A 71,244-nucleotide genomic window follows, 5' to 3' on the forward strand; every position below is an offset into this window, starting at 1 on the left:
CGTAGATGACTGGGGAAGGCAATGGCAAACCACCCCATAAAAAAGTCTGCCGTGAAAACGTTGTGAAAGCGACGTCACCCCAAAGTCGGAAACGACTGGCACTTGCACAGGGGACCTTTCCTTTCCTTTTCCTTCCATGAGACTGACCTTCCCTTCTGCTGCTGTAAGAAAAAAACGATGGACAAAGAAAAGGTATCTGTCTTTCTCCCCTTTCTGTGGCTAATAGCAACATAAGCAAAACTTGTAAGTAAAAAGTGTATAGGGGTTAGTGTGCATGAACTCTTTCAGATCTGTTGTGCAAATCTGGATTATTGTGGTTAATTGCACAACAGTTCAATGGGGGAAAGCACAATGCAGAACGTGAAATCACTTCTCAGCACTCCTTTGTTCCCTTTTCCTACTCACTAAAGTGTACAGCATGATAGGCGCTGACTATTATATGCGTTTTAAGATAATTACGGCGTGCTTCTACTATATGTCTATGCATTTTACATATTGGAGGGTTGGATCCAGTGATGTGGAAAGGAAAATGTACTTAGCATGGTTCTGCTTTTACAACTAACAGTTGCACCCCAGCAACAAGAAGCAACTTGTTCAGTCTGATGGTAGAGTTGCCAATCCTCCGTTGGGGGCCGGGAATCCCCCAGTTTGGAGGCCCTCCCCCTGCTTCAGGGGATACACAATTTTAATAAAATAACTATGTGCTTATTTAGCAATGGAATGGTTATTAACAGATGGTTAAGAACATAAGGGCTCTGCTGGTCAGACCAGTGGTCCATCTAGTCCAGCAACTGGATAACCTCAGTTTCTAAATTGTTCGAAGACAGAAGAAGATGATATTGGATTTATATCCCGCCCTCCACTCCAAAGAGTCTCTGAGCGGCTCACAATCTCCTTTATCTCCCCCCTCCCCACCAACAGACACGCTGTGAGGTAGATGAAGATATTGGATTTATATCCCGCCCTCCACTCCGAAGAGTCTCAGAGCAGCTCACAATCTCCTTTCCCTTCCTCCCAACAACAGACACCCCGTGAGGTAGATGAAGATATTGGATTTATATCCCACCCTCCACTCCGAAGAGTTTCAGAGGGGCTCACAATCTCCTTTACCTCCCCACACCACAACAGACACCCTGTGAGGTAGATGAAGATATTGGATTTATATCCCACCCTCCACTCCGAAGAGTCTCAGAGCAGCTCACAATCTCCTTTCCCTTCCTCCCCCACAACAGACACCCTGTGAGGTAGATGAAGATATTGGATTTATATCCCGCCCTCCACTCCGAAGAGTCTCAGAGCAGCTCACAATCTCCTTTCCCTTCCTCCCCCACAACAGACACCCTGTGAGGTAGATGAAGATATTGGATTTATATCCCACCCTCCACTCCGAAGAGTTTCAGAGGGGCTCACAATCTCCTTTACCTCCCCACACCACAACAGACACCCTGTGAGGTAGATGAAGATATTGGATTTATATCCCACCCTCCACTCCGAAGAGTTTCAGAGGGGCTCACAATCTCCTTTACCTCCCCACACCACAACAGACACCCTGTGAGGTAGATGAAGATATTGGATTTATATCCCGCCCTCCACTCCGAAGAGCCTCAGAGCGGCTCACAGTCTCCTTTCCCTTCCTCCCCCACAACAGACACCCTGTGAGGTGCGTGGGGCTGGAGAGGACTCTCACAGCAGCTGCCTTTTCAAGGACAACCTCTGCCAGAGCTATGGCTGACCCAAGGCCATTCCAGCAGCTGCAAGTGGAGGAGTGGGGAATCGAACCCGGTTCTCCCAGATAAGAGTCTGCACACTTAACCACTCCACCAAACTGGCTCTCCTAAGACCTAAGTGGAATTACATTTTGCTCTGACCATCCGACTAAAAGGCAAACTTATTTCTCAAGTGTGCTGGATGGCATAATTGAGAATGTAATGGCACATTTTTATCAGAGGGATTTTTATAAGACAGCCAAAATGTTGTTATGTGTTTTTTAAACTAGAGTGTCCAAAAGAGCTATGGTTTGCCTATCTGCTGTATGACACAGTCTCTTCCCAGGTCCCAGAGGGCCTTTTCTCCAGGGCGATATCAATCGCCCTGAGGGTGGGGTAAGGGCCCAATCCAGCGCCCCCCCCCCGACCTGCACCCTAGGCAGCCACCTGAACAGGCAGCTCCAATGGTTTTTATCTGATAAAAATGCCAATATTACATGCCTACTTGTTAAATTCTGGGCATTAATTCTTAAAGTACGGGAATCACATTTTAATAGTTCTTAAATTTTTAATATCTTCTATTGTACTGTATGTCTCATTACACTGTATGCTATAGGCCTATGCAGGAGTTTCAATAGAAACTGGCCACACCCTAAAACCTCTGAATATCTCTTACTTGGAATTCAGTGAAATCTGAATAAGAAACTTGGAAACTTCCTTATTAAAGTCAGCTTAGAAAGAACAGATCCAGGTGGGTAGCCTTGTTCGTTTGAAGCAATAGAATAAAGTCCAGTGACATCTTTAAGAAGAAGAAGATGATATTGGATTTATATCCCGCCCTCCACTCCAAAGGGTCTCAGAGCAGCTCACAATCTTTTACCTTCCTCCCCCACAACAGGACACCCTGTGAGGTAGATGAAGATATTGGATTTATATCCCACCCTCCACTCCGAAGAGTCTCAGAGCGGCTCACAATCTTTTACCTTCCTCCCTCACAATCTTTTACCTTCCTCCCCCACATCACACACCCTATGAGGTAGATGAAGATATTGGATTTACATCCCGCCCTCCACTTCGAAGAGTCTCAGAGCAGCTCACAATCTCCTTTCCCTTCCTCCCCCACAACAGACACCCTGTGAGGTGGGTGGGGCTGGAGAGGGCTCTCACAGCAGCTGTCCTTTCAAGGACAACCTCTGCCAGAGCTATGGCAGACCCAAGGCCAGTCCAGCAGCTGCAGGTGGAGGAGTGGGGAATCAAACCCGGTTCTCCCAGATAAGAGTCCGCACACTTAACCACTACACCAGACCGCTCTCTCTTTAAGACCAACAAACATAACATGATTCTTGTTATATGCTAACTTGTTCAGCCTCTTAAGTTTGAATGGTTTGATTCCATTTCATTTGATCTGAAGACGTGTGCATGCACATGGAAGCTCATGCCTTGAATAAAACTTGGTTGGTCTTCCAAGTGCCACTGCTGTTTATTTGCCTTTTCATCCATGAAAAAAAGGCCAAGTTGAAGGAAGCCCAAAGCCTTCTAACGAACCTACAATTTCCATTACTCTTTTTTACAGAAAACACGCAAGTTCTGTCATGGTTCGTGTTTTCTAATTGTGTGTTGTGGCAGTTGCCATCTTTTGAGGCGACAAGGTGACGCCGCGGTTTAGAAATTTCATATGAAAGGTCAGGCGAACATGCGTTGTTGTTTAAACAGCTACACGCCAATTTCTGCTTTCATGCTAGCTTGTGGCTTGTTAATTATTGGTGTTGGGTTTTCTTCTATTGAGCGTACAACCACAATAGTGAATAGCAACCTCAGCTGAACGACAGAATTTAATGCTTGAGGAGGAACTGGCTGTTCGACGCCGGTGGTGAAGAGAGTTTTTCTACGAGGTTTCCGGTCTGCTGCCCACCTTTTTGTTTCTTGTTTCGGGCCTGGTAAAATTAAAAACCAGCACAACGAACCGTTGGACTAAGCTGTCGGAGGTGAAGATAGGGTTGCCAATCCCCAGGTGGGGGCAGGGGATCCCCCGGTTTGGAGGCCCTCCCCCCCGCTTCAGGGTCGTCAGAAAGCGGGGGGAGGGGAGGGAAATGTCTGCTGGGAACTCTATTATTCCCTATGGAGATTTATTCCCATAGAAAATCATGGAGAATTGATCCACGGGTATCTGGGGCTCCAGGGGGGGGCTGTTTTGGGGGGTAGAGGCACCAATTTTTCAGTATAGCATCTAGTGCCTCTCCCCAAAATACCCCCCAAGTTTCAAAAAGATTGGACCAGGGGGTCCAATTCTATGAGCCCCAAAAGAAGGTGCCCCTATCCTTCATTATTTCCTATGGAAGGAAGGCATTGAAAAGGCGTGCCGTCCCTTTAAATGTGATGGCCAGAACTCCCTTTGGAGTTCAATGATGCTTGTCACAGCCTTGATCTTGGCTCCACCCCCAATGTCTCCTGGCTCCGCCCCCAAAGCCCCCAGATATTTCTTGAATTGGACTTGGCAACCCTACCCCGCCCCCAGCCAGCTGCCAGCATGCTGCTCTAGATCTTGGGCAGGTTTAGAAACCTGCAAACAGGTCCCTTTCAAAACGTGTGTGTGTGTGTGTGCGCGCCTTTAAAATTGAGCAGGAAGTACTTCATCGGAAAAGTCAGCAACACAGTCCCTCCCTTTGTTTTGCTTTTGTTTCAGAGCAACTAAGTGGGTCTGTGAGAGACAGAGAGAGGGAGGAAGCAGTGTGGCCCCTCTACTTTTCAGACTTTTGTGGAGGAACCAGACCAAGTACGTACGTGTGTGTGTGTGTTAGAGAGAGAAAGGGTTGCCAATTCTCAGCTTTTGAGCCCCCCCCCTTTAGGGTAATCAGAAAGCGGGGCGGGGGGGGGAGGGAAAGGTCTACTGGGCAATTATTCCCCATGGAGAACGATTCCCATAGGGAATAACGGAGAATTGATCTGTGGGTATCGGGGGCTCGGGGTGGGGCTGTTTTTTGAGATAGAGGCACCAAATTTTCAGTATAGCATCTCGTGCCTCTCCCCAAAACACCCCCCAAGTTTCAAAACGATTGGACCAGGGGGTCCAATGCTATGAGCCCCAAAAAAGGTTATTTTCTATGGAAGGAAGGCATTTTAAAAGGTGTGCTGTCCCTTTAAATGTGATGGCCAGAACTCCCTTTGGAGTTCACTTATGCTTGTCACACCCTTGCTCCTGGCTCCAGCCCAGTGTCCCCAGATATTTCTTCAATTGGACTTGGCAACCCTATGTATTAGCTACAGTGGTGGGCTTGGACTAAAGCCATTTGGGTTCCTGTTTGACCATAACTTTTTCAGGCCAACCTTAGCAGTATTCTTGCGTTGATAAATGTTGTCATTGCTTTGGAGGAAGAGTGGAATGCAAATATGATTGCTAATAATTCTCTCATCAGCTACCTATCTTGCTGGGTGGGGGGGGGGAGCCAGTTTGGTGTAGTGGTTAAGTGTGCGGACTCTTATCTGGGAGAACCGGGTTTGATTCCCCACTCCTCCACTTGCAGCTGCTGGAATGGCCTTGGGTCAGCCACAGCTCTGGCAGAGGTTGTCCTTGAAAGCGCAGCTGCTGTGAGAGCCCTCTCCAGCCCCACCCACCTCACAGGGTGTCTGTTGTGGGGGAGGAAGGGAAAGGAGATTGTGAGCCGCTCTGAGACTCTTCGGAGTGGAGGGCGGGATATAAATCCAATATCATCTTCTTCTTCTAAAAAAAAGACCAGAGATTGCATACTCAAGATCACTTTTAAATGTACCATCTTTACCCAGGGGCATAGTCAGGATTTTAAATGGCAGGAGTCTTTTTAAAAAGTTGCCGAGGGAGGGGGAGGGCACCCTTTCCCATCCCCATCCACTGGAGGGCCTGTCACTTCTCAGAAGCTTTTCTGGGGTAGGGGCAAAAGTTTGAGGCTCAGAAAGTGGTCAAGGCAGCCAACCCTAAAACTTTGCAGTCAAAAAGAGAGCCAGTTTGCTGTAGTGGTTAAGTGTGTGGACTCTTGATTCCCCACTCCTTCACTTGCAGCTACTGGCATGGCCTTGGGTCAGCCATAGCTCTTGCAGGAGTTGTCCTTAAAAAGGCAGCTGCTGTGAGAGCTCTCTCAGCCCCACCCACCTCACAGGGTGTCTGTTGTGGGGGAGGAAGGGAAAGGAGATTGTGCGGTGCTCTGAGACTCTGAAGAGCCAGTTTGGTGTAGTGGTTAAGTGTGCGGACTCTTATCTGGGAGAACTGGGTTTGATTCCCCACTCCTTCACTTGCACCTGCTGGCATGGCCTTGGGTCAGCCATAGCTCTGGCAGAGGTTGTCCTTGAAAGGGCAGCTGCTGTGAGAGCCCTCTCCAGCCCCACCCACCTCGCAGGGTTTCTGTTGTGGGGGAGGAAAGGAAAGGAGATTGTGAGCCGCTCTGAGACTCTTCGGAGTGGAGGGCGGGATATAAATCCAATATCTTCTTCTACCTCACAGGGTGTCTGTTGTGGGGAGGAAGGGAAAGGAGATTGTGAGCCGCTCTGAGACTCTTCGGAGTGGAGGGCAGGGTATAAATCCAATATCTTCTTTTTCGGAGTGGAGGGCGGGATATAAATCCAGTATCTTCTTCGTCTTCACCTTGCGTGCAAGCAGGGGGATTTCTTTCCACCTCCTTCTCCCCCACCAGCAGCTCCATCACACGTTCCCTGGGCCATTCTACGTGGCTTCCTCTGTCTTCCCTCCTCTCTGCCTGCCGCTGCGTTTGCTGCTACAGTGCCCTGTGCCCTGTTCAGCTCTCCTGGCTCTGGCTGCCACTGATCATGCTTTGCTGGCTCAGTCATGGCCCAAAACGGGGAGAGGGGGAAGCAGGCTGCACCCTGGGGGGCTGCCTGGAAGTTGGGGGCAGTGGCTCCACAGCCCCCCCCCCCTCATGGTTACAGGCCTGTCTCTACCTGATTGCTAAGCATTTGTTAGACCAAGCAGGAGTCAAGTGGCACCTTTAAGACCAACCAATTTTTATTTAGAACGTAAGCTTTCGTGTGCTCTTAAGCACACGAAAGCTTACGTTCTAAATCAAAATTGGTTGGTCCTAAAGGTTCCACTTGATTCCTGCTTTGTTCAACTTCTTCAGACCAACACGGCTGCCCGCCTGGATCTAAGCATTTGTTAGAGTTAGAGCTATTGATTTTAGTGGTGCTTATTTCTACAGAGTTGGAAAAAAAACAAGTTTACCATTATGACACTGATCTCAACAGATTTTATTTTGGAGATAGCTATTGTAGTATTTGAGGAACAGCAGAGTCAAAAACACTGTGATCAGTCAAATTAAAAGCTGAAGAAACTGAGACAGGAAATTGCTCAAATAGCACAGGAAATGACTGGCAAAGAAAACAGAGATCTTGTTTCTTCCTTGCAGATGTGGTTGTGTGCTTGCAACTTGGTTGTGTGCTTGCAACTTGGTTGTGTGCTTGTTGTGTGCTTGCCAGGTTGGTTGTGTGCTTGCAACTTGGTGCAAAGCTGGAAATGAGGAAACAGCTTAAACAAATTATTCTAGTTTAATTTTTAATAAGATGAGTTTGTCTAGTCTTTTGTGGTCCTTAACGCTTTTCTCTTTTTTTAGTGCTGTGTAAATTCTCAAGATATATCTATGGTTTAAAGCAGAGGTGGCCAAACTTGCTTAATATAAGAGCCGCACAGAACAAACATCAGATGTTTGAGAGCCACAAGACTTGAACGTTAGATGTTTGAGAGCTGCAGGACTGGACAGGCAGGCAAATAGGAGGGAGGGAGAGGTGGAAAGAAAGCAACTTTAATTTTAAATACATTCTCCAAGCCGCTGGCTGGCTTGGCTTGAAGAAGTGATTTAAAGAGAGAACTTTTAATTTTCCAGAGTTATATACTTATACCCCAATAATTCTGCCTTATCTACATACAAGTCTTTTTTTCGAATTTATCTTACTCTGCTTCGGTAGTTCCTACCCCCCCCCCCACCCCAAATTCTTTGGCTAGAGGGAAATCAGGATGGTGGGTTTTTAAAAGTTCAGATTTTTGGACATTAACTATCTGGCCTCTGTTCTGTCCCAACTGACCTGATTGACTGTTTCTCTGTTTTAATTTTTGTAAATTATTTAATGTATTTTACTATTTATTAAGCCGATTGTTGAATTTTATGTCGTGAGCCGCCCTGAGCCCGCCTCGGTGGGGAGGGCGGGATATAAATCGAATAAATAAATAAATAAAATATGAAAGTATTGCCCAATACCAAGAGCCCCATGGTGCAGTTGTAAAGCTGCAGTACTGCAGTCTGAGCTCCTTGCTCATGACCTGAGTTCAATCCTGGCGGAAGCTGGATTCAGGTAGCCAGCTCCAGGTCGACTCAGCCTTCCATCCTTCCGAGGTCGGTAAAATGAGTACCTAGCTTGCTGGGGGGAAAGTGTAGATGACTGGGGAAGGCAATGGCAGCCACCCTGTAAAAATTCCATGTTGTTTTATGGATTTTTTCCAGTTGCATATATTTGTTATGTAAACATGTTTTAACCCTTCTGTTGTGGAAGGTGCACTGTTATACATTGGTGTATATGCCTATGGCTATAACAGTAACAATAAACTTCTCTCTCTCACACACACGAGAGAGAGAGAGAGAGAGAGAAATCTCTAGAAAGATGGTGTGTGTGTAAAAATCTATACCTTTCTAGAGATTTACTCAAACTGAAAATGCCATACTAGAAAACTGTACAACATTTTAAAGGGTCCTCACAAGTTATCAGTTGCCTAGTTGTAGTCTTTCTTTAACAGGTTTGGGTGTTTTCCTTTGTAGGTAGTTTCAGAATGAAACCTACGACTCAGTGCTGCTTGATATTTTGGTGCTTTTGCTTTGGTATTTGTAACGGGTCTGCTCCGAGTCAGTTCGTTCATAGGTAAGTGACTGGTACGGAATGTTACCAAAGATGATTGCTCCTAATCTGATAGTGTGATAAAAGTTCTGAACTGAAAGTTCTGGACTGAAAGTTCTGTGAGGAAAGGGAGCCAAGAATGGGCTAATTTCTGTGCTTGTTTCGAGGGATATGCAGACTTCTTGAGACATAGCACTCCCATCTTTTCCATTTGTTCTAGGAAAAAGTTAATAGAGTTGTCTTGCTCTCACTACATTGTTGTTTACCTGTGCAGTCTACGCTTTGGCATAGTTAACATATCATGTCTGCTACTTAATGGTCTGTTTTCAAATTGCTGTATTCCTAGTTGCCCATAGATGAAAGTTCCATGTGGACACCCTGCCTGCTGAGCTGTAGGGGAAAGGACGTGACCTAAACTTTGTTTTCAAGATGGACACAACTTGCCTGGCTCCTGGTTCTTTTTCCCTTTTAAGCCAGCAAAATTAAATTCTAATTTTCTGACGCTTAAAGGAGAAACCACAGGGTGCCCGTAGATGAAAGTTCCATCTGGAGTCTGGACACCTGGCCTGCTTGAACCTGTAGGGGAAACGACATGACCTACGCTTTGTTTTCAGAATGATGTGGGACAGCCAGTTTGGTGTAGTGGTGAAGTGTGTGGACTCTTATCTGGGAGAACCGGGTTTGATTCCCCACTCCTCCACTTGCACCTGCTGGAATGGCCTTGGGTCAGCCATAGCTCTCGCAGGAGCTGTCCTTGAAAGGGCAGCTGCTGTGGGAGCCCTCTCAGCTCCACCCACCTCACAGGGTGTCTGTTGTGGGGGGAGAAGATACAGGAGATTGTAAGCTGCAGGGCGGGGTATAAATCTGCAGTCATCGTCTTCTTCTAGTACTTCACTTATCAGGTACCTAATTCTCTTCACTGATTTACTTTGTGAGATCTGCTTTGAGTCTGAGTGAGAAAGGTGGACCATAAATATTGCAGATAAACACTTAGATGTAATTGTAGCTATTTAGAAGCTGTGGAGCGTAAAGACAATGCACAACGTCTTGAACTGCATCTATGGAGAGCCAGTTTGGTGTAGTGGTTAAGTGTGCGGACTCTTATTTGGGAGAACGGGGTTTGATTCCCCACTCCTCCACTTGCACCTGCTGGAATGGCCTTGGGTCAGCCATAGCTCTAACAGAGAGCCAGTTTGGTGTAGTGGTTAAGTGTGTGGACTCTTATCTGGGAGAACCGGGTTTGATTCCCCACTCCTCCACTTGCACCTGCTGGAATAGCCTTGGGTCAGCCATAGCTCTGGCAGAGGTTGTCCTTGAAAGGGCAGCTGCTGTGAGAGCCCTCTCCAGCCCCACCCACCTCACAGGGTGTTCGTTGGGGGAGGAAGGTAAAGGAGATTGTGAGCCGCTCTGAGACTCTTCGGAGTGGAGGGCGGGATATAAATCCAATATCTTCTATCTATGTGAGGATTTTACCTTCCATGGCTAGTGTAGGGGAGCATCCACTTCATGTCATGCTCAATATGGACACAACTTGCTTGGCTCCTGGTTCTTTTTCCCTTTTAAGCCAGCAAAATAAAATTCTAATTTTCTGCCGCTTAAAGGAGAAACCACAGGGTGCCCATAGATGAAAGTTCCATCTGGACACTCGGTCTGCTGAACCTGTAGGGCAGGGGTGGCCAACGGTAGCTCTCCAGATGTTTTTTGCCTACAACTCCCATCAGCCCCAGCCTTTGGCCATGCTGGCTGGGGCTGATGGGAGTTGTAGGCAAAAAACATCTGGAGAGCTACCGTTGGCTTTCCCTGCTGTAGGGGAAAGGAAATGACATAAGCTTTGTTTTCAAAATGGTGTGCGACAGCTTGCTGTTCCACGCCCCCCCTACTTTTAAAATGCTTTCCTTTCTGAGTTGCACTGAAGGCTTACACCATAACTCAGGAGGGGAATTGAAAGAAGAAGAAGATGATGATATTGGATTTATATCCCGCCCTCCACTCCGAAGAGTCTCAGAGCGGCTCACAATCTCCTTTACCTTCCTCCTCCACAACAGACACCCTGTGAGGTGGGTGGGGCTGGAGAGGGCTCTCACAGCAGCTGCCCTTTCAAGGACAACCTCTGCCAGAGCTACGGCTGACCCAAGGCCATTCCAGCAGGTGCAAGTGGAGGAGTGGGGAATCAAACCCGGTTCTCCCAGATAAGAGTCCGCACACTTAACCACTACACCAAACCAGCTCTCCAGAGAGAGGCGGGGGGAGTAGTATGGCAGCAGCAAATGGAGTTGACCATGAGGATGTTAACCCCGCCCACTTACAGGTTTTTTTTTTTTAAAAACCCTTGATATTAACAGTATAGTTCCTGTGTTATTATTAACAGTGTCATTAACCAAGACTCTTTTGATTGTAATGAGACAATATTGCGTTATGTAAGAGGCAATTATTTTCTTGTTTCAGTAGTCCTCATTTCCCTGACTGGAAGAAATTGTACTTTGTTTATCACTGGCCAGTGACTGTGTGTAAGGTAAGGCTCTTCCTTTTAAAGGAATAGATTTGTTCAACCTAAATTACCCCTATTCTGAAGGCGCATGGTGAATAACGGACTTCATAAGAGATGGCTTCGGTGTTGATCACCACAGGGAGAGGGAGAAATTCCGTTTTAGATACTTACTACAGGAGTAAAACCCAAAACCATAAGTAGCAATTGTTAGAGAAATTCCTGGTTGGTCTGGATAATTGCAGTTGTGATGGGGACAGCATCCAAAAGATCCTTCTGGGTCTAAGAGCTGGTGTGGCCATTAATGCAACTTGCCCTCAAAAACAACTGCTCATGTCACTTGTCACAGTAAAATCAGGGAAGAGAGTACCAAGGCACCAACATAGGGGTAACTTACAACCTTGAGTTAACAGCAGGGATTGTTATTGATGCTTACTGTGGGCACAATTTCACTTTATATAATCTATACATTATCGATATGATGTAGTAGCTAGAACAGGGGTCCTCAAACTTTTTAAATAGGGGGCCAGTTCACTGTCCCTCAGACTGTTGGAGGGCCGGACTGCCGTTACTGTACAAGGCCGTGGGCCGTCAGTTCTCCGTCTTCTGCATCTCTCTCTCTTCCCCACAGCACACACCCCGGCCTGGGAACTCACCTCACCTCGGTATCACCTCACACTCTGTCTCCGGCGCCTCAGCCCAGTGCCGGAAGTGTGTGTTGCTAACGTGAGTTTAGGTCGAACGTCACTTCCGGTCTGATTTTGCCATAACCCAGCAGGCCGCATAAACGTCCTCAGCGGGCCGTAGTTTGAGGACCCCTGAGCTAGAATGTTGGGTTTCGTTGTGGAAAATCTCAATCCCAGTCTCTATTGGGTATGCTTACTGAGCAGTCTTAGTGAAAATTCCTGGTCACTGGTAAACCTCCCCCTTCCACAGTGACAGGCTGTGTGTCAAACACCCAGACGCTTTACAGAGTATGCAAAGGTTCAAGAGGAGCCCTCACTCATCTTTTGGTGGGCTAAAAAGATTCATGTGCCATTGGCAAATGTATCAGTGATCTCTGGTTTTAAACGATTTGGAAGTTGACTCACGATGCGACTGCTTCGAGCAAAGTTTTTATTTTCCATCAAAGCGATGTTTGATATTAAAATGAGGGAAATACAAAAATGGCAAATTGTGGCATAATTCGTACTTAAAATGCGTTGATAGTAAATATTACATACAAATGGTTTCAGAGGGTAAATGTGTTAGCCTGCAGTAGAACAGCTAGCTTCCAGTCCAGTAGCTCCTGAGGTCCAAGGAACCTTAGAATCTGATTAAGGAAGAAAGGTTAAAATGCTTGGGGCTCTTTAGCTTGGAGAAACGTCGACTGCGGGGTGACATGATAGAGGTTTACAAGATTATGCATGGGATGGAGAAAGAAGTACTTTTCTCCCTTTCTCACAATATAAGAACTCGTGGGCATTTGATGAAATTGCTGAGCAGCCGGGTTAGAACGGATAAAAGGAGGTACTTCTTCACCCAAAGGGTGATTAACATGTGGAATTCACTGCCACAGGAGGTGGTGGCGGCTTCAAGCATAGACAGCTTCAAGAGGGGGTTAGATAACAATATGGAGCAGAGGTCCATCAGTGGCTATTAGCCACAGTGTGTGTGTGTGTGTGTGTGTGTGTATATATATATATATAATTTTTTGGCCACTGTGTGACACAGAGTGTTGGACTGGATGGGCCACTGGCCTGATCCAACATGGCTTCTCTTATGTTCTTATGTGACACAAAGTGTTGGACTGGATGGGCCACTGGCCTGATCCAACATGGCTTCTCTTATGTTCTTATGTGACACAGAGTGTTGGACTGGAGGGGCCATTGGCCTGGTCCAACAGGGGTTCTCTTATGTTCTTATGTGACACAGAGTGTTGGACTGGATGGGCCACTGGCCTGATCCAACATGGCTTCTCTTATGTTCTTCTGTGACACAGAGTGTTGGGCTGGATGTGCCACTGGCCTGATCCAACATGGCTTCTCTTATGTTCTTCTGTGACACAGAGTGTTGCACTGGAGGGGCCGTTGGCCTGATCCAACATGGCTTCTCTTATGTTCTTATGTGACACAGAGTGTTGGACTGGATGGACTGTTGGCCTGATCCAACATGGCTTCTCTTACGTTCTTATGTTCTTAAGCTTTGCCTACCAAAAGCTCATACCCCAATTTTTTTGTTGTTGTTCTGTAAGGTGCTATTGGACTGGAATCTAGCTGTACATAAAATACTTATTGTTAGCTGTATACTTTATTTCTGTAAAGAAACACGTGAAAAATTATCTGCTGGTTGTATGTTTTTATTTGTGTGTGTGTGTGTGTGGGCATGCCTGGAAGTCATGGTTGACTTCTGGTGACCCCGAGTGGGGTTTGAACATTTACAGCTGCGGCTTGATATTGCCTGGTATTCCTTGGAGGTCTCCCATCCAAGTACTGGGAGGGGTGGCCTTTCTTAGCTTCTGAGATCTGATGAGATCAGGTTTGCCTGGGCTATCCAGGTCAGGGCTTGCTGTAGGTCAAGGGTGGCCAACGGTAGCTCTCCAGATGCTTTTTTTTTTGCCTACAACTCCCATCAGCCCCAGCCATCAGCCATGCTGGCTGGGGCTGATGGGAGTTGTAGGCAAAAAAACATCTGGAGAGCTACCGTTGGCCACCCCTGCTGTGTAGGTCATATCTGACTGCTGTTTTAACCCGACTGCTCAGCAATTTCATCGGATGCCCACGAGTTCTTGTATTGTGAGAAAGGGAGAAAAGGACTTCTTTCTCTGCTTTCTCCATCCTGTGCATCATCTTGTAAACCTCTATCATGTCACCCCGCAGTCGACGTTTCTCCAAGCTAAAGAGCCCCAAGCGCTTTAACCTTTCTTCATAGGGAAAGGGTTCCAACCCTTGAATCATTCTCATTGCCCCTTTCTGGACTTTTTCCAATGCTGTAATATCCTTTTTGAGGTGCGGCGACCGGAATTGCACACAGTGCTCCAAATGAGACCGCACACTTAGAACCACAGGTGCATCCTTCTTGTACTCACCTGGACTGCAGGTCACTTCAAATTCTCAAAGCTTAGGTCTGAAAATGACTTTGCGTGTTGAGCATTTGTGGTACTTATGCTTAAAAATGTGTGTTTAGCATTAAAGTTTAGCTTTCCGTTATACTGAAGGGCTTTTTTTTCCCTCTCTAGATGAGTGAGAATGATTGCAACAATCCGCCCATGTATTGGACCATCCATGGCCTCTGGTAAGACTTGAAATCCTGCCATTTGGAGGTTGGGCGGGACATAAATCCATGGAAATAAATGAATAAATTTTTCACTTAGAACCACTGAATTTGAAGGAATTCTGTATGGAATCTAGGCAAGTTTTCAACCTGAGACGGAATACGCTAGAGTATTGGTTAGGGTTACCAAGCCTTGACAGTTCTGTAGCAGGAGGCTCTGATGGCAGGGATGGGTGGAAATGGTGTCGCTGCCAAAGTTCCCTCTACACTGCGGAGTCTTGTGAGCAAAAATTTTACTTTGTGAGCTACTGGCATTAAAGTTGTGAACTGCTGCATCAATTAGTTTGCTCAAGGGCCAATTTTTCCTGAGCTGAGACAAAAATGTGTGAGCTAGAGGCTAAAAAATTGTGAACTAGCTCACACTAACTCCGCTTAGAGGGAACACTGGTCACTGCAATGCCTTGGTTTCATTTCTGGCTGAAAAACCCAAGTGTGGTAACTCTGTAGGAACTGCACTGATTTCTGTGGTTTGATTGTGGTGATCCAGGGGATTCTTAGAGTGTCACCTTGATGCAGTGGTGTTGCTTCCAGTTGTTTGTTTGTTTGTTTTTTTGGGGGGGAGGCTGGAACAGACACCAAGGTGTCACACAGTACCATTTCCCCTCCTGCATGGTTAACAAACCAAAGTAATGGAAGCTGTAAAAGACAAGAAGGATTCCTTTAAGAGGTAGAAAGCTAATCCAAGTGACATTAATACTGTGACAAATCAAATGCAAGTCTGTGATCAGGCAGGCAAAAAGGGATTATGAGGAGCTTATTGCGAAAAACATAAAGACTAACTATAAAAATGACCAAGAGGTAAAAGGATTACTGAAGGATGATAGGGAAAGGGCTGAGAAGTCGAATGCATTTTTTTGCCTCCGTCTTCACTGTGGAAGATGAAAAGTGTTTGCCCACTCCAGAACCGCTGATTTTGGGAGGGGTGTTGAAATACTTGAGTCAGATTGAGGTGACGAGAGAGGAGGTCCTATGCCTGATAGACAATCTAAAAACTGATAAGTCACCAGGCCCGGATGGCTTACATCTGAGAGTTCTGGAAGAACTCAAAGGTGAAATTGTGGATCTCCTGACAAAAATATGTAATCTTTCATTAAAATCTGCCTCTGTTCCTGAGGGCTGGAAGGTAGTTAATGTCACCCCCATCTTTAAAAAGGGTTCCGGAGGAGATCTCTGGGAAATTACAGGCCTGTCAGTCTGACTTCAATACCATGAAAGTTAGTGGAAACTGTTATTAAAGAGAGAATTAGTAGGCATATTGATGAACAAAAATTATTGAGCAGCTTGGGTTTTGTAAGGGAAGATCTTGTCTCACTAACCTGTTAAGAGTTCTTTGAGGGGGTGAACAAACATTTGGACAAAGGGGGGCCCAATAGATGTTGTTTACTTTGACTTCCAGAAAGCTTTCGATAAAGTTCCTCATCAAAGGCTCCATAAGCTCAGGAGTTATGGAGTAAAAAGACAAGTCCTCTTGTGAATCAAAAACTGGCTAATTAATAGGAAACAGAGAGTGACTATAAATGGGCAATTTTCTCAGTGGATGGTGGTAAGCAGTGGGATGTCGCAGGGCTCAGTACTGGGTCCGATACTTTTTAACTTGTTCATTAATAATTTGGAGTTGGGAATAAGCACAGTGAAGTGGCCAGGTTTGCAGGTGACACTAAATTGTTCAGGGTGGTGAGAACCAGAGAGGATTGTGAGGCACTCCAAAGGGAAAAGTCCAGAAAAGGGTAGAATTATTAAAGCTTTGGAACACTTTCCCTATGAAGAAAGTTTAAAATGCTTGGGGCTCTTTAGCTTGGAGAAACATCAACTGCAGGGTGACATGATAGAGGTTTACAAGATTATGAATGGGATAGAGAAGGTAGAGAAAGAAGTACTTTTCTCCCTTTCTCACAATACAAGAACTCGTGGGCACTCAATGAAATTGCTGAGCAGTCAGGTTAGAACTGATAAAAAGGAAGTCCTTCTTCACCCAAAGGGTGATTAACATGTGGAATTCACTGCTGCATGAGGTGGCGGCAGCTACAAGCATAGCCAGCTTTGAGAGGGGATTAGATAAACATATGGAGCAGAAGTCCATCAGTGGCTATTAGCCACAGCCTATTGTTGGAACTCTCTTTCTGGGACAGTGATGCTCTGTATGCTTGGTGCTTGGAGGGGCAACAGTGAGAGGGCTTCTAGTGTCCTGGCCCCACTGATGGACCTCCTAATGGCACCTGAGGTTTTGGCCACTGTGTGACACAAAGTGTTGGACTGGATGGGCCATTGGCCTGATCCAACATGGCTTCTCTTATGTTCTTAGGTCTGGGGCAAGTGATGCTCTGTATTCTTAGTGCTTGGAGGGGCAACAGTGTGAGGGCTTCTAGTGTCCTGGCCCCACTGATGGACCTCCCGATGGCACCTGAGTTTTTGACCACTGTGTGACACAAAGTGTTGGACTGGATGGACCATTGGCCTGATCCAACATGGCTTCCCTTATGTTCTCCTCATTTCCATCTGCTGCTCATTTTAGCCTCAGGGGAGAGCAGGGAGAATTGGTGGGAGCCCTCCTGCTGGAAGCAAGTACATGTTTTCCTATTTATTTGCTTAAAACATTTTGTAGTCACCTTTTTCCTTTACAGGGCTCAAAGTGGTTTATAACATAAATAAAATACATTAACTAGAGTTCGTAAATAAAACCTCTTTAGATAACTGCTGCATCAGATCTACAAATAGCTCTCGAATCAATATCCCTCCAAGACTGATGTAAGATACTTAGCTACATAGCTCCTAGGACCGAGATCTGAAGCTTATTCTTCTTTGAGGTGAGATTAACGGGGGCACATGGCAGAGAGTTTTCAACTGGTGCCCTCAAATTCTAGAACTCCCTCTCTCAAAAGGTGAAATCAGGTATGTCCCTACAGGTCTTTTGAAGCATGTTGAAGGACATATGTGTGCTGGGAGTACTTTGAATTGGATTGTTTGAAAGGAAAGTGTTTTGCTGTTGATGGATTTTTTAAATGAATTCTTATGACCATATTATTGGTTGGCTGTGTTAGTTTGCAGTAGACTAGCCAGACTGAAGTCCACTAGCATCTTAGAGACCAACAATATTTTCAGAGTTATGAGCTTTTGAGAGTCTGACTAACAGTAACAGGTTCAGCTCTTGAAAGCTCACTCTTCAAAAATATTGTTGGTCTCTAAGGAGCTACTGGGTGTGACCGTATTGTAACTTCGTTGTATTGATAACAAAGTTGGCTTTTTAAAAACCGGTTTTGTAACTTATATTGTCAGCTTAAATTTTAGCTGCTTTGAGAGCTTGAAAAGGCAGGAAGGGGGGTTATAAATGTTCTTAAATGAATCAAGAATGCTGTTAGTTCAGGGATCAGAAAGTTTTTTCCCTGTGCTATGCATGTTAGCAGCTAAATGCATGTTGCCTTCTTGCTGTCAGCTTTTCAACACAGGTGGTATATTGAGCTATATAAAGGCTATTGCGAGTTTGGTAGAACCATTTGTTAATTGATTTGGAAACTTTAGCCTGTTGCCAAATAAGCAACTGTACATTTAACATGTCTTCATTTTTTTAAAAAAATTCTGTAGACGATGACTAAAATTATAGCTCACAGTCTTCCCTGAGACAACACAAATTTGTAACAGCATTTCCGCATTTATGTGGATGCACTGAATTCTCTGTTCTCTCCTCCCCACAATTCTTCCGTAGGACTGATAAAGCAGAAGATTGTAATAAAACCTGGCACTTCAATGTAACAGAAATTAAGGTATGAATGTATGAAAATACAGTTTTCGCAGGTGTACATAACTTACATGGTTAAAGCATGTTTACAACTAATTTAATGATAGTAGGCTTTTATTTTCATGGTGGGTTATTTGTTTCTCTCCTGTCCCATTCCAAGAATTTAGGGTTATTTTATTTTCATGGTGGATTATTTGTTTCTCTCCAGTCCCATTCCAAGAACTTAGGGTGGATATAATTACAATCGAGTTTTTCAGAGGTATTTTATATCGTTGGTTTAAATTGGATCCAACCAGCCTAAGAAGCCTTCCTCCTACGTAACAGCCGCTTAATTTGGAGGAAGAGTCTTAATATTGGGGCAGGGCGTTGAACATAAACCAAAAGGAAAAGTGGGAATATAAATATTTTAGTAAATATTTGGAGATGCAGGATGGGCTAAGATGCACCCCAGTATCGCACAAAAATTAGTCTCACATGCCTTTGTCGTATTAAACAGTGGCCTTAAAAGTGGTATCGCTAACACCCGTATACATATGGGAAAGGTTTTACATGCAGCCGCTTGAACTGTGTTCCTGTACCACATTAAGTAGTGCAATATACCTGAGTCCCGGTGTAATGGGCTCTTGTGGTGCAGTCCTTAATTCAAAGGGTTTAGGAGGGTGTCACTCACCTTAAACTTGCATTGCTAATAACTTGCATCATTAAGAACTGCCAGCTGCATTCTGTTCTGCCTGAAACTTTTCACCCAGCAAGGTGCAAAGGGCAACTCTGGCTTTTAATTATGGCCGCAAGAATCGTGGAATCAAACACCATTCAGTCAGTAGGGACATTCTGGCTAAAGGGAGGAGCTGGTGCAACTCGCTTTGAGTTACTGCTAGCTGTAGAGTTAGTGAGTGGCACCCTAGGGTAAAAGGCAGTGAGTAGAGAAAATCTAGTTGCCCTACGCAGAGCTTTGATTTTGATGAGGAGAAGAAAAACAAAATTTCATAGAACTCTAGGTCCCCCAGGTGTCTCACACTAGCATAATCCCGTGTCAGCCAAGAGCTGTAGTAAGGATTGTGTTCCTTATGAACATATGAAGCTGCCTTATTCTGAATCAGACCCTGGGACCATCAAAGTCAGTATTGTCTTCTCAGACTGGCAGCGGCTCTCCAGAGTCTCAAGCGGAGGTTTTTCACACCTATTTGCCTGGACCCTTTTCAGTTGGAGATGCCGGGGATTGAACCTGGGACCTTCTGCTTACCAAGCAGATGTTCTACCACTGAGCCACAGCCCCATTTATGGCTCTCCAGGGTCTCAAGCTGAGGTTTTTCACTCCTACTTGCCTGGACCCTTTTAGTTGGAGATGCCGGGGATTGAACCTGGGACCTTCTGCTTCCCAAGCAGATGCTCTACCACTGAGCCACCATCCCTCCCCAATGTTGCCATACCCATTGCGTCATGGCCAGGGCTGGCTTGCCCACTTAGGCAAACTAGGCAATTGCCTAGACGCTGGGAAGATGGGGCCGAACTGGGCTCCGGAAGTGAGGGGGGGAAAGCCTCCTCCAGCGTGCTCTTCAAACAAGGGAGAACAAATTCAACAACTTAGAACAGGGGTGTCGAACTCATTTGTAATGAGGACTGGATCTGACATAAATGAAACCTTGAGGGGCTGGGCCATGTTGGGTTAGGCCATGTGTGTACCTATTTAAGATTAGGTAGCAGAGATATACATTTTATATGAACATATGAAGCTGCCTTATACTGAATCAGACCCTGGGTCCATCAAAGTCAGTATTGTCTACTCAGACTTGCAGCGACTCTCCAGGGTCTCAAGCTGAGGTTTTTCGCACCTATTTAGCCTGGACCCTTTTTAATTGGAGATGCCGGAGATTGAACCTGGGACCTTCTGCTTACCAAGCAGATACTGTACCACTGAGCCACCTTCCCTCCCCACAAAGAGCACAAATACAAATATATATATTTTTAAAAACTTCAAGTATTCTAAAAACGTTAGCACCCGTTGGTCTTAAGGATGCTTTCTTTGTATTTCTCCCATGGGATCCAGGGAACTGGGCAAAGGAAGTTCTGGCTCTTTCCTTCCTTCCCCAGGGAACTGGGGGGGGGGAGCCTCAGCCAATAGAGAAAATACAGGTTTTGCTCTGTGGCTCCTGTGCGATTGAGCAAGCCTTGCAAGGAAAGCTGTTACACAGAAGGAAGCAAGAAAAAGGGAGAAGGAATCAGATGACAGCCAGTTGCTCGGGGGCCTGATAGGAGCCCTCCGGGGGCCTGATTTGGCCCCCGAACTGCATGTTTGACAACCCTGACTTAGAACAACTTAAAAAAATTTAGAAGAAGCCTGGGCCCTTGCAAAGCAGGTAGGGCTGAGCCTCATCATGGCGCTCCTCTGATCGTGCCAGAGGGGCGGGCAACAGAGCGCGGTGCCGTGTTGCGGCACTGCGGAGAGCAGGCAGTGGGGCAGTGGGCAAGTGGCCTGTCTGGGGCACCACGTGCCCTAGGGCTGACACTGGTCATGACTCTGCAGGCAGGATCAGGTGAGCCAGTTTGGTGTAGTGGTTAAGTGTGCGGACTCTTCTCTGGGAGAACCGGGTTCGATTCCCCACTCCTCTACTTGCAGCTGCTGGAATGGCCTTGGGTCAACCAGAGCTCTGGCAGAGGTTGTCCTTGAAAGGGCAGCTGCTGTGAGAGCCCTCTCAGCCCCAACCACCTCACGGGATGTCTGTTGTGGGGGAGGAAGGTAAAGGAGATTGTGAGCTGCTCTGAGACTCTTCGGAGTGAAGGGCAGGATATAAATCCAATATCTTCATCTACCTCACAGGGTGTCTGTTGTGGGGTGGCGGGGAGGTAAAGGAGATTGTGAGCCGCTCTGAGACTCTTCGGAGTGGAGAGCGGGATATAAACCCAATATCTTCATCTACCTCACAGGGTGTTTGTTGTGGGGAAGGAAGATAAAGGAGATTGTGAGCCGCTCTGAGACTCTTCGGAGTGAAGGGCAGGATATAAATCCAATATCTTCATCTACCTCACAGGGTGTCTGTTGTGGGGGGGGGGGTGGTGGAAGGGAAAGGAGATTGTGAGCCACTCTGAGACTCTTCGGAGTGGAGGGCAGGATATAAATCCAATATCTTCATCTACCTCACAGGGTGTTTGTTGTGGCGGGGGGGAGGTAAAGGAGATTGTGAGCCGCTCTGAGACTCTTCGGAGTGGAGGGCGGGATATAAATCCAGTATCTTCATCTACCTCACAGGGTGTCTGTTGTGTGTGTGGGGGGAGGTAAAGGAGATTGTGAGCCGCTCTGAGACTCTTTGAGTGGAGGGCAGGATATAAATCCAATATCTTCATCTACCTCACAGGGTGTCTGTTGTGGGCAGGGGGAGGTAAAGGAGATTGTGAGCAGCTCTGAGACTGTTTGGAGTGGAGAGCGGGATATAAATCCAATATCTTCATCTACCTCACAGGGTGTCTGTTGTGGGGGAGGAAGGTAAAGGAGATTGTGAGCCGCTCTGAGACTCTTCGGAGTGGAAGGTGGGATATAAATCCAATATCTTCATCTACCTCACAGGGTGTCTGTTGTGGGGGAGGAAGGTAAAGGAGATTGTGAGCCGCTCTGAGACTCTTCAGAGTGAAGGGCGGGATATAAATCCAATATCTTCATCTACCTCACAGGGTGTCTGTTGTGGGGGAGGAAGGTAAAGGAGATTGTGAGCCGCTCTGAGACTCTTCAGAGTGGAGGGCGGGATATAAATCCAATATCTTCATCTACCTCACAGGGTGTCTGTTGTGGGGGGAGGAAGGTAAAGAAGATTGTGAGCTGCTCTGAGACTCTTCAGAGTGAAGGGCGGGATATAAATCCAATATCTTCATCTACCTCACAGGGTGTCTGTTGTGGGGGAGGAAGGTAAAGGAGATTGTGAGCCGCTCTGAGACTCTTCAGAGTGGAGGGCGGGATATAAATCCAATATCTTCATCTACCTCACAGGGTGTCTGTTGTGGGGGAGGAAGGTAAAGAAGATTGTGAGCTGCTCTGAGACTCTTCAGAGTGAAGGGCGGGATATAAATCCAATATCTTCATCTACCTCACAGGGTGTCTGTTGTGGGGGAGGAAGGTAAAGGAGATTGTGAGCCGCTCTGAGACTCTTCAGAGTGGAGGGCGGGATATAAATCCAATATCTTCTTCTTCTACCTACCCATTTGTAAGTTTATGCAGAATGCAGTGCTGCTCCCAAGTTTTACAATATCAGTATTTTTCATTGCTAGGATCTCTTGGTAGACATGAGACAATACTGGCCAGATGTGCTTCATGAAAATAGAACAAAGTTCTGGTGAGTTTATAATACACCTTTTTTTCTCTTATATTTTTATTGTAATTTTAAAAAATATACAAGTTAATATCAATATTTATATTCATATACAAGTAATTAAACTTATGGAAACAGGTTGTAAGCAATCATAAACACTTACATGCATACAATTAAACATTGAGTAAGGATTTTAAGTTACAAAGTTGTATCTAGATATGTAGACCATTTTCTATCCAAGGAGAGAGGTCAAGATGAAAACAAAAGATTAAGAGTAATTCCTGTATCAAAACACAGTTAATTCCTGTATCAAAACACAGTTAATCTAATTGAACCCATATTATCATCAAACTATTGCTATGAATTCTTTAACTGCCTAAATATTCTCTATGCAAACTATTACAGGTTATTCCAAAATTTACTATCTGGTAATGATAATTAGGTGCGATCCACGACTAGCCCGGTAAAAGAAAAGGAAGGTAGAAAAAGAGAGAAATAAAAGTGTTAGTAAATAGAAAAGAACAAAAAAACACAACTGAAGGAAAATATTAAAAACTTATAAGTAGAGAAGATCAAGATATTCTATAATACACTTAAAACTCTTAAACATGATGGTTGTTTTACAGAGTACTGTTGTTGTATGGTGTCTTTCTCAAGCACTGACCGGGTTTGATTCCCCCACTCCTCTGCTTGCACCTGCTGGAATGGCCTTGGGTCAGCCATAGCTCTGGCAGAGGTTGTCCTTGAAAGGGCAGCTGCTGGGAGAACCCTCTCCAGCCCCACCCATCTCACAGGGTGTCTGTTGTGGGGAGGAAGGGGGAGGAGATTGTGAGCTGCTCTGAGACTCTTCGGAGTGGAGGGCAGGATATAATCCAATATCTTCTACTTCTTCATATAACATCTCAGTTATTTCCTTTCCGATGTAAACATACCCAGCTCCTTCAGCCTTTTTTAATAGGACTTAGTCCCAGACCCTTCGCCATCTTTGTTACCCTCCTCTAGACACGTTCCAGCTTGTCAACATTCTTTTTAAATTGTGTTGCCCAAAACTGAACATAGTACTCAAAGTGAGGTCAAGCTGATAAAGTGATACCATCACTTCATGTGATCTGGACACTGTGCTTCTGTGCATGCAGCCTAGAATCTCATTTGCCTTTTCAGCTGCTTCGTTACACTGCTAACTCGTGTTCAGTGTATGGTCTACTAAGTCTGAAGCAACATGGCTGGTGAGAGAGCTGAAGTAGTGACTTGCAAAGTCTGTGTCAGTGTTTGTTTTCTTGCCTGAGGATAATGAGTTACACTTGTAGCAAGCGTAAGTTCATAGCTCTGCTTGTAGAGAAGACACGAGGAAAGATTAAGAGCTCATGGACAGAACACTCGAAGCATTCGTGAGAGGGCAACAGCAGTAGGAGGAGAACAGTGTCTCAGGAAGAGCACCCAACAGAGGGCATGTGGAAGAATGTGACCCCCCAGGAGCATGAAAATTCAGGAGACATCTGAGCCTCTATTGTGAAGCAATCAGTTCCAGGATCTCCCCATAGATATTGATTCTGGACTACTGGAACAAGAATTACACCCCAAGCTCCACAAAGTTCAAGGAACTTTCCCAGGCACCTCTGGATTAAAGGACTTGAGTGTCTGCCCCTCCAGTATAGGAAGAGACATGTGGTAATTGGGGGGGCTTCCTACTGGGAGACAGAGGCTAAAGTGTGCTGAACAGACTTGTCATCTTGGAAAGTATTTGTCTACCAGGTGTGTGTGTCCATGCAGGATGTGACAGAAAGGCTAGAAAGACTCTGCAAGAAAAAATAAAACGATGGTGACTAGAGACTTTTACATCTAACCAACTATAGGTACTTGGATTTTAGATTCTCCCACAGTCTGACTTTGCGTCATGACGAACATTCTTTGGGTTTGACAGTTTGACAGTTCAAGAAATTTTTAAATTTATTTATAAAACTACTTGGGTCCCACTGAGGGAGAAAGGCTATATTCATTCTCCTCTCCTCCATTTTTTCCTCATAACGATTCTGTAAGGTAGGTTAAGGTTGACAGAGTGACTGACCCAAGGTCAACAAAAAGTTTCAGTGACAGTGGGGATTTGAAACGAGGTCTCCCAAAGTGTATAGTTCAGCCCTCTTAACCACTGCACCACACTAGCTGTATTCTTTCTCTTGGTTTCCAAATGTGATATCCAAAAATTGTTTTGTTCCTTGCTTCTTTTGTTGTGGTTTTCTTCCTTTTGCCATAGTGGACAGTCTCAAAATGTATTGCATGAAACTGTATTTTCCTCTACGTGCATCTGTTAGGAAGTGCACTTGTGGACATGAGCACTGTACGTGAGCATCTTTTAAGTACTGTATAATCGGTAGTAAAAAAGAATCCTTAAGGGCAGAAGTGTGTTTTGTATGGATGTGTTAAAATTTAATCCGCTTCAGGTGTTTTTGTACTGAGATTGGAATGAGAATTTTGTGTAATTTGTGTAATACAGTTTTCTTGTAGCTGCGCATAACTGGCCTCTACACCAAACTGGCAAACTGGAGAGTCAGTTTGGTGTAGTGGTTAAGTGTGCGGACTCTTATCTGGGAGAACCGGGTTTGATTCCCCACTCCTCCACTTGCACCTGCTGGAATGGCCTTGGGTCAGCCATAGCTCTGGCAGAGGTTGTCCTTGAAAGGGCAGCTGCTGTGAGAGCTCTCTCCGGCCCCACCCACCTCACAGGGTGTTTGTTGTGGGGGAGGAAGGGAAAGGAGATTGTGAGCCGCTCTGAGACTCTTCGGAGTGGAGGGTGGGATATAAATCCAATATCTTCATCTACCTCACAGGGTGTCTGTTGTGGGGGAGGAAGGTAAAGGAGATTGTGAGCCCCTCTGAGACTCTTCGGAGTGGAGGGCGGGATATAAATCCAATATCTTCATCTACCTCACAGGGTGTCTGTTGTGGGGGAGGAAGGTAAAGGAGATTGTGAGCCCCTCTGAGACTCTTCGGAGTGGAGGGCGGGATATAAATCCAATATCGTCATCTACCTCACAGGGTGTCTGTTGTGGGGGGAGGAAGGGAAAGGAGATTGTGAGCCGCTCTGAGACTCTTCGGAGTGGAGGGCGGGATATCAATCCAATATCTTCATCTACCTCACAGGGTGTCTGTTGTGGGGGGGGGGGAAGGTAAAGGAGATAGTGAGCCGCTCTGAGACTCTTCCAGTATCATCATCTTCTTCTTTTTGTTTTCTTCCTGCAGGAAGCATGAATGGGACAAACATGGGACTTGTGCAGCCACACTGGAATCTCTGAATTCCCAGAAAAAATACTTTAGTAAAGCACTGGAACTTTATGAAAAACTTGACCTCAACAGGTAGTTTACATACTCTCAGCTAAGACTTTGTTCACCCAGTCACTTCTGTCTGTGCTGCCTTCCTTATTTTCCCCTTCAGTTTGTCCCAAAAAGAGCAATTGCTTCTTCTTTTTTTTCTTTTCAACAGCTGTTTTTACAATGAAGATGACTTTCTATGGTGGCCTACAGTAGTGGGTCTTTAATGTTTTGTGCCAGCCAGATCAGAGGAATTAGAATTGGTACCTGAAGGTGGCTTCTTGCAACTTGTACAGTACCTGAATGTTGCCAGCAACTCAAGTGTAAACCCATAGGAAGAAGGAACATAACATCATAAGAGAAGCCGTGTTGGATCAGGCCAATGGCCCATCCAGTCCAACACTCTGTGTCACATAAGAACATAAGAGAAGCCATGTTGGATCAGGCCAGTGGCCCATCCAGTCCAACACTGTGTCACATAAGAACATAAGAGAAGCCGTGTTGGATCAGGCCAATGGCCCATCCAGTCCAACACTCTGTGCCACATAAGAACATAAGAGAAGCCATGTTGGATCAGGCCAGTGGCCCATCCAGTCCAACACTGTGTCACATAAGAACATAAGAGAAGCCATGTTGGATCAGGCCAATGGCCCATCCAGTCCAACACTCTGTGTCACATAAGAACATAAGAGAAGCCATGTTGGATCAGGCCAATGGCCCATCCAGTCCAACACTCTGGGTCACATAAGAACATAAGAGAAGCCATGTTGGATCAGGTCAATGGCCCATCCAGTCCAACACTCTGTGTCACATAAGAACATAAGAGAAGCCGTGTTGGATCAGGCCAATGGCCCATCCAGTCCAACACTCTGTGTCACATAAGAACATAAGAGAAGCCGTGTTGGATCAGGCCAATGGCCCATCCAGTCCAACACTCTGTGTCACATAAGAACATAAGAGAAGCCATGTTGGATCAGGCCAATGGCCTATCCAGTCCAACGCTCTGTGTCACATTAGAACATAAGAGAAGCCCTGTTGGATCAGGCCAATGGCCTATCCAGTCCAACACTCTGTGTCACATAAGAACATATCATATCAATTTTATTTATATCCCGCCCTCCCCGCCGAAGCAGGCTCTGGGCGGCTAACAGCACAATCAATACATTAGTTTACAAGGCATTTAACAAACTAATTAACACATTAATTAAAATCCTACTAAAACTCTAAAATCAGTAAATTTGATAAAAATTTAAGATACTGGTGCTATTATACAGGTGGCGAATTTCATTAGCAGTTTCCTCCTTAGTCGGTGAAGGCCAATCGAAAGAGGGTGGTCTTGCAGGCCCTGTGGAACTGTTCAAATTCCCGCAGGGCCTGTATATCCTCTGGAAGCTGGTTCCATAAGAGAAGCCATGTTGGATCAGGCCAATGGCCCATCCAGTCCAACACTCTGTGTCACATAAGAACATAAGAGAAGCCGTGTTGGATCAGGCCAATGGCCACTCCAGTCCAACACTCAGTGTCACATAAGAACATAAGAGAAGCCATGTTGGATCAGGCCAATGGCCCATCCAGTCCAACACTCTGTGTCACATAAGAGAAGCCATGTTGGATCAGGCCAATGGCCCATCCAGTCCAACACTCTGTGTCACATAAGACCATAAGAGAAGCCATGTTGGATCAGGCCAATGGCCCATCCAGTCCAACACTCTGTGTCACACAGTGGCCAAATATATATATATATATACTACACACACACACACACACACACACATATACATATACATACACACCCTGTGGCTAATAGCCACGGATGGACCTCTGCTCCATATTTTTATCTAACCCCCTCTTGAAGCTGGCTATGCTTTTAGCCACCGCCAACTCCTGTGGCAGTGAATTCCACGAGTCAATCACCCTTTGGGTGAAGAAGTACTTCCTTTAATCCATTTTAACCTGACTGCTCAGCAATTTCATCGAAAGCCCACGAGTTCTCGTATTGTGAGATAGGGAGAAAAGTACTTCTTTCTCTACTTTCTCCATCCCGTGCATAATCTTGTAAACCTCTAAGGAAGCAGCATTTAAAGTTATGGAGGAGCATATGCTGTAATAATGGCACAACCTTTGTTTGTAATGTACTAGGTAGGCTGCCCAAGAACTTTCTGCTTTCAAGAAAACAGTGTGTGACTTTCTCAGTTGAGGAACCTCCCTCTTAACTATAGAATTGCCGCAGTAGATTCTGAGGCGTCTTTTGTGAGGCACCCTCTGTTCATGGGAGTGCTAGTCAAGCCTCCCCCCTACTAGAAATGGAAGCGTGCCCTACACACCCAATATGCCCTTATGGTTCTGCACAATGGGAGTAATAGAGGTGGACAACCTTCTCAATAAAGAATAAGCTATTCCCCTAGATAACTGGTTTGGTATTAATGAATTGCCACCGTTGTAAACAGCATGGAACATCCATAAGATATTCATTACCACCCATTTAACCTACTGGTTGTATAACATTGTTACTGAAGAAAAACGGAAATTAATTAGAACATGGGTTGTAATTGCTGAACAGCTTAGGGATCCAGGGCCACCTTGTTTCCCATCTCTCCTTTGTGTGTGTGTGTGTGTTTGTGTGTGTGTGTGTGTGTGTGTGCCAGGAAGTTGAAATGAGCTGGAAGGTTCCCCCCAGTTTTGGGTACCTTTTCTTTCTCACCTTTTACGTACGCTTTGATGAGCACGATATGACAGAGCATTTACTAATTATATCCCAATTGGCTGTAAGGTGTTAAATGCTAAAGTGAAGATGTGCTTCCATCTTTCTTTTTCTCCCCTGCAGTTATCTCTTGAAACTGGGAATAAAGCCAGGCAGTACCTACTACCAGGTAAGATCAGGCTTAGGAGCTGGTCTCTTTTTTAGCTTTTAGTCTCTTGGGCGGTGTAATAGAAAGTAGAGACATCACCCTGCCAAGAAAAGTCCGTATAGTCAAAGCGATGGTATTCCCAGTAGTCATGTATGGCTGTAAAAGTTGGAGCATAAGGAAGGCCGAGCGCAGAAGAATAGATGCTTTTGAGATGTAGTGCTGGAGAAGACTCTTGAGAGTCCCTTAGACTGCAAGAAGATCCAATCAGTCAGTCCTAACAGTCTGGGTTGATTTTCCTTAGGACTGACTGCTTGGATCTTTTTGCAGTCCAAGGGACTCTCAAGATTCTTCTCCAGTGAGTGCTCCCTTCTCATTGGGTGGCCAAAGTATTTGAGCTTCAGCTTCAGCATCTGACCTTCCGGTGAACAGTCTGGGCTGGTTTCCCTTAGGGCTGGCTGATTTGATCTTCTTGCAGTCCAAGGGACTCTCAAGAGTCTTCTCCAGGGAGTGCTCCCTTCTCATTGGGTGGCCAAAGTATTTGAGCTTCAGCTTCAGCATCTGACCTTCCGGTGAACAGTCTGGGCTGGTTTCCCTTAGGACTGGCTGATTTGATCTTCTTGCAGTCCAAAGGACTCTCAAGAGTCTTCTCCAGCACCACATCTCAAAAGCAAGGCAAAATGAGTCCATTCAATAAAAGCATCGTGTAACTTACTCCCAGTCCCATCTGTAATTTCTTCTGTAAAATGACTGTCTTGGCCATAAAACTTGTTTCACTTTTGAAGTGAAGCTCGGGTCTTTCAACAGTGTTGTTTAAATCTTCAGCTGGAAGCTATCAAAGAAGCTCTTACAAGCGCATATAACGTAACACCAAAGATCCAGTGCCTTCCTCCAGAACAGGTATACCATCTTTCATTATTACTGATTCACTAGTCTGCCTCTGTAATTGTTGGGGAAGGATATTTTGAATATTAGAACTTTGGAAGGAAAACACTTGTAATATTTTGAAATTAAATACTTTTTGCAGATTTATGCTCATAATTATCTCCTTCCCCACCGCCCCTAGTAATTCATTTTAAGCAGCAATCACCAAACAATTGGCCGTAAGATTGAAAGTTTCCCTCCAAATTTATGTTGGCAGAACTTGAAACTCTTCTCAAACAGTATGAAAATCTAAGAGCAGTCATGTTCTATCAAAGATTTCAGGTTTTCGCGGCTGGTAACATCATTAGGGTTTGTAGAATCTTTCGGGCTCAAGTGCCGTGTTCTACTGGAGAAAGTTTTCCTTCCAGACGTTTCATTCTCGGCTGTTCTGCAGCCGAGAATGAAACGTCTGGAAGGAAAACTTTCTCCAGTAGAACACGGCACTTGAGCCCGAAAGATTCTACAAACCCTAATAATCATGTTCTAAACGTTTTATTTGAAAGTTGAGGGATTTATTCCATCCCAGTTGAAGTTTTGGCTTCGTTTAGATGACCTGTGCAGGTTACGTCTCCCTTTCTTGCTTAGGTTAGCAGCTCGTTATCTCCTTCTTGTCTGCCTTTGCCATCTCTCTCGAGTCAGTCTATTTATGTAACATTTTACACTGTAGAAACTGCTTCTGATTTACCTTAACAATTGCTCTGCAAAAGAAGCAAACATCAGAAGTAAAGACCTCTGCAAGGCCGTGGCTGAGCTAGGATTTTCATTCCCCATGTTTAATAGTATGCCAGTACCATGTGATCGTCTGTGTCACTGAAAATGTAGCCTATCCTGGAGTAGGAATTATGTCTGTGGGAAAAGAAAATATATCCTTCCTAGAGCCAGTATGGTGTAGTGGTTAAGTGTGTGGACTCTTATCTGGGAGAACCGGGTTTGATTCCCCACTCCTCCACTTGCTGCTGCTGGAATGGCCTTGGGTCAGCCATAGCTCTGGCAGAGGTTGTCCTTGCAAGGGCAGCTGCTGTGAGAGCCCTCTCCAGCCCCACCCACCTCCCAGGGTGTCTGTTGTGGGGGAGGAAGGGAAAGGAGATTGTGAGCCGCTCTGAGACTCTTTGGAGTGGAGGGTGGGATATAAATCCAATATCTTCATCTACCTCACAGGGTGTCTGTTGTGAGGGAGGAAGGTAAAGGAGATTGTGAGCCGCTCTGAGACTCTTCGGAGTGGAGGGCGGGATATAAATCCAATATCTTCTTCTTCTTCTTCTTCTAGCTGTACCTATATCTATACATTGTTTTCAAGGAAGAGCACGCGCACCTTTGTGAGCCTAATACTTCTATTTAGCCTCCTTGGTTTTGTAATTTGTGAAGGAGACAGTAATAACAGGGTTCCCTCCCAATTCATCGGGGCAACCGTAATCCTAGGGGCGGAAGTGGCTACTGAGCTAAAAGGGGCCCCTGCCATTTTAAGGCTTTCAGTCAGACTTACACATTAAATCAGGCCCAGGAAATGCTGCATATACTTTCTTTCTTGGTGTAAAGTGTTTAGGATACCGCTGCATTAACAGCTGTGGTACAACTTCATGAAAAATACTCAAACGGGCATTGCAGCAAATGTTAGTATCCCAGTGCTAACAAATTATTCCTGTCCTAGTGAAAGGGACGGGACGGCGGCTCAGTGGTAGAGCATCTGCTTGGTAAGCAGAAGGTCCCAGGTTCAATCCCCGGCATCGCCAACTAAAAAGAGTCCAGGCAAGGAGGCAGGAAAAACCTCAGCTTGAGACCCTGGAGAGCCGCTGCCAGTCTGAGTAGACAATACTGGCTTTGATGGACCGAGGGTCTAAGTCAGTAGAAGGCAGCTTCATATGTTCATAAATCTGGGGACTTTAGCAATACCCCGTTAGAGTAAGTAATGTGTCAGTTGTAGCCTTACGATGTTTATGAATACATTTTATTACATGTTTATATGTTTCTTTTCCATCTAAATAAGATGACAGTCCTTTTTTAAAAAAAGGTCTTGGAAAAATGATATTCACTGTGAGAGTGACAATCTGTCTCTGTCTAATTAGAAGCAATAGAAGTGATGCGTCAGTTCACCGGATGTGGATATTCAAGTGCATGGACTTAGAAGCTTAGTGGCAGTGCATTTGAATCCCCACAGCTAATTAACTGGTATGCATTATCTGTAGAAGATTGTTTTCATGTTCTCTCTCCGCTCCCAAGATCTCCTTAGTTGCGTCTTAAATTGGAGCTCCGGCTTTGCTTCATTTTTTTTTAATTTTTTTCCTCTTCAGGGTGAAGAAGTGCAAACAATTGGCCAGATCAAATTCTGTTTCACTAAGGAGTTTTTCCTGAGAAACTGTACTGAGTCAAAGGTTGATTCCTATTCTGCACGTGGAAATGCGTTCTTTGGAACTGAAGAGCTCTCTCTCTGCAACGACACATTGACCAATTACCCTTCGCATGTGCAGCTTTACAAGTGAAGCAGCGAGAAATTTGGGTCGTTTTGCCAAATATTGTTGATTTTTTAAAAAAAATAATAGTGCATCTGGATTAATCTACAAGGGCATTATTGGTCTAAAATTTGTAAGTTAATTGATTTGGGTGGACGTGCGTAAATTACGATGTTCATGCTGCAGATAATAGAGAGGATTGACTGCTATGATGTGTGACTACGTTTTGGACTGCTGGAGTGCCATTCTATATTTACTTTGAACGGAAACTTTGAAGCTTCTTTTTTCAATTAAAGTCATTCCAAAAACCGTTTAGTTGCAAGTGATTTCTGTGCAACTTGTTTCCAAGTTAGTAAGGAGACAACCCTTGCCGTAAACTCTTACCACTTATGTAGTTGTGAATGCAATGCGTGTATTGTTTCTTCTGGGACAGGGGTGGGGAACAGTGGCTCTCCGGATTTATTTCTTTATTTATCCTTCTTATTTATATCCCGCCCTCCCTGCCAAAGCAGGCTCAGGGCGGCGAACAACAATCAAACACCAACAATAAAAACTGTAAGCAAAACAGTTCAATTACAATTCAATTTACAAGCACCAGGACAACTTTAACAGAAAGGAAGAAGGCATTTCCATCCACCAATCTTGGTACCCAGCTCTGCAAAACACCCTACAGACTACAAATTGCGGAAGGTCACCGAACAACCAGCGCATTCCAGAGGACAATCAGCACAACCAACAACCATCTTCCTTATCTTCACACCCCTTCCAACCCTCCCAGCAATCAACACAGAACAATGGTCACATTCCACAGCCAGTTTCCTTATCACCACCCTTCCGGGTAGCCCCACCAAACAATGGGCACATCCACAAACCAATTGCCCTCTCACCACACCCCCTCCAGCCTAGAAATAGCAGCTCTCCAGCAGCCCTGGCCTCACTCAATGCACAGCAGCCAAGAAGGTCAGAGCGCCTGCTCCGGCTGCAACGCCACTGAGGATGTTCTCCGCAGCTGAGAATGAAACGTCTGGAAGAAAAACTTTCTCCAGTAGAACACGGCACTTGAGCCCAAAAGATTCTACAAACCCTAATGAGTTCAATTAATAACCAATTACCAGTTAAACAATTTAAAACAGTTTAAAATAATTAAAACAATTTTTTGGTGCTAGAAGTTGGTACAATACATTCAGCGATGTTGGGCATCTACTTATACTGCAGTTTGGCTAAAGGCCAGTTGAAATAGAGTTGTTTTGCAGGCCTTGCGGAACTGGGCAAGGTCCCGCAAGGCCCTCACATCTTCTGGGAGTTGGTTCCACCAGTGAGGGGCAGCAATTGAGAAGGCTCTTTCTCTGGTAGCCTTCAGTCTCGCCTCCCTCAGCCCGGGGATTGACAGTAAATTCTGTGATCCAGATCTAAGTACCCTCTGGGGAACATGTGGGGAGAGACGGTCGCTAAATTAGACAGGTCCTCGGCCATATAGGGCTTTAAAGGTAATAACCAGCACCTTGTAGCAAATCCGGAATACTATTGGCAGCCAGCATGGCCAATGGCTGGGGCTGATGGGCGTTGTAGGCAAAAAAAAAACAACATCTGGAGAGCCACTGTTCCCCACCCCTGGCTCTAGGAAAAGTACTTTTCTGTCCCAATCATAATCAGTTATATCCTTCTAAGGGCCAAAGTATGTGTTACAAATTTTAATGAGTAATGGGGTCCAGGTTCCTAATTCCATATGTGTTACAAATTCCATATTTGTGGAAGAATTCTATGAAACTCTCAACTTGTCAGAGTATTAAAGAAAATTGTTTTAAGATGATGTCACCACTACACCAAACTGGCTCTCCAGAAGAGGAAGAAAGATAGAGCCCTGCAGAGACAAAGATGCTACATCGATGCCCTGTATACAAGAGCTGGTTCAGGTAGCCGGCTCCAGGTTGACTCAGCCTTCCATCCTTCCGAGGTCGGTAAAATGAGTCCCCAGCTTGCTGGGGGGAAAGCGTAGAGGACTGGGGAAGGCAATGGCAAACCAGCCTGTAAAAAGTCTGCCGTGAAAACGTTGTGAGAGCAACGTCACCCCAGAGTCGGAAATGACTGGTGCTTGCACGGGGGACTACCTTGACCTTTTTAGCAGTAGAGAAGAGAAAGAGCTCAGTAGCATCTTAACAGCTAACAAAATTTGTGGCGGGATGAGCGGCAGCTCACAAAAACTCATACCCTACCACAAATTGTCTCTAAGGTACTACGACTCTTTCCTATGGTTGTGGGTTGTGCATAAAACTATTGAGTGGGAGAACTCAGCTGATCTTCTCTGCTCTCAAAAATAAGCTGACGTATTTTACGTGTGTGTGTTCTTGAAATCTGTAATGCAGGCCTGTCTATGCCTATCCATACTTGGATGCTTTCATTCGGGGGGGAAGGGGTTGTACAACAACTGTTTTGTGGCAAAATAATCAATCGTGGACAAGGAATGCAGTTTTATCTGGTTATCGCTTTTCTTTCAGCTCTTTTCTGTAAAAGCATCTCTTGTCTCCGGATGAGAAGCAGAGGTGGTTGGTCATTCCCTTCCTCTGCAGAGCCTTCCTTGGTGGGCTCCCATCCAAGACTTATGGTGATTCCAGCAAGGGGCTTCCAAGACAAGTGAGAAGCAGGTGGTTGGCCTTCGCCTTCCTCTACAGAGCCTTCCTTGGTGGGCTCCCATCCAACTATCAACCCTCCTTAGCTTCCAAGATCTGATGAAGTCAGGCTATGCTGTGCTATTACCTTCCCTCCCATGACTCTTCAGAGCAAAGAATTAATTGGTTGTTGTAGATTTTCCGGCCTATGTGGCCATGAATTTGGCATTGTGAGACTTGACGTTTCACCAGCACCTGTGAATGGCATCCTCAAAGGTGTAACCCAGAAAACTGGAGTTCTCTTTGGGTCAAATTGAGTATCCCAGTTTTCTGGGTTACACCTCTGAGGATGCCAGTCACAGTTGCTGGCGAAACGTCGTGTCTCACAATGCCAAGACCACGGCCACGCAGCCTGGAAAATCTACAACAACCAATGGACTCCAGCCATGAAAGCCTTTGACAACATATAAGTAATTAATGCTACACTATAAACTGCTTACTACTCAAGTCCTTTGTTTGATGCTCATTCTTTGATTTTAAAGGTTTTTATTAGTTTTCTAGAAGTTGAGGGTAAAGGGCATGGGGGGATGAAAAATTAAAGTTACACATCGGTCTTAGTCTGCATATAAAATACTTTCATGAAATACAAGTCAGCATCTACTATACTTTCTTAAGGTACATAAATCGTCACATATTATATTATCTCTTAGCTTGACATCATCAACATTTTTGATATTTTTGTATTGCAAATCATCTTGTTAAAATACCTCTTCAATTTGACATTGCCAACAAAAGCAATCTTACAGTACAAAATACAGGAGAAAAGAGATATAAGTTCACACCAGAGAATCTTAAGAGTCTTGCGTATCTAACCAAGTATAGAATTTCAACCAATGTTTTCTTGCTTCTTCCTTAGATTTCCCAGCCAACAGCTGGGATAAGTAGTCCAACTCCGCTGTTTCCAGAATTTTCCCCACCGAGTCCATTCTTGTGGGAATTTCCTGAAGCTTCCATCTCTGTGCCAGAAGAAACCTGTGACGCTCATTCTTAACCTCAGGATGGAGAACGCTCCATATAGTTGACATCCAGACCTCAAAAACTGCTGGGTGTAGAGATTGAGCTTTTAACCAGCTTGGCGCACGCCACTCCATTCAATTCCCTTCCTAAGGTCATGTGGCCCTAGGGATAACACACAGTGGCGAAAAGACTAATGCTATCTTGGGGCGAAGCGGCAGAAGAGGTTTAACATCCAGATCGCAAGATGTCATAAGCCCTGCTGTATGCTGTACTGGTCGGGCTGCACCTGGTGGATTGTGTGCAGTTCTTAGGGTTGCCAATCCCCAGGTGGAGGCAGGGGATCCCCCGGTTTGGAGGCCCTCCCCCCGCTTCAGGGTCATCAGAAAGCGGGGGGAGGGGAGGGAAATGTCTGCTGGGAACTCTGTTATTCCCTATGGAGATTTATTCCCATAGAAAATCATGGAGAATTGATCCATGGGTATCTGGGGCCCTGGGGGGGGGCTGTTTTTTGGTGTAGAGGCACCACATTTTCAGTATAGCATCTAGTGCTTCTCCCCAAAATACCCCCCAAGTTTCCAAAAGTTTGGACCAGGGGGTCCAATTCTATGAGCCCCAAAAGAAGGTGCCCCTATCCTTCCTTATTTCCTATGGAAGGAAGGAATTGAAAAGGTGTGCTGTCCCTTTAAATATGATGGCCAGAACTCCCTTGGAGTTCATTTATGCTTGTCACACCCTTGCTCCTGCCTCCGCCCCAGTGCCTCCTGGCTCCACCCCCAAAGTCCCCAGATATTTCTTGAATTGGACTTGGCAATCCTAGCAGTTCTGGAGGCCTCGCATCAAAGAGGACAGAATTGGGTGCAGAGGAGAATGACAAGGCGACCGGGGCCTAAGGAGACCAAGCTGTAGCGCCAGGGTAAAGTTTTAGTGATTTCTAAGTTCTGCAGGATTTCTCACCTTCTGTTGCAAGCCCCAGGGTGGAGCCGCCAGCTGCAAGGCATCAGGCCTTGATTGCCAATTGGAGGCTGGTGGGCTGGTAGAAGAGGAAATCTTTTTTTCCCTCCTAAATTTAGTCTTCTGGGCTGCTTGCTTAGGTAAGAAGAAGAAGAAATTCAATTTATATCCCGCCCTCCACTCCAAATCTCAGTCTCAGAGCGGCTTACAATCTCCTATATCTTCTCCCCCCACAACAGACACCCTGTGAGGTGGGTGGGGCTGAGAGGACTCTCACAGCAGCTGCCCTTTCAAGGACAATTCTGCCAGAGCTATGGCTGACCCAAGGCCAGTCCAGCAGCTGCAGGTGGAGGAGTGGGGAATCGAACCTGGTTCTCCCAGATAAGAGTCTGCACACGTAACCACTACACCAAGCTGGCTCTCCTGGTAAGGAGCTGTGGTAAGAGAATTCTTGGAACCCTAGTGATTTTGGCCGGACCGTCCCAGAAGGGAGTGCCTGTGGAACTCTGAACCTTTTTAGCTCTCTACGAGTGGCCTGAGGGTTAAGGTAAGGAGACAGCTTAGGAAGCTTTTTGTTATTTTGTTACAATGGTGTTGGGAGAAATACCTGTACTGCTAGAATAAAATTTTTGTTTAACCTGGCATCAGTGGCTTGCAAAGGGACTAGTGCCTTTCGAAAGCCCTACTCAGAAGAAGGTGTGGATTCCATCAGCGTCTCTTTGCTTGTTGATTCTTCAGGGGGAACAGGGTTGGATTGGGCCCTGTGAAAAACTCCAGTCTGGTGGCAGCAACCTTGGGGAAAGGTGGAAGAGCTTTACTCTTCCCTTGATATTAGACTTAAAGTGCCCTGCTAGTAAGTCCCTATGAGCCCCGTGCCGCAGAGTGGTAAAGCTGCAGCACTGCAGTCTGAACTCTCTGCTCACAACCTGAGTTGGATCCCGGTGGAAGCTGATTTCAGGTAGCTGGCTCCAGGTTAACTCAGCCTTCCATCCTTCCGAGGTCGGTAAAATGAGTACCCAGCTTGCTGGGGGGAAAGCGTAGATGACCGGGGAAGGCAATGGCAAACCACCCCGTAAAAAGCCTGCCGTGAAAACGTTGTGAAAGCAACGTCACCCCAGAGTCGGAAACGGCTGGTGCTTGCACAGGGGACTACCTTTACCTTAGAAGAGCCCCATGGCACAGAGCATTAAAGCTGCAATACTGCAGTCCTAAGCTCTGCTCACAACCTGAGTTCGATCCCCTGGAGGAAGCTGGGTTTTCAGGTAGCCGGCTCGAGGTTGACTCAGCCTTCCATCCTTCCGAGGTCGGACAAAGGAGTCCCCAGCTTGCTGGGGGGAAGCGTAGAGGACTGGGGAAGGCAATGGCAAACCAGCCTGTAAAAAGTCTGCCGTTAAAACGTTGTGAGAGCAACGTCACCCCAGAGTCGGAAATGACCGGTGCTTGCATAGGGGACTACCTTTACCCTTTTTTTAGTAAGTCCCTAGACTGGCCCCCTCATAGGGAGCTGGGAGGTGGCAAGAGGGTCTCTTGGGCACCACACAAGCCCTATGAAGAAAGACTTGGGGTCTTGGGAATGTTCAGTCTGGAGTAGAGGAGGTTGAGAGGGGACATGATGGGTTCTGTTGGAGTCTTTGAAAGGTTGTCACTCCGAGGAGGGCAGGGAGCTGTTCCTGTTGGCAGCAGAGGAGAGGACTCGTAATAATGGGTTTAAATTAAGGGCAGGAAGGTCCTAGTTTGGTGTAGTGGTTAAGTGCGCGGACTCTTATCTGGGAGAACCGGGTTTGATTCCCCACTCCTCCATTTGCACCTGCTGGAATGGCCTTGGGTCAGCCATAGCCCTGGCAGAGGTTGTCCTTGAAAGGGCAGCTGCTGTGAGAGCCTTCTCAGCCCCACCCACCTCACAGGGTGTCTGTTGTGCGGGAGGAAGGGAAAGGAGATTGTGAGCCGCTCTGAGACTCTTTGGAGTGGAGGACGGGATATAAATCCAATATCTTCATCTACCTCACAGGGTGTCTGTTGTGGGGGAGGAAAGTAAAGGAGATTGTGAGCCACTCTGAGACTCTTTGGAGTGGAGGACGGGATATAAATCCAATATCTTCATCTACCTCACAGGGTGTCTGTTGTGGGGGAGGAAAGTAAAGGAGATTGTGAGCCACTCTGAGACTCTTTGGAGTGGAGGACGGGATATAAATCCAATATCTTCATCTACCTCACAGGGTGTCTGTTGTGGGGGGGGGGAGGTAAAAGAGATTGTGAGCTGCTCTGAGACTCTTCGGAGTGGAGGGCGGGATATAAATCCAATATCTTCATCTACCTCACAGGGTATCTGTTGTGGGGGGGGGAGGTAAAAGAGATTGTGAGCTGCTCTGAGACTCTTCGGAATGGAGGGCAGGATATAAATCCAATATCTTCTTCTTCTAGCTGTATATTAGGGGAAACATTTTTACAGTGAGAGTTTGTAATGTACTGAATTGCGAGACGGTTTGAAAGCAACATGCTTTATTCAGTGGTACATTACAAGAGAGGGAACACGCGGGCCGGGTCCCACTTATATATATTTCCCAGAACTGCCCCCCAATCTGACCAGTCCAATCCTGGTCAGTCAAATTTCCCGCTACAGATCTTGATGGGTGGGGCGTCTAGCGAGCTACATTCGGGGACCCGTGGGGTCGCCTCTGTAGCGATCGCCATGCGGTACATCAGCTTATGTTTCAAGACATAACACTCCTTCCCCCCTAGTTCAGTCTTGCAAGTAAGCGGGGGCCTTGCGTTCCCTGGTCGACCTCCTTGCCGTTACTTGTGGAGTAGGAGCGGTCACCGGGGCTGCCGGGGCCGCAGCTGCCGCGACGGACGGGGCAGCGGTTTCCCCACGTGGGAGTAGCACTGGCTTATGGTTGTCTGCGCCCTGCTGCTCTTCTGGTGTCCCTACTCTTGGGGTTTCGCCCCTGCTCTGGTGTGACCCTTCTGCCCGATCGGTCGGAGCGGTCAGCAGGGGCGGGGTAGCTCTCAGCGTGGGTGCGGCTGCTGGTTCCTCCTCATTCCGTACTGCAGCCGGCTCTTCCGGCAAGGTGCGGCGGCGCATCTGATCTATATGCCTTCGCAGGATTCCCCCCCCCCTCCGTTGAGACGTTGTAGTGGCGGGACCGTCACGCGCTACCCACTTGGGGCCACTAGCATAGTTTCTTGCGTATACCAGATCCCCCGGAAAGAATCCCCTAGCCGCTTCCCTGATCTCAGGAGAGCTGCGGAGATCGGTGGCCCGGTCAAGATACAACCGGTCCAACCTTGTGATCAGCTTCCTTCCCATTAACAACTCTGCTGGGCTCACCCCCATGACTGGGTTTGGGGTGATTCTATTGTCAAATAGGAAGGCGGCCAGGCGGTGGTCCCAGTCCCCCTGTACTATGCGTCCCAGGGCCTCTTTAGTGGTGCATACCATCTGCTCTGCTTGGCCGTTGGTGGCCGGATGGAAGGGGGCGGACCGTATATGTTTTATTAGGTATCTATGCAAGAACTCCCGGAATTCCCGAGAGGTGAACACGGTCCCATTATCCGAGACGATGGTGTCAGGAATCCCATGTGTGCAAACGACCCTGCGCAACGCTCGGACCGCCGCCGCCGTTGAGGTGGAGGCTACAGGGATAACTTCCAACCACTTGGTGTAAGCATCCACCAGAATGAAGAAAGTTTGGCCCTGAAATGGCCCCGCAAAGTCAATATGTAACCTAGACCACGGCCTCCTATGGGCTTCCCAGCGGTGGACCGGGACACTGGGCGGTTCGGGCCGGTACTCCTGGCAGGCTTGGCACCTTCGAACCCACCCCTCGATCTCCTCGTCCTTTCCCGGCCACCATACATAACTGTGTGCTAGAGCCTTCATCCATACAATCCTGGGATGAGTTTCGTGTAGGGCCTCCAGCACTTATTTCTGCAATGTGGGGGAGGGACTACCACCCTGCTTCCCCAGAGAAGACACCTCTTGTGTGAGGAGAGTTCTTCCCTGCGAGATGTGAATGCCATGAATTCTTTGGCCTGTTTTCCCTCGGGCCATCCCCTCCCCACCCAGTCGAGAACCCGCACGAGTATTTTGTCCCGCCCCGTGGCCTTTGCTACCTCGGCGGCGTGTAGGGGTCTCTCCGGTAGTGTTTCAATGAGCGTCACATGGTGGGCTGGGGCCGAGTCCAGATCCATGGAGGGCAGAGGAAGGTGACTGAGGGCGTCTGCGTGACCCATCACCTTGCCTGGGCGGTGGACCAGGGCATACAAGAGTTCAGGAACTGATTCCACCGCAGGACGCGCTGCGACAGAATCTGTGGCGTCTGGCGCTCTGGGGCGAGGAGTCCCAGGAGCAGCTTGTGATCCGTGGTGATCGTAAAACGTCTACCGTACAGGTAGTCATTAAATTTATGCACCCCCACCATGATTGCCAAGGCCTCCTTATCAATCTGGGCATAGTTGCGTTCTGCGGGGGTCAGGGTTCTGGAGTAATATGCTATCGGGACCTCCCTCCCGTCCGGGAGTTGGTGATCCAGGATGGCGCCCACCCCATATGGTGACGCATCGCACGCTAAGACCACCGGCAGGGCTTCATCAAAATGGTGGAGCACGTTATTGGATACGAGGAGCTCCTTGACCGCCTGAAAAGCAGCTGCCTGCTTCTTTCCCTAGACCCACGGGGCATTTTTATCTAAGAGCCTATGGAGGGGTTCTGCTATTGCTGCTTTGTGGGGCAAGAACAAATGATAAAAATTTAATAACCCCAAGAAACTTTGTAGCTCCACCCTGCACGTGGGGGCCAGGGCCTCCACAATGGCCTTGGTTTTGTCGGCCGTCGGGTGGATCCCTGCAGCGTCCACCGCAAACCCCAAGAACTCCACCCTCGGCACCCCGAGGGAACATTTTTCCCACTTGACTTTCAGTCCGGCTGCCTGGAACCTGCAGAGGATCTCTCGCAGCTGGTTGCTGAACTCCTCCATGTCTGGTGCAGCGTTCAGAATGTCATCGAAAAACGGTTGCACCCCGGGGATCCCTTTGAGGAGAGAATCCATCAGGCTCTGAAAGACCCCCGGAGCCACACTCACCCCAAATTGCAACCGCCGCACCCTGAAAGCCCCCCTGTGGGTCACTATGGTCTGGGCTTCTGCCGTATCGGCGTCCACTGGGAGCTGCTGGTACGCCTGGGCCAAGTCCAGCTTCCCAAAAAATTTTGACCCTCGCTAGTGCTGCCAAAATGTGACTGACTACTGGGACGGGGTAGGGGTTATCTTGTAGTGCCTTGTTTATGGTGCACTTGTAGTCGGCGCATATGCGCACGTCCCCATTTGGCTTCACCAGGGTTACTATTGGGGTTTCCCATGTGGCGTAGGAAACCGGTTCGAGCACTCCCTGGGCTGTGAGGCGGTCCAGCTCTGCTTCGATTTTGGGCTTCAGAGCGAACAGAACCCGCCTGGCCTTTAGCCGTATCGGCCGCATGTGGGGGTCGAGGGGTAAGGATATGGGAAGACCCTTGTAGCACCCTAGGGCCCCATCTAATACCTCCGGAAATTCCCTGCACACATGCTCAAACCCTTGCGTCCCCAGCTGCTGCACCCCCACGATCTGAATTCCCAACGGTTGAATACATTCCCCGGAACTGCCTCCCAGCCTGACCAGTCCAATCCCGGTCAGTCAAACTTCCCGCCACAGATCTTGATGGGAGGGGCGTCTAGCGAGCTACATCCGGGGACCCGTGGGGTCGCCTCTGTAGCGATCGCCATGCGGTACATCAGCTTATGTTTCAAGACATAACAGAGTTGTTCAACAGTGGAATCAGCTACCTCATGAGGTGGTGAGCGTCCCCTTCTTGGCAGTTTTTAAGCAGCGGCTGGACAAATGCTCATCAGGGAGGCTGTCAGCCAGGGGTGTCGAACTCATTTGTTATGAGGGCCGGATCTGACATAAATGTGACTTTGAGGGGCTGGGTCGTCTTGGGTTGGGCCGAGCCATGCTGAGCCTGGCCATGTGTGTACCTATTTTAAGATTAGGTAGCAGAGATACAAATTTTGTAAAGAACACAGACAAACACAAATATATATTTTTTAAAAAACTTAAAAACATGCTTAAAATGTTAGCACTCGTTGGTTTTAAAGATGCTTTCTTTGTATTTCTCCCACGGGATCCAGGGAACTGGGCAAAGGAAGTTCTGGCTCTTTTTGTCCTTCCCCAGAGGACTGGGGGGGGGGGGGAGGGAGCCTCAGCCAACAGAAGGAAGAGAGGCTTGGCTCAGTAGCTCTGCTGTGCAACTGAAAGAGCCTGGCAAAGCAAGCTCTCCTTCCCTCCTTCCTCCCCAAGAGAGGAGCCTCAGCCAATGGAGAAAATAGAGGCTTTGCTCTGTAGCTCCTGTGCAATTGAGCAAGCCTGGCAAAGCAAGCTGGGATGCAGAAGGAAGCATGATATAGGGAGAAGGAAGCAGATGACAGCCAGTTGCTCGGGGGCATGGTAAGAGCCCCCCAGGGGCCTGATTCAGCCCCCGAACTGCATGTTTGACACCCTTGCTCTGGGCTTAACATAAGAGCCACATAGAAAAGGGGTGTTTTTACACTGGCAGTTTGCAACTCTCTATCATCGCATTGGAAACTCACCTTTTACATTACCTAACGTTCACACAACTGTTTTGCATCGTTGCTGCCCGAAGCATCTACATTTGTTTCGGTGAGATGAGTTTCGGGGCTGCTGCTGCAAAGTTTCTCTCCACACTAGTTTTGATCTGGACTTTTCTCTGCAGGCGTTTCAAATTTGTATTGTAGAAGTTTTCATGCGTTTTAAAAGACTCCTCCAAAAGCCACCGCAAGGTGCTGTCATTTGCACGAGAACTGACAGCACTTGAAATTTTTACATATCATTGCTTGCCTCATCTAGTAATTTAAATTTGTATTGTTTTTGCAGGCTTGACACCATTTCCAAGCAATCGTATACCTTTAACTAAGCACTGGTATTCCAGCTGCCCTCTGATCAGAGACACCCCCCCTCCCCCCCAAAAAATGAAACGCTCAAATGTAAAAGGAAAATAATTAAAGCGGAACAGTGGCAGACGATTTGAAGACTCTAAAACTCTGGATCAAACCGAATGTAAAAACACCCTAGATGTCAGATATTTGAGAGTCACAAGGCATGAACGTCAGAGGCTTGAGAGCCACAAGGCATGAACGTCAGAGGTTTGAGAGCCGCAACATGGAAGGAAGGAAGGAAGGAAAATAGATGGGGGAGGGAGGGATAAGTGGAAAGAAAGCAACTTTAACTTTATATGCTCCAAGTCACTGCCTGGCTTAGCTTGGAGAAGTGATTTTAAAAGGTAAATGCCTTCTCCAAGCCAGCTGATGAGGCAGTGGGGTCTTTGAGAGCCACATAACATGACTAAAAGAGCCACGTGTGACTTCCGAGCCGCAGTTTGGCCACCCCTGCTCTAGGCTGATGCAGCATTGAGCCGGGGGGGGGGTGGACTAGATGGCCTCCAAGGCCCCTTCCAAATCTGGAATTCTGTTCTTTGATTCTATGATTCTGAGTCAACCCACAAAGAGGATAGTGTTTCTCTCTAATTATTCTCACTGGCCACTCAGAGATAATGGATCCTCGGGGCTTTTTTTGAGCAGGAACGCACAGGGACGCAGTTCCGGCTGGCTTGGTGCCCAGGGTGTGGCCTAATATGCAAATGAGCTCCTGCCAGGCCTTTTTCTACAAAAAAAAGCCCTGTGGATACTTATCCTTTCTATGTATCTCTCTTCTTAATCGTTACACTGTGTAATAAATGCTCGGTTATAGTGTTAATATTGCGATACTCGACCTCCTGAGCACCCCCGCTGTGTCTGTGGTCGGGGTTCCCCTCCCCCGCTTTGTTTTTTTTCCTTTCCCACCCAAATTAACATCCAACAATGCAGCCGTGGAAATCATCTCGTTTAGGCTCCATCGAAGTCGTTTCTTCTGTTTGCTTAAATCAAAGATGGCCTCCTCCGGAGGCTGACAGAGGAAGCCGTGCTGTGAAGTTTTATGGCATCTGTATTACTGCAAGCTTGTATAACAGATTGCGCTAAGGCCTCCGTCTAGCCTGAGATGGATATAGTGTGTGTTCCTCTGCAACAGCAGACAACAAACTTGAAGCAGCAGAGTTGTCAAACTCATCTGTTATGAGGGCAGCACTTGAAATTTTACGTATCATTGCTTGCCTCATCGAGTAATTTAAATTTGTATTGTTTTTGCAGGGTTGACACCATTTCCAAGCAATCGTATACCTTTAACTAAGCACTGGTATTCCAGCTGCCCTCTGATCAGAGACACCCCGCCCCCCCCAAATGAAACGCTCAAATGTAAAAGGAAAATAATTAAAGCGGAACAGTGGCAGAACTGGACAAAAGCAGCAACTGGACAAACGCTGGTCAGGGATGCTCTAGGCCAGAGTTGTCAAACTCATCTGTTATTAGGCTTCCCAATCCCCAGGTCCCAGAGGGGGATCCCCCGGGTTTACAGGCTTTCCCCCTCCCCCAGCCAGCTGGCTGGCAGGGAAAGCCCCTCCCCCAGAGCCATCATGCACCTCCGTGAACAATTCCCATAGAGAATGATGGGGAATTGATCCGCAGGTATCAGGGGCTCTGGGGGGGGGGGGCTGCTTTTTGAGATATAGGCACCAAATTTTCAGTATAGCATCTAGTGCCTCTCCCCAAAATACCTCCCAAGTTTCAAAAAGATTGAACCAGGGTGTCCAATTCTATGAGCCCCAAAAGAAGGTGCCCCTATCCTTCATGATTTCCTATGGAAGGGAGGCATTTAAAAAGGTGTGCTGTCCCTTTAAATGTGATGGCCAGAACTCCCTTGAAGTTCAATTATGCTTGTCACACCCTTGCTTTTGGCTCCGCCCCAATGTCTCTTGGCTCCGCCTCAGTGTCTCCTGGCTCCACCCCCAAAGTCCCCAGATATTTCTTGAATTGGACTTGGCAACCCTATCTGTTATGAGGGCCAGATCAGACATAAATGAGACCTTGAGGGGCTGTGTCATGTTGGGTTGGGCCGAGCCGTACTGGTCTGGGTCACGTGTGCACCTATTTAAGATTCGGTAGCAGAGATATAAATTTTGTAAAGAACACAGACAAACACACACACACAAACATATTAAAAACTTAAAACATGCTTAAAATGTTAGCACTCGTTGGTTTTAAAGATGCTTTCTTTGTATTTCTCCCATGGGATCCAGGGAACTGGGCAAAGGAAGCTCTTTCCTTCCTTCCCCAGGGGCCAGAAGGGGGAGGAGCCTCAGCCAGTAGAAGGAAGAGAGGCTTGGCTCAGTAGCTCTGCTGCGCAAGTGAGAGAGCCTGGCAAAGCAAGCTCTGTCTCCCCCCCTTCCTCCCCAAGGGAGGAGTCTCAGCCAATGGAGAAAATAGAGACTTTGCTCCTGTGCTATTGAGCAAGCCTTGCAAAGCAAGCTGTCACACAGAAGGAAGCAAGAGAGAGGGAGAAGGAAGCAGATGACAGATTATTGCTTGGGGGCCTGGTAGGAGCCTTCGGAGGGCCTGATTTGGCCCCCCGGCCGCATGTTGGACACCGATCTCTAAGCCGATCCTGCTTAGAGCAGGGGGCTGGTCTAGATGTCCTCTATGGCATCTTCCAACTCTGACTCTGTGATTATGCTTTTTTTTTTCTTAGCACAAGTCTTATTCTAGAATAGATCTGTTTGTGTTTCTTCTGTTATTTAAAAGACTCAAAATGCTGATTTGCAGCCCATGGTGTATGCAAGTCATTCTTCCGTGACCTAAACCAAGGATGGTACAATAATTTCATCCATGGCGGTTAAGTACTTGATCTGTTCCAGAAAGATGTCCAATGCTCAAACATCAGGGAGCTCTTAGATCCGAGCGGGCAGCCTTGTTGGTCGGAAGCGGTTGAACAAAGCAGGAGTCAAGTCCCACCTTTAAGACCAACAAAGTTTTATTCAGAACATAAGCTTTCATGTGCTAAAAGCACACTTCTTCAGACGAGGGGATCAGGTACAGAGGGCTGAAATACATGTAGGGCGTTTTCGCACTGACCTAACTCCGGAGCGAGGTCCCTCTTCACCGCGCAGCGTCTGCACGGATTTCGCACCAATTGCTCCGCAGACCCCAGAGGAGTCGCAAAGTCCCGCGGCTTTTGCGTCGCAAATGTAAACCGCCAAAAACCGGTTTACATTTGCGACGCAAAAGCCGCGGGACTTTGCGGCTGTTCCGGGTTCTGCGGAGCAATTGGTGCGAAATCCGTGCAGACGCTGCGCGGTGAAGAGGTACCTCGCTCCGGAGTTAGGTCCGTGTGAAAACGCCCGTAGTTTGTTGATTAAGAGGGCAAACTGATAACAGAGCTGGGATCACATGGTGGAACAGTGTGACGGTTTGGAAGACCATTTGGTCTGGATAGCCATAAAAGGTAATAAAAGTTGGATGCCAATTGGTGTTTCTGTATATGACAAAAGGACATGTGTTTCCTTGTCGTTGTCCACCTAATTATTGAATTGTTGAACAATGTTTTTAGCTGGTCAGGTACTCGGGATGCGCTTAAGGCCCATATTTTGGGGGGTATTATTTTTTTTTAAAAAAAAATCTGAATTAGAAAAGAAAGTAGTTTGAGAAGACAGGCTTGCGTAGCTCAAATCCCAAGACACTAAGACGTTTGACTGTGAGGAACGTTTGGATGAATTTGAGCTCTTGGAAGCACAGCTAGAAAACAAGGGGTCTTATAAACGTTAATATTTGAGGACTAATATCTGACAGAGGCATTACGAATCTCGCCACAAACTGCCCTATCCCAGTAACTTGAATTCTTTACTAGAATTAAATTGGCAGTGCTCCAGTTTGTCCTTGATATCCGAATCGAGCAGGGATTTAAATGTGGGTTTAAAGGTAAAGGGAGTCCCCTGTGCAAGCACCAGTCATTTCCGACTCTGGGGTGACGTCGCATCACAACTGTAGTGTATCGTCAGCTACCCGCGCCAATGCGCAGAGGCGACTGGGCTGTCCCAGGCGCTCCAGCGTAGGGCACGGAACCCCCAGCCAATCACCAGCTGTGGCGGGAAGTTTAACAGGCCAGGATTGGCCTGTCCTGTCCAGTAGGCTGTACCGGGGATTGTACATAAGCGGGACCCGGCCCACGTGTTCTCTCTCTTGCAACGTGCTCCTAATAAAGAATGTTGCCCTATCTGCGTCTCCCGTCTGAGTACGTTACAACAACGTTTTCACGGCAGACTTTTTTGCCATTGCCTTCCCCAGTCATCTACGCTTTCCCCCCAGCAAGCTGGGTACTCATTTGACCAACCTCGGAAGGATGGAAGGCATAAGCCAGCTACCTGAATCCAGCCTCCACCGGGTTCGTGAGCAGAGCTTAGGACTGCAGTACTGCAGCTTTACCACTCTGCGCCGAGGGACTGCTAAATGTGGGTTACCCCTTCCTTTGTGTGAAAGACCAAATACTGCCACAGGTTGGCACTGTCTGCCCTTAAATCTGTGAAATACGAAAGTATCGACGGTTGGGAGTCATTTAGCTGCATCTGCCTATCTTGCCTCTAGGGGTCACCAGTTCACTGAGAACCACTTGTGATTGCAGGAGATCTCTGGCTATTGGGAAGCATGTCTGACTGAATACACCAAACCCCTGACTTGCTAAGTTAAATGGAAGAATAAGTACAGTGAGATTCCCCACCCCCCCCAAGCTGTCAGACCCCAGAGTCAAGGAACACGCAGAGGGTAAATTCAGACTTTATTCCAAGACAGTACAAGAGGTTGCTGAAACTGGGGTTCCAGCCGGAAGGCACCGCCTATATACCCTCGGTGGGCCGTTACCAATTCAAGCAAAGCGCGGCGAATAAAAGCGGGTACATTTGGCAGCCTCTCTACTCTCCCTCCCTTCCCGCCCCCCAGTCCAGGTGTTCCTATCTGTCCCTCTCCGTCTTCTCTGTCTCCCCAAGCTTGACCTTGGTTGCCACGTTAACCAGCTTCTAAGATAAGCACGTGGGGATGCGTTCTCTAAGAAAAGCGAAGCAAGGATTATATGGTTCAGAATGGAATGCAGACAGCTTCGGTCATCGGTTACAAAAGCTGCAGGAGTGTTCAGGGTTACTGATAAACGTCTGAGCAGTTAATGTTAAGAGGATGCAATGAGGGGTAGGCTCTTGACTCCAGCAACTGAAAACAAAACTGTAAAAGCCAAGACTTGTTGGAAGAAGAAGAAGAAGACATTGGATTTATATTCCGCCCTCCACTCAAGAGTCTCAGAGCGGCTCACAATCTCCTTTACCTCCCCCCCCCCCCACAACAGACACCCTGTGCGGTAGATGAAGATATTGGATTTATATCCCGCCCTCCACTCCGAAGAGTCTCAGAGGGCTCACAATCTCCTTTACCTTCCTCCCCCCCCCCACAACAGACACCCTGTGAGGTAGATGAAGATATTGGATTTATATCCCGCCCTCCACTCTGAAGAGTCTCAGAGCAGCTCACAATCTCCTTTACCTTCCTCCCCCACAACAGACACCCTGTGAGGTAGAAGATATTGGATTTATATCCCGCCCTCCACTCCGAAGAGTCTCAGAGCGGCTCACAATCTCCTTTACCTTCCTCCCCCACAACAGACACCCTGTGAGGTGGGTGGGGCTGAGAGGGCTCTCACAGCAGCTGCCCTTTCAAGGACAACCTCTGCCAGAGCTATGGCAGACCCAAGGCCATTCCAGCAGCTGCAAGTGGAGGAGTGGGAAATCAAACCCCGGTTCTCCCAGATAAGAGTCCGCCCACTTAACCACTATGGCTGACCCAAGGCCATGCTAGCAGGTGCAAGTGTAGGAGTGGGGAATCAAACCCGGTTCTCCCAGATAAGAATCTGCACACTTAACCACTATGGCTGACCCAAGGCCATGCTAGCAGGTGCAACTGGAGGAGTGGGGAATCAAACCCGGTTCTCCCAAATAAGAGTCCGCCCACTTAACCACTATGGCTGACCCAAGGCCATGGTAGCAGGTGCAAGTGGAGGAGTGGGGAATCAAACCCGGTTCTCCCAGATAAGAATCCGCACACTTAACCACTACACCAAACAGCATGGTATCCTTCAATGGCTCTGCAGTTTTGAGCGGCCAAATTTAGTATAATGACTGCTTTCTGAATTAATCTGTTTTATCAGATCCAGGATCATCTTTCTTTGTAGTAAAACATGAAGTCTTTTGAGGCAGTCAAAGTTTCTCTGAGTTCTAGAACTGCTGTGCTGGAAAAAGGAACTTCTGTTTCTTGATTTCTGGGCTGCCTGCTTAAAACCAGAATATTGTCGGGAATACCCAGGCCTTGAATTCAGCAGGAGCTCACAGGAGCACAGCTCCTGAACCTTCCTGACAGCCCCGTTCCTCCTCCCTCCCTCCCTCCCTCCCTCCCTTCCTTGTCCATTGAAAAGGAGGTGCAGCTGCATAACAATCCCTGGATTAGGAGAGCAGGCAGCCAGCCAGCCACCAGGGGCTTTGCCACACCCCCAGCAGCCTTCTTTAACCTATAGAGCCACCCTTTCTCCACCTCTTTTCTGATTTGGGCGGTGGGTGGCCTTTTGACTGGAGGGGGGGGCAGCCAAGGAGAGCCCCAGGTGAGCGAGGCCTCTTAGAGGGAACATTGCTTACAGTCCCCTGATCTTGGGGGGGGGGCAGGTAGGGTAGGGTTATAATGAGACTCAGGGCATGCATACCTGACCATGCTGCCCCCCCCCCGTTAGGGGCCCACAGGCCAGTTCCCACCCTTTCTTAGGGTTTATTATTATTTACTACTATTTGTATTATTTCCTGGGATCTGTTACAAACAAAATTATTTTTTCTCAAATTGTTAAAGTATTTAAAAACAAAATATTTCTTTCTCCCCCTTCTAGTTGCCTTGAATTTTCAGACCGAGGGTACCGAAATGGATGCATGCCTTCTAGTTGCCTTGAATTTTCAGACCGAGGGTACCGAAATGGATGCATGCCTTCTAGTTGCCTTAAATTTTCAGACCGAGGGTACCGGAATGGATGCATGCCTTCTAGTTGCCTTGAATTTTCAGACCGAGGGTACCGAAATGGATGCATGCCTTCTAGTTGCCTTGAATTTTCAGACCGAGGGTACCGGAATGGATGCATGCCTTCTAGTTGCCTTGAATTTTCAGACCGAGGGTACCGGAATGGATGCATGCCTTCTAGTTGCCTTGAATTTTCAGACCGAGGGTACCGGAATGGATGCATGCCTTCTAGTTGCCTTGAATTTTCAGACCGAGGGTACCGAAATGGATGCATGCCTTCTAGTTGCCTTGAATTTTCAGACCGAGGGTACCGAAATGGATGTATACCAGGGCCGATTTCAAGAAAACGGCTTCTGTGGGTACGTCCTCAAACCGGACTTTCTTCAGGACCAGAACCCTAAATTCAATCCCAAACCCATCATCGGAGGGCCGTGGCGGACGCAGAAGAAACTCCGAGTTAAGGTAAGAGCAGAAGTCGGAAGTCATGAAGAGGGAGGGAGGGAAGGCCTGGCTTGCAGGGGACTGTGGGACAAAAAACCCCCACCGCTCTAGTTTATCAACGTCACCTTTACACTTGGCCCTTGCACGTACAGCCCTTCTAGATCAGGCCAGCGTTACATGGCGCCAGTGTTCCCTCTAAGCTGAGTTGGCATGAGCTACCTCACCGTTTTTTAGCCTCCAGCTCACACCTTTTTGTCTTAGCTCAGGACGGATGGCCCCGGAGCACACTCGTTGATGCGGCTGCTCACAGCCTTCATGCCAGGAGCTCCCAAAGTAGAATTTTTGCTCACGAGACTCTGCAGCTTAGAGGGAACGTTGGCACCGTGCCGTCAAGCCCGTCTTCCCAGGCAGCCGTTTTCCTCCAGGGGAGCCAATCTTAGTCATCCGGTGCTCAACGGTAATCGCGGGGAGATCTCCAGGTGCCACCTGGAGGTTTGGCAACGAAACAAGGGGGACACCGCCGAGGTTGAGAAAAAACGTAGGCGGCTGTGAAAAATTAACTGCGCAAAGGACAATCGCAACTCGTGTAGCGCAGCTTCACACTAGAATGACACACTCTCCACAAACATCACATCAGTGCTTAATCGCGCTCTGCAATATGTTGAGTATTTACGTTGACGGCGCTGAAAGGGAAAACACAATCAACTGTTAAACAACAATACTTCTGAGGAAAAAACATGCAAGGTTTGCCAGGTTTAAACAGCAATTGCTTCTGTATGCAACCTGCAAAGTGTGCAGCATACTCGACCAACAACGACGAGTCCTTGAATTAAGTGTAGGCTTAGAGCAGAGGTGGGGAACGTTGGCTCTCCAGATGTTTTTTGCCTACAACTCCCATCAGCCCCGGCCAGCATGGCCAATGGCTGGGGCTGATGGGAGTTGCAGGCAAAAAACATCCGGAGAGCCAACATTTCCCACCCCTGGCTTAGAGGAATGAATCAAAAGTTGCTTTGCTGTTGATTGTCCTCATGTATAGATTCAATGACGTGGTAACACGCTTCCTAGGTTTTCTTACCTTCACGTGTTTCGAACATCTTCAGGGGTCGCTTTGTAGCAAAAGAGGTGGTGGAGCTCATCCAGGGATTGTTTTGCGGCTGCACCTACTATTCGATGGACAAGGTGGGAAGGAGGAGGGGAAACTCTCAGAAAGGTTCAGGAGCTGCGCTCCTGCAAGCTCCCGCTGAATCTGAGGCCTGGTCTCCTTTGACCACATGATTCTGTCTTTGGAACCAAGGCTCTCGTAGCATTATAAGGAAATCAGTTCCAACATTTACACAGGCAAACTGGTTCTCCCCAACCTGGAGGGTGGCAACTCTACCTCCCCTTGACGATCTTTCAGCTGACATTCAGCTGCCCTAATATTCTGGGCTCCGTGAAAGCTAGAACGGTGCACGTTTCTGGCGTTTTCTAAATCACTAGTGTCAGGTGTGGGTTCATTGAAGCTCACAAGCAAGCAGACTTGGTTGTTTAAAACAAAGTTGAATTTATTGGATACTTCAGAGTTACTCCAGCATTGCAAAGATTGGAACTGATGGAGATCAGTTCGATTTGTTAGTATTTAACCTTCTACTTCAAAGCAACAATTTCTACCCCTCAATTCCCAAAACAAAAGGTTGCTTTTGCATGTGCGATTTTTCCCAGCTCTTCCCCCCCTTATCTCTTCCGTTGGTGGTTACATTTCTCAAGGCAAACGTCCTTGGTGCCTCAGGGGATGTTGCGAGAACCTGGCACACACTGTCTACTTCAAAGGGGCCTTGGCAACCTTTGATATTCCTGGGAATGGTTCTTTGCTCTTCCCCCCTCCCTTCCTATGACCCCGGTCCCCTGTTAGTATGCATTTCTAAGCATCAATGAAAATGGTTAGTAACAGCAATTCTTAAGGTCATGAATGAACAGAGCCTGACAACTAGACCAGGGGTGACCAAACTTGCTTAACATAAGAGCCACGCAGAATAAATGTCAGATGCCTGAGAGGCGCAAGGCATGGACATCCGATGTTTGAGAGCTGCAGGGAAGGGAGGAAGGCAACTAGATAGGGGGAGGGAGTGGGAGGTGGAAAGAAAGTAACTTTAAATGGATTCTCCAAGCCGCCCGCTGGCATTGCTTGGAGAAGCGACTTAAAGAGAGCAATGCCTTCTCCAAGTTGGCTGACGGGGCAGCAGGGGTTTTGAGAGGCACACAATGTGCGTGATGAAAGATCTACGGTTGGCTCCCAAGCTGCAGTTTGGCCATCCCTGCACTTGATGGAGGCAGGGGGATCTGTCCATTTAAAATTAACAGTATTTCCTTGCCTACCTTGCAAGTCCCTAATGTAAAGAGCCCCGTGGCGCAGAGTGTTAAAGCTGCAGTGCTGCAGTCCTAAGCTCTGCTCATGACCTGTGTTCGATCCCCAGTGGAAGCTGGGTTTTCAGGTAGCTGGCTCGAGGTTGACTCAGCCTTCCATCCTTCCGAGGTCGGTCAAATGAGTCCCCAGCTTGCTGGGGGGAAAGCGTAGATGACTGGGGAAGGCAATGGCAAACCACCCCATAAAAAGCCTGCCGTGAAAACGTTGTGAGAGCAACATCACCCCAGAGTCGGAAATGACTGGTGCTTGCACAGGGAACTACGGTACTTTTTTTTAATAGAACAAAATAGGAGTTGATTGCACCTTTAAGACCAACTTAGTTTTATTCAGAACATAAGCTTTCATGTGCTCTCTAAGCGCACTTCAACAGACGAGGAATCCAACACAGTGAGCAAAGCCATACATAGCTGAGCAGAGCCACACATAGCTGGGAGGCAGTGGCCCAGAATGCAAAATGGTACAGATTTAAGAACCAATGGCAGTGAAGTAAAATTATCTGGTAGGCAGCGACTTAGAATAGTAAAATTAACAAATTGAGCAAACCTTTGATCTGAGTGGAGAAAGTAGAGAAAGAAGTACTTTTCTCCCTTTCTCACAATGCAAGAACTCGTGGGCATTCGATGAAATTGCTGAGCAGACAGGTTAAAACAGATAAAAGGAAGTACTTCTTCACCCAAAGGGTGATTGGCATGTGGAATTCACTGCCACAGGAGGTGGTGGCGGCCACAAGCATGGCCACCTTCAAGAGGGGTTTAGATAAAAATATGGAGCAGAGGTCCATCAGTGGCTATTAGCCACAGGGTGTGTGTATATATAAAATTTTTTGCCACTGTGTGACACAGAGTGTTGGACTGGATGGGCCATTGGCCTGATCCAACATGGCTTCTCTTATGTGACTCAAAGTGTTGGACTGGATGGGCCATTGGCCTGATCCAACATGGCTTCTCTTATGTTCTTAGTAGCATGAGCATAATTTTACTTCACTGTCTTTGGTTCTTAAATCTGTACCATGTTGCATTCTGGGCCACTGCCTCCCAACTATGTGTGGCTCTGCTCACTGTGCCAGATTCCTCTTCTGATGAAGTCTGCTTAGAGAGCACACGAAAGCTGACATTCTGAATAAAAACTAAGTTGGTCTTAAAGGTGCAATCAACTCCTATTTCGTTCGACTTCAGACCAACATGGTGTCAAGTCTGCTATGAATTTCTTAACTAAAATATTAAGTTTGGTTCTGAAGTGAAGGAGTCTGGGAGTTTTCACTGAACTCCGAATGCTGCTAGGTAACTTCCCTACCCCCCTCCATAGAGAGGCCTTTGTTGTGTAGTCTACTTTGAAATGCTAACATGTGAACAAGATAGTGGCACCTTCCCAGCCTGGATGTCTGTGGGAGGATGGGGCGGCAAGGTCTCAGGCTGGGAATGAAGGGAGTAGCACCCGAGTGCGAAAATGTATTGCCTAGATTGCCCTCCCCATAGGAATCCTTTGATCTATACCTTAAATGCTGGTTTAATGCTTGTATATCTCAGTCCTTCAATCTCTGCCATGGTCTTCAGTTCTGATTACAATAAACTTGCAACTCTGTTTTAACAAGAGACTCGTTATTGAATTCAGCCGACTTGACACATGGCTGCCAACTTGGATCTACCTTTTTTTAATGATGCAGAAGAAATAAATAGGTATCTGATATTGTGTCCCTTCACTTGAATTCACTGCCACAGGAGGTGGCGGCGGCTGCAAGCATAGAGGGGATGGGATGAGCATATGGAGCAGAGGTCCATCAGTGGCTATTAGCCACAGCTTATCGTTGGAACTCTCTGTCTGGGGCAGGGATGCTCTGTATTCTTGGTGCTTCGTGGGGGGCAACAGTGGGAGGGCTTCTAGTGTTCTGGCCCTACTGGTAGACCTCCTGATGGCACTTGAGTTTTGTCACGACTTAGGGGGGTATTACCAATTGCTGCCACCACTCTGGGTTCAGGGTTCCCCTTGAGAAGACCCAGAGTTCCCTCCCAAGCCCTTCAGGCCTCTTGTTGTTGTTCAGTCGCACAGTCGAGTCCGACTCTTTGCGACCCCATGGACAAAGTCATGCCAGGCCCTGCTGTCTTCCACCATCCTCTGAAGCCTGCTCAAATTTGTGTTTGTTACATCAGTAACGCTGTCCAGCCGTCTCATCTTCTGCCGTTCCCTTCTTCTTTTGCCTTCTGTCTTTCTCAGCATCAGGATCTTCTCCCTTCTCATTTGGTGGCCAAAGTATTTGAGCTTCAGCTTCAGCATCTGACCTTCCAGGGAACAGTCTGGGTTGATTTCCCTCAGGACTGACTGATTGGATCTTCTTGCAGTCCAATGGGCTCTCAAGAGTCTTCTCCAGCACCGCATCTCAAAAGCAAGAGATGTAGGATCCTGGGAGATGTAGGCTTTCCACAGTAACTCCTAAGCAGGCTTTCCTGGGGCCTGCAGGCCTCACTAGGCCCAGGATCGTGACAGGTTTTTTGGCCACTGTGTGACACAGAGTGTTGGACTGGATGGGCCATTGGTCTGATCTAACATGGCTTCTCTTATATTCTTATGTGACACAGAGTGTTGGACAGGATGGGCCATTGGCCTGATCCAACATGCCTTCTCTTATGTTCTTATGTGACTCAGAGTGTTGGACTGGATGGGCCATTGGTCTGATCTAACATGGCTTCTCTTATATTCTTATGTGACACAGAGTGTTGGACAGGATGGGCCATTGGCCTGATCCAACATGGCTTCTCTTATGTTCTTATGTGACACAGAGTGTTGGACAGGATGGGCCATTGGCCTGATCCAACATGGCTTCTCTTATGTTCTTATGTGACACAGAGTGTTGGACAGTATGGGCCACTGGCCTGATCCAACATGGCTTCTCTTTTGTTCTTATGTGACACAGAGTGTTGGTCTGGATGGGCCATTGGCCTGATCCAACATGGCTTCTCTTATGTTACGTTTGTCCCCATTTTGCTGACTGCCCAATATGTGCGGGGCGGCTGTCTACTGGTTGAAAGAGTCACATGGCTTTTCCCCAACACTGGGTAGAGATAATGCGTAAATAGTTTCTCTTTTCTCGCACCCCACCCCCCAGCAATCGTGAATAATATCCAGCCCGTTTAAGCCCATGACTTTCCATCTGCTACGTTATTGCCATTCTGTGATTAATGATAAATAAACTGCGTTTCATCGTTTGGCAGCTCTGGTGACCAGCTTAGCAACTTGAGATGCAACAACATTTGCTTCCAAGATACTTACGTCTATTTATTTAAAACATTTCTCAGCCACTTCTAAAGACGCTCGGCACAGCTCACACACGGTGACATTATTAAAAGGATCAAACGTGTAAAAATAATGCAAACCCAGAATTTTAAAAACTGCCTAACAACAACAACAGAAGGCGACAAGCCTGAAAGGCAAGCAGCAAACTGTGAACCCAAATAAAAAGGGTTTCCCAGTTTTAGGGGGCAAGAATGTGGCACTTCTACTGCAGGTTCATAGCAGAACCTTTAGGGGGCAGCAGAGGTCCAATTTATCAGGCTTTTCAGCCTCTCTCGAGAGGGTAGAGAGAAATCAACGTTCAATGAACGCTGGATGATTTTCAGGCATGTATTGGAGCACTGAAACACGTGCTATGCAATCTTAAGCATGCATAGTCAGAAAGAAGCTCGTTTAGGGTTGTGGCCTTGGTTTTCTGGTGCATTAGGGAGGTAACTTACCATGCAATGATCGACCACCACATAAAATGTTAAAAGAGGTCAGAGTTTGGCAAGATGCATTTCCCTTCCTCTTCCAACCCCACATTTACATGCAGTCTGAGAATGATAATGTGCATTGTGTAGGACAAAAGCTATGCATTTTAATGTTGTTTCTGTGTCACAGTTTGGATAGATGCGTCCCCCGGGAGCGCAGAAAATGGCTGACAAACGACTTTGGAGTTGCCAGCATCCAGGTTGAGGCCTGGGGTGACATGATAGAGGTTTACAAAGTTATGCATGGGGTAGAGCTTGGGTGGCCAACGGTCGCTCTCCAGATGTTTTTTGCCTACAACTCCCATCAGCCCCAGCCAGCATGGCCTGGCTGGGGCTGATGGGAGTTGTAGGCAGAAAACATCTGGAGAGCAACCGTTGGCCACCCCGGGGTAGAGAAAGTAGATTTAATAAGTTTTTTTCCTCCCTTTCTCACAATAGAAGAACTCGAGGGGGCACTGCGTGAAATTCAGCAGTAAGGTTACAACGGGGAAAAGGAAGTATTTCTGTGAAAATCGCTACCACAGGAAGTGATGGCAGCTACAAGCATAGCTTCAAGAGTTGGTTGCAGCAGAGGTCCATCAGTGGCTTTTATCACAAGGTATAGAGGCACAGACTGTCTGGGGCAGTGACGTTCTGTCTTCTTTTGCGGGTGGGGCAGTGGGAAGCTTTCTGGAGTTCTGGCCCCACTGATGGACTTTCTGATGGCCCCTGGGCTTTGGCCACTGTGTGACACAGGGTGTTGGGCTGGATGGGCCACTGACCTGATCCAACATGGCTTCTCAGATTCTCTTCCAGCTGATTTCCAGATGATGGAAATCTGTTCCCCTAGAGGACATGGCAGCTTCAGAGGGCTTATGACTCTGTAGGATTATACCCACTGAGCTCCTTCCCCTCCCAAACTCAACCCCTCCTTAGACTCGTCCCCTAAAACTCCAGGAAAGTTTGGGTTGGCAACATCGCTCACTGTTGAAGCGGAACCACTAACGGGGAATGTACACATTAGTCCACATTAGGGTTGCCAAGTCCAATTCAAGAAATATCTGGGAACTTTGGGGGTGGAGCCAGGAGCAAGGGTGTGACAAACCTAATTGAACTCCAAAGGGAGTTCTGGCCATCACATTTAAAGGGACGGCGCACCTTTTCAATGCCTTCCTTCCATAGGAAATAATGAAGAATAGGGGCACCTTCTTTTGGGGCTCATAGAATTGGACCCCCTGGTCCAATCTTTTTGAAACTTGGGGGGTATTTTGGGGAGAGGCACTAGATGCTGTACTGAAAATTTGGTGCCTCTACCCTTAAAAACAGCCTCCCCAGAGCCCCAGATATCCGCAGATCAATCCTCCGATTTCCTATGGGAATAAATCTCCCTAGGGAATAATAGAATTCCCAGAAGACATTTCCCTCCCCTCCCCCCGCTTTCTGACGACCCTGAAGTGGGGGAGGGCCTCCAAACCGGGGGATCTCCTGCCCCCACCTGGGGATTGGCAACCCTAGTCCACATACATAACAGACTCCACGGCATCCCCCTTCTGAGGTCCCTCCCTAGGGTTGCCAATCCCCAGGTGGGGGCAGGGGATCCCCCGGTTTGGAGGCCCTCCCCCACTTCAGGGGCATCAGAAAACAGGGGGAGGGGAGGGAAATTGCTACTGGGAACTATATTACTTCCTATGAAGACTTATTCCCATAGGAAATAATAGAGAATTGATCCGTGGGTGTCTGGAGCTCTAGGGGGGGACTGTTTTTGAGGTAGAGGCACCAAATTTGCAGCCCAGCATCCAGTGCCTCTCCCCAAAGTACCCCCCAAGTTTCAAAACGATTGGACCAGGACGTCCAATTCTATGAGCCCCAAAAGAAGGTGCTCCTATCCTTCATTATTTCCTATGGAAGGGAGGCATTCTAAAAGGCATTCTAGTTGCAGAGAAGGGCAACTAGAATGATTAAAGGGCTGGAGCACTTTCCCTATGAAGAAAGGTTGAAACGCTTGGGACTCTTTAGCTTGGAGAAACGTCGACTGCGGGGTGACATGATAGAGGTTTACAAGATAATGCATGGAATGGAGAAAGTAGAGAAAGAAGTACTTTTCTCCCTTTCTCACAATACAAGAACTCGTGGGCATTCGATGAAATTGCTGAGCAGACAGGTTAAAACGGATAAAAGGAAGTCCTTCTTCACCCAAAGGGCGATTAACATGTGGAATTCACTGCCACAGGAGGTGGTGGCGGCCACAAGCATAGCCACCTTCAAGAGGGGTTTAGATAAAAATATGGAGCACAGGTCCATCAGTGGCTATTAGCCACAGTGTATGTGTGTATATAACATTTTTTGCCACTGTGTGACACAGAGGGTTGGACTTGATGGGCCGTTGGCCTGATCCAATATGGCTTCTCTTATGTTCTTATGTTCTTAAAGGTGTGCTGTCCCTTTAAATGTGATGACCAGAACTCCCTTGGAGTTCAATTATGCTTGTCACACCCTTGCTCCTGGCTCCGCCCCGGTGTCTCCTGGCTCCACCCCCGGTGTCTCCTGGCTCCACCCCCAAAGTCCCCAGATATTTCTTGAATTGGACTTGGCAACCCTGCCCCTCCCTCCCCCAAACCCCGCCTCCCCTGGCTCCGCCCCCAAATGTCCAGGAATCCCCCAACCCTGCACTCGTGGTCTGTGCTCTTGTACTTCGTGAGAAGAACCCAGAACTGAAAAATAGATTTCCCCACTGTGCCGAGTCTTGGAACAGTTTTGCTTATTGCGCAGCTGGGAAGCCCTGCCCCTCGCTGACTTCTGTCTTCACTCCGCTCCCCCACCCCTCGACGTTATCACACAAAACACGAGCAGTCAACAGTTGCGATGTTGCAGGGTGACCACCGCCCCCTGCTCCTTGCGAGAACGCACGCATGGCTGTTTTCCCAAATGCTGCTAGCCGAGCCGCGTTTGTGTGTACAGTCGCTGTGTCGCGCAAAACGTAAAATAAACTATTTTGTTAATCTCTTTGCACCATCTGGTAAAAATCTCGCCCCCACCCCCCCCGCTCGTGCGAGCAAACATCTGCTAACGCTCGAAGCCCAAACAAAGGCCGCTTTATTCCTTCGCTCTCCATTAACCTATATTTTTGGGGTGTTCCAAAAAGAAGAAGTTCTGCGGGGCGGGGGGGGGGGGGACGCCGTTCATTTTCGCAGAGGATTTTGCAGATCCGTGGCTCATTTACGAGGCTCGATGTCGCTCGGCCGGTGCTTGTTTCAAACGGATGGATTATTGCTGTTTCTCGGATTGCTGATTTTTATTGTGAGCTGCCTTGGTGCCCCTCTGTGGGTGGAAACACATTGGATCGACGCTGCAAGGAATAAAAACAGCTTGCCTGGAGTCGGGTCCAAACCAACACAATAAAGAGCCTGGGCTTCCATGTCTCTGTAGAAGACGAAGCAGGGGTGTCGAACTCGTTTGTTATGAGGGCCGGTTCTGACATAAATGTGACTTTGAGGGGCCGGGTCGTCTTGGGTTGGGCCGAGCCATGCTGAGCCTGCCTGGCCATGTGTGTACCTATTGTAAGATTAGGTAGCGGAGATACAAATTTTGTAAAGAACACAGACAAACACAAATATATATATATATATTTTAAAAAAACTTAAAACATGCTTAAAATGTTAGCACTCGTTGGTTTTGAAGATGCTTTCTTTGTATTTCTTCCACGGGATCCAGGGAACTGGGCAAAGGAAGCCCTTTCCGTCCTTCCCCAGGGGCTTGGGGGGGGGAGCCTCAGCCAACAGAAGGAAGAGAGGCTTGGCTCAGTAGCTCTGCTGTGCAATTGAAAGAGCCTGGCAAAGCAAGCTCTCCCTCCCTCCTTCCCAAGGGAGGAGTCCCAGCCAATGGAGAAAATAGAGGTTTGTAGCTCCTGTGCAATTGAGCAAGCCTGGCAAAGCAAGCTGGGATGCAGAAGGAAGCATGATATAGGGAGAAGGAAGCAGATGACGGCCAGTTGCTCGGGGGCCTGGTAAGAGCCCCCCAGGGGTTCGATTTGGCCCCCAAACTGCATGTTTGACCCCGCTGAGGTAAAGCGTGCTTGTCCGCAGTACCGATTCGGACCAGGGCTGCGCACGGAGGAGAGACAGTGTCGGGATGCCACAACACCTGGTGTCCAAACAGTTCAGAGCTTTAGTGGGACACAGGCAAGGTAGGGCTGCCAACCTCCAGGAGGAGCCTGGAGATTTCCCAGAATCACAACTGATCTCCAGGTTTCAGAGAGCTCCACTCCTACTGGAGAAAATGGCTGCTCTTGAGGCAGACTCCGTGGCATTGTTATAACGTTGACAGCTCCAGGTTGGGAAATAGTCTGGAAATTGAGGGGGGGGGTGGAGCTTTGGGAAGGGAGGGGAGGGGCCTCATTAGGGTATAATGCCATATAGCCCATCTTCCAAAGTGATCCATTTCATAGAATCCTATAGCGGGAAGGGGCTACTGGGCTTGATCCAACATGGCTTCTCTTATGTTCTTATGTGACACAGAGTGTTGGACTGGATGGGCCACTGGCCTGATCCAACATGGCTTCCCTTATGTTCTCTGTAATCTTGATGCTGGGGTGGGGCACAGTGGGAGGGCTTCTAGTGTCCTGGCCCCACTGTTAGACCTGATGGCACCTGGGTTTTTTTGGCCACTGTGTGACACAGAGTGTTGGACTGGATGTGCCATTGGCCTGATCCAGCATGGCTTCTCTTATGTTCTTATGTGACACAGAGTGTTGGACTGGATGGGCCATTGGCCTGATCCAACATGGCTTCTCTTATGTTCTTATGTGACACAGAGTGTTGGACTGGATGGGCCATTGGCCTGATCCAACATGGCATCTCTTATGTTCTTATGTGACACAGAGTGTTGGACTGGATGGGCCATTGGCCTGATCCAACATGGCATCTCATGTTCTTATGTGACACAGAGTGTTGGACTGGATGGGCCATTGGCCTGATCCAACATGGCATCTCTTATGTTCTTTCCCTCTTTAAAAATGCAAATAGAAGCCCAGGAATCTTAGTGGCTGGATGGGCCATTGGCCTGATCCAACATGGCATCTCTTATGTTCTTATGTGACACAGAGTGTTGGACTGGATGGGCCATTGGCCTGATCCAACATGGCATCTCATGTTCTTATGTGACACAGAGTGTTGGACTGGATGGGCCATTGGCCTGATCCAACATGGTATCTCTTATGTTCTTATGTGACACAGAGTGTTGGACTTGATGGGCCATTGGCCTGATCCAACATGGCATCTCTTATGTTCTTTCCCTCTTTAAAAATGCAAATAGAAGCCCAGGAATCTTAGTGGCGATTAGGGAAACTGGTCTGGGATTGAAGGAGGAAATCCACTTTTGTGTGAATCATGGCTAACAAATTCTCTTTTACCAGTGGACAGAGCTCAGTAGGCTTCCTCACAGCCGCTCCGGTTCTTACTTACCCCATATATTCCCGAGGGATTTATCTCCTTGGAAGGATTGAAACAAGAAAGAGGAAGCGGATTTTGATTTCGGCCCACATAAACGGCCTCTTTGTTCCCTAGACCCAGCGAGGAAGATGCAGAGCCGATTTCCTCATTAAGACCTTTGGGTAATACAATATGGATCCGGAAAAAAATCCATCGAGTCTCTTTTGAGGTAATTAACAGAATGGCCCTAAATAGAGTTGGCGCTCTTCTAAATCCGTTGATACCCACAAGCTTAGAAAGGAGTAACCCTGTTTAGGATTGCGATGGAGGAAGAGACGAGGGTAAATCAATCTGTTCCAAAGGCCCAAATAGTACGATTAGTTGTCTTCTGCGTCTTGCCAAAATACTTCCCCCAAGATGCATTCTCTCCCTTTTTTTAATTGATAACATTATCTTCAGCGGTCATGATTCATGCTGTCGGCTTCCCATTAGCTTCTCGCGCATAAATCTCGTCGGGTGGATGGCGGAGCCGCTACGCGCGCCGTGCAATGCATTTGGAATGATCTGCGCTTGTATTTCTTTATCTGGGTCACTGCCGCCCAGGGGTCCGAAACAGCACCCCTGTTGTGGAAGCACCGACAATGGGGTGAAAGTGGGCAGGGTTGGCGCCAAGCTGGCACATGCAGCATATGCTGGGCTGGCCGTGCCACTAGGCAAACAAGGTGATTGCCTAGGGCACTGGCCTTCTGGGGGTGCCAAATTGGGCACTCCCATCTGACTAGATGATGTTATCTAGTTTGATGTAGTGGTTAAGTGTGCGGACTCTTATCTGAGAGAACCGGGTTTGATTCCCCACTCCTCCACTTGCACCTGCTGGAATGGCCTTGGGTCAGCCATAGCTCTAATAGAGAGCCAGTTTGGTGTAGTGGTTAAGTGTGCGGACTCTTATCTGGGAGAACCGGGTTTGATTCCTCAGTCCTCTGCTTGCAGCTGCTGGAATGGCCTTGGGTCAGCCGTAGCTCTAATAGAGAGCCAGTTGGGTGTAGTGGATAAGTGCGCAGACGCTTATCTGGAAGAACCGGGTTTGATTCCCCACTCCTCCACTTGCACCTGCTGGAATGGCCTTGGGTCAGCCATAGCTTTCACAGGAGTTGTCCTTGAAAGGGCAGCTGCTGTGAGAACCCTCTCAGCCCCACCCACCTCACAGGGTGTCTGTTGTGGGGGGAGAAGATATAGGAGATTGTGAGCCGCTCTGAGTCTCTGATTCAGAGAGAAGGGTGGGGTATAAATCTGCAGTCTTCTTTTTCTTCTGCTTCATGCGGGGAGGGGTGTCAAACTCATTTATTATGAGGGCCGGATCTGACATAAATGAGACTTTGGGGGGGGCATGTTGGGCCGGGCCATATGAGTACCTGTTTGAGATTAGGTAGCAGAGATACAAACTTTATAAAGGACACAGACAAATACAATTAAAGATTGTGTTTACCTTAAAATTAGCATGCTTAAAACATTAGCACTCACTGGTCTTAAAGGTGCTTTCTTTGTATTTCTCCAATGGGATCCAGGGAACCGGGCAAAGGAAGCTCTGGCTCTTTCCTTCCTTCCCTAGGCAACCAAGAGGGGGAGGAGCCTCAGCCAACAGAAGGAAGAGAGGCTTGGCTCAGTAGCTCTGCTTTGTGATTGAGAGAGCCCAGCAAAGCAAGCTCTGCTTCCATCCTGTCCTCCTCAAGGGAGGGGCCTCAGCCCATGGAGAAAACCGAGGCTTTGCGCTGTAGCTCTTCTGCGATTGAGCAAGCCTGGCAAAGCAAGCTGTGATGCAGAAGGAAGCAAGAGAGAGGGAGAAAGAAGCTGATGACAGCCAGTTGCTTGGGGGCCTGATAGGAACCTTCCCCTGGCCTAATTTGGCTCCCGGGCCGCATATTTGACACCCCTATTCTAGGGCCTGGAGTCTGCCGCCCCCCCCCCCCCCCTTTGCTTTTTCAAGACGAAAGGATATAAAGTGCTTTTTAATCTCCCCTTCCCTTTGGGCAGCGCAGAGTTTTCAAGTCAAGAGCCATTCGGAGGTGGTTTGCCATTGCCTATCTCTACGCCATGACCCTGGTCTTCCTTGGGCGTCTCCATCCGAGCAATAACCCAAAGTCAGCCTTGCTCAGCTTCTGAGACCTGAGGAGATGAGGCTTAGCCTCATCAGACTTCTATTTATAATAGAATATAAATGCAAAGAGAGCCAGTTTGGTGTAGTGGTGAAGTGCGCGGACTCTTATCTGGGAGAACCAAGTTTGATTCCCCACTCCTCCACTTGCACCTGCTGGAATGGCCTTGCGTCAACCATAGCTCTCGCAGGGGTTGTCCTTGAAAGGGCAGACTCTAATCTGGGAGAACCAGGTTTGATTCCCCCACTCCTCCACTTGCAGCTGCTGGAATGGCCTTGGGTCAGCCATAGCTCTGGCAGGGGTTGTCCTTGAAAGGGCAGACTCTAATCTGGGAGAACCAGGTTTGATTCCCCCACTCCTCCACTTGCAGCTGCTGGAATGGCTTTGGGTCAGCCATAGCTCTGGCGGAGGTTGTCCTTGAAAGGGAAATGTTTGGTATATTTCCCGGATCACGTGTCTTGCATGCTACGGAGACTTTCCTTTTGGGAGAAATGCCTTTGAGCTGGCCTTCAGACTCTATCGTCTTCACTGTAGCTGCCCCGGATGCCCCCTTCATTGTAAAGGAAGTTCTTGAGAAATAAGATGAAATCAAGCATGAATAATTCAATTGGCAGCGCTGAATTGCTTTGTGCAGTCCAAAGAAACCATGAAAGCTTTGTGGTAATGGTTTGTCTAAGCCAGTGTGCCACGTTAAATATATGGGGAAAGAATAAATTTACTTGGTGGTGGTCGGAAGTGCCATCAAGTTTGAAGCTGAGTTAAACTATACACGAAAGCAGTAAAGTAAGTTGTAGTCAACTTAAACCCTAGCCAAGGGGCTTTCAAGGCAAATGAGAAGCAGAGAACATAAGAACATCAGAGAAGCCATGTTGGATCAGGCCAATGGCCCATCCAGTCCAACACTCTGTGTCACACAGTGGCCAAAAAAACCCAGGTGCCATCAGGAGGTCCACCAGTGGGGCCAGGACACTAGAAGCCCTTCCACTGTGCCCCACCCCAGCATCAAGATTACAGAGAACATAAGGGAAGCCTTGTTGGATTAGGCCAATGGCCCATCCAGTCCAACACTCTGTGTCACACAGTGGCCAAAAAAAACCCAGGTGCAATCAGGAGGTCCGGCAGTGGGGCCGGGACACTAGAAGCCCTCCCACTGTTGCCCCCCCTGTCAAATTCTTAAGATCCAGGTAGCCTGGGCCATCCATTTCAGGCATCCCAGCGTGTTTTTAATCCCAAAATGTAACTTTGTACCTAAGCTTTTTAATCTTTTGTCTCATGGCTCTGTATTTAAAGAGAGAAATCACACATGGAATCAATAGTTGCAATAGTAACAGAGAAGAGCAAGATTTTGGGGGATACGAGCTTTCGAGAGTCAAAATCAATAGGAATCCATCGATTGCCTGGAAACTGTGATTATTAAAAACATTCCTTTTTAATTAAAGTACAGATGTTTTCATCTCTCTGTCGAACAACCCAAAGAACCCATTCGTTGCTTTCCCCTTTGTTATAACTGGAAGCAATAAACTGCTTTGGATGAAAACCCCAGGTCCTCTTAAAAAACAGAAACATTAACACTGTATGCTTTGATAAACAAGAAGCGTGCTATGTGTATTGTGGCTCTGTTGTCATACAGACTTTCTCCTGGGGATATTGCACTGTTTAGAGACGGAATTCTAGGGGAGGGATGGTGGCACAGTGGTAGAGCATCTGCTTAGTAAGCAGAAGGTCCCAGGTTCAGTTCCAGGCATCTCCAACTGAAAAGGGTCCAGGCAAAGAGGCGTGAAAAACCTCAGCTTGAAACACTGGAGAGCCATGAATGGGGCTGTGGCTCAGTGGTAGAGCATCTTCTTGATAAGCAGAAGGTCCCAGGTTCAATCCCCGACATCTCCAACCAAAAAGGGTCCAGGCAAGTAGGCATGAAAAACCTCGGCTTGAGATTCTGGAGAGCCGCTGCTAGTCTGAGTAGAAAATACTGACTTTAGGGAGGGACGGTGGCTCAGTGGTAGAGCATCTGCTTGGTAAGCAGAAGGTCCCAGGTTCAATCCCCGGCATCTCCAACTAAAAAGGGTCCAAGCAAATAGGCGTGAAAAACCTCAGCTTGAGACCCTGGAGAGCCACTGCCAGTCTGAGTAGACAATACTGACTTTGATGGACTGAGGGTCTGATTCAGTATAAGGCAGCTTCATATGTTCATATGTCCCCCTTCCATATTTGCAGAAAAGAACATTGCTACAATTACTGTTGTCAATATACAAGACAATGCTGAGTTTCAAAGATGGTTTCTTTGGCAGTAGAGCCAACAAGGGGGAAATGATTTCTGAGACGCTGGTTTGATTATGGACCTTTTTGTGTCTTCTTCCCTCCTCTGAATATATGCCCATTGGATCCAGAGCTCATAAATCTTGTTTAAAGCAAAGAGGCTCTCTCTCTCTATGAAACTGGATTTAGGTGGGTAGCCATGTTGGTCTGGAGCAATAGAAGAACGCTGAACATATCAACAGTGATTGTCACTGAACATGAGTCAACAGTGTGATGCGTTGGCAAAAAAGGCAAATGCAATTTTGAGCTGCATCAACAGAAGTATAGTGTCCAGATCACGTGAAGGGATGGTATCACTTTACTCTGCTCTGGTAAGGCCTCACCTGGAGTATTGTGTTCAGTTTTGAGCACCACATTTTAAGAAGGATCTAGACAAGCTGGAATGGGTCCGGAGGAGGGCGACGAAGATGGTGAGGGGTCTGGAGACCAAGTCCTATGAAAAAAGGTTGAAGGAGCTGGGCATGTTTAGCCTGGAGAGGAGGCGGCTGAGAGGTTATATGATCACCATTTTCAAGTACCTGAAGGGCTATTGTGCAGAGTAGTTTTCTGGAGGCTCAGAAGGTCAGACCAGAACCAATGGGTTGAAATTAAATCAAAAGAGTTTCCGGCTCAACATTAGGAAGAACTTCCTGACCGTTAGAGCGATTCCTCAGTGGAACAGGCTTCCTCGGGAGGTGGTGGGCTCTCCTTCCTTGGAGGTTTTGAAACAGAGGCTAGATGGCCATCTGACAGCAATGAAGATCCTGTGAATTTAGGGGGAGGCATTTGGGAGTTTCCTGAATTGTGCAGGGGGTTGGACTAGATGACCCTGGAGGTCCCTTCCAACTCTATGATTCTGGGAAAGTTTGAGTCCAGTGGCATCTGTAAGACCAACAAAGTTTAATTCTGGGCATAAACCTTTGTGTGCATGCCACTGGGCTCAGTGAAGCTGTAAGATTACATTTTCAGGGGATGACTCTCAAAGAGCTGTCATGCTCTTGTCTCGGTTAGATGTCTCCAGGGGTCGTTTTTGTAGAAAAATAGGTGGCAGAGCCCATTAGCATAACTCCTTAGCATATGCTGCCCCCCCAGCCAAAAGCAACCCAATGCAAGAACGGAGAGCCCCGGGCAAGTGAGGCCGGCTTGGGCTGGCTAGAGATCCAGCCAGCCCGAGCAGGCCTCACTCCCCTGGGGCTCTCCTAGGTTGCCGCCCCAGTCTAAAGGCCAGCAAACCACCCGCCACCTAAAATCACATAAGAAGTGGAGAAAGAGTGGCGTGGGCTTCTCCAGGGGTTAATGAGGGCTGCTGGGGGTGTGGCAAAGCCCCTGGTGGCTGGCTGGCTGCCCGCTCTCCTGATCCAGGGGTTCACCAGGGACGAGAATCATAGTAAGTGCAGATTGGGGCCTACGTCTTCTCAGCTGCTGGATAGCGTTCTCCAGTTTTAATGCTCTTATATTGTGGAGTTAGCTGCAGAGAAAGAAAGAGATCAGTCAGCCTTTGGAGTTTCTCTCAGTAGCAAAAGTGGAGGTGTACCTCTTTTGCTTTTATTTTTTCCCCCTTTATTAAGTGTTCCAAAGGATATTACAAATCAAAAGGAAAAACTTTTCCAGGAGGTAAATAGTAGAGGGTGGAGTAGAGGGTGGAATATAAATCCAATATCTTCATCTACCTCACAGGGTATCTGTTGTGGGAGAGGAAGGTAAAGGAGATTGTGAGCTGCTCTGAGACTCTTCAGAGTGGAGGGCGGGATATAAATCCAATAGCATCATCATCTTCTTCAGAACAAGCACTTTTACTCATCCCCTGACTGCCCACTTACATCACTCTCCACCCCTTTTCCTGTTATCCCCAGGAAGCCTCCTTTCTGGTAGGCATTCTGGGAAACCCCAAGCATTCTAGGAAATCTCCAGCTCATTCCTGGAGATAAGTCTCTGGGGCTGGTCTAGCCCAATGCTCTGTTTCCTGCCTGGAGGAAAAGGATTGTCTCTTCAAGTAGCTCTTATTAGCATCTCTTAAGAGTAGCCCAGATGTTGCCACCTCCCCTCCCACCCTTCCTGCTTGTATCTGAGCTCAGAGACCGAACCTTTTAACAAGCCAGCTGAGGCAAGGCATTTCTCCACAGGGGTATTTCGTTAATATAGCAGAGTAAAAACTTAAATTGATCCAAGTAGATATATAGTTCACAGTCCGAAGGAGAGAAGCCTAATCTAAAGAGCCCTTTCCCTGTCACAAATGGCCACCTTGTCCAGCATCATCTGTGTGGGAGTACGAGGGCATTGTCTCTACAGGAGAGACCCTACAGAGACATGCATCTCCGTGGAAGGCCATGAGAGGAGAGGGAGACGGCAAAGGGAGAGAATAATAATAATATAATAATAATAAATTTTATTTGTACCCCGCCCTCCCCTGCCGAAGCAGGCTCAGGGCGGCTAACAATACGGTGCCCAATGGTGCACCAACAATAAAACAGTTACATTGGAAACATTAAATTAAACATTAAATTAACCTTAAAAGCCTGAATTAAAACAATTAACTAAAACATATTATAACGCTATCCTTGACACTCTTCTAGTTGATGCTGATGGCGGATTTCCAGTTATTCATAAGCTAATTTAAAAAGGGTGGTCTTGCAGGCCCTGCGGAACTGATCAAGGTTCCGCAGGGCCCGCACCTTCTCTGGGAGTTGGTTCCAGAGATGTGGGGCTGCGGCCGAAAAGGCCCGAGAGCGAGTGTTCTGTAGTTTAATTTGTCTTGGCCCAGGGGTAGTCAGTCTGTTCTTTCCTACTGACCTCAGTGCTCTCTGGGGTTCATACGGGGAGAGACGGTCCTTCAGGTAGGCTGGTCCTCGGCCATATAGGGCTTTAAAGGTGATAACCAGCACTTTGTACTGGACCCGGTATACAATCGGTAACCAGTGCAGTTCGCGTAGCCCCGGCCGTACATGTTCCCATCTTGGGAGACCAAGCAACAGCCTGGCCGCCGCGTTCTGCACTAGCTGTAACTTCCGGGTCCGGCACAGAGGCAGCCCCATGTAGAGGGCGTTACAGTAGTCCAATCGTGAGGTGACCGTCGCATGGATCACCGTTGCTAGGTCCCGACGCTCCAGGAAAGGGGCCAACTGCTTTGCCCGCCTCAGATGGAAGAAAGCTGACTTGGCAGTGGCTGTTATCTGGGCCTCCATTGATAATGAAGGCTCCAGTAAGACACCCAGACTCTTCACCTGCTGCGCCGCCTTTAGCTACACACCATCGAAGGTCGGGAGGGATATTTCCCCCCCTGGAGCGCCGCGACCCACACAGAGAACCTCTGTCTTTGCCGGATTCAGCTTCAGCCCACTCAGTCTAAGCCACGTTGCAATAGCCTGTAACGCCCGATCCAGGTCTTCCGGGGGGGAGGCGGGCCGGCCGTCCATTAGCAGATAGAGCTGGGTGTCATCTGCATATTGGTGGCAGCCCAGCCCAAACCTCCTGGCAATCTGGGCAAGGGGGCGCATATAGATGTTAAATAACATTGGGGAGAGGACTGCTCCCTGAGGCACCCCACAATCTAGTGTGCGCCTCTGGGATCGTTCACCCCCGATCGCCACCCTTTGTCCCCGACCCATGAGGAAAGAGGAGAGCCATTGTAAAGCAGACCCCTTAACCCCAATGTCGGCGAGGCGGTGGATCAGTAGCCGATGGTCGACCGTATCAAATGCAGCCGACAGATCTAATAACATCAGCACTGCTACACCGCCTCGATCCAGTTGCCGTTGGAGGTCATCTGCCAAGGCGACCAAGACCGTCTCCGTCCCGTGGCCCGGTCGGAAGCCAGACTGGCACGGGTCTAGGACAGAAGCGTCATCTAGAAATCTCTGTAGCTGCAACGCCACTGCCCTCTCGATGATTTTACCTAAAAATGGTAAATTAGACACCGGTCGATAGTTCGCCAATTCGGCCGGGTCTGCTGTTGATTTTTTCAAGAGGGGGCGGACCAAGGCCTCTTTCAGAGGCGTTGGAAAACGCCCCTCTAAGAGGGATCTATTTATGATGTCCCGTAAAGGACATCTAAGCTCCCTCTGGCAAGATTTAATCAGCCAGGAGGGGCAAGGGTCCAGATCGCATGTTGTTGGGCGAGCAGCGGAGAGAATTCCATCAACTTCTTCCAGGCTGAGTGGGTCGAAGTGGTCCAGCAGTAAATCCGAAGACAGGCGCGGAGCCTCAGTCTGACTTACTGCATCTAATGTGATAGGTAGGTCTTGGCGGAGTGATGAGATTTTATCTGCAAAATATTTCGCAAAT

At 47.6% G+C, this 71,244-nt stretch overlaps 1 protein-coding gene across 1 annotated transcript; it reads left to right on the top strand.

Moving 5' to 3' along the window:
• Positions 1-4,208: 4,208 nt before the first annotated feature.
• On the top strand, positions 4,209-32,234 carry LOC132578120 (ribonuclease T2-like). Its single transcript, XM_060247969.1, has 10 exons — positions 4,209-4,479; positions 8,498-8,597; positions 11,019-11,085; positions 14,276-14,331; positions 18,071-18,128; positions 22,361-22,425; positions 25,639-25,752; positions 28,532-28,577; positions 29,379-29,453; positions 31,766-32,234. The coding sequence occupies exons 2-10, from the start codon at positions 8,509-8,511 to the stop codon at positions 31,952-31,954; spliced, it is 759 nt and encodes a 252-aa protein (XP_060103952.1). The 5' UTR covers positions 4,209-4,479; positions 8,498-8,508; the 3' UTR covers positions 31,955-32,234.
• The last annotated feature ends 39,010 nt before the right edge of the window (positions 32,235-71,244 follow it).

This window comes from Heteronotia binoei, chromosome 10, assembly GCF_032191835.1.
Source record: "Heteronotia binoei isolate CCM8104 ecotype False Entrance Well chromosome 10, APGP_CSIRO_Hbin_v1, whole genome shotgun sequence".
Taxonomy (NCBI): domain Eukaryota; kingdom Metazoa; phylum Chordata; class Lepidosauria; order Squamata; family Gekkonidae; genus Heteronotia; species Heteronotia binoei.

Bases quoted from the DNA above. Each gene is read 5' to 3' on its own strand.
- LOC132578120 (XM_060247969.1), top strand. From the start codon at position 8,509: ATGAAACCTACGACTCAGTGCTGCTTGATATTTTGGTGCTTTTGCTTT. The intron at 8,598-11,018 runs GTAAGTGACTGG...TTCTTGTTTCAG, and splicing joins CCGAGTCAGTTCGTTCATAG to TAGTCCTCATTTCCCTGACT. The intron at 11,086-14,275 runs GTAAGGCTCTTC...TTCCCTCTCTAG, and splicing joins GGCCAGTGACTGTGTGTAAG to ATGAGTGAGAATGATTGCAA.